Source organism: Helianthus annuus, chromosome 3 (assembly GCF_002127325.2).
Source record: "Helianthus annuus cultivar XRQ/B chromosome 3, HanXRQr2.0-SUNRISE, whole genome shotgun sequence".
Lineage (NCBI taxonomy): Eukaryota > Viridiplantae > Streptophyta > Magnoliopsida > Asterales > Asteraceae > Helianthus > Helianthus annuus.
The window spans coordinates 117,621,532-117,693,620 of NC_035435.2; the positions used below are offsets into that span (position 1 = coordinate 117,621,532).

At 36.7% G+C, this 72,089-nt stretch overlaps 3 protein-coding genes across 3 annotated transcripts; 2 read left to right on the forward strand and 1 right to left on the reverse strand.

The window, feature by feature from the left end:
- Positions 1 to 13,511: 13,511 nt before the first annotated feature.
- LOC110869661 (F-box/kelch-repeat protein At3g23880) lies at positions 13,512 to 14,914 on the forward strand. The gene has a single exon (XM_035988409.1). The coding sequence runs from the start codon at positions 13,587 to 13,589 to the stop codon at positions 14,679 to 14,681; it is 1,095 nt and encodes a 364-aa protein (XP_035844302.1). The 5' UTR covers positions 13,512 to 13,586; the 3' UTR covers positions 14,682 to 14,914.
- Positions 14,915 to 17,449: 2,535 nt separating this feature from the next.
- Positions 17,450 to 17,917, reverse strand: LOC110869660 (uncharacterized mitochondrial protein AtMg01250-like). Its single transcript, XM_022118898.1, has one exon. The coding sequence runs from the start codon at positions 17,915 to 17,917 to the stop codon at positions 17,450 to 17,452; it is 468 nt and encodes a 155-aa protein (XP_021974590.1).
- A 10,019-nt stretch (positions 17,918 to 27,936) lies between these two features.
- LOC110869659 lies at positions 27,937 to 46,435 on the forward strand. The gene is made up of 4 exons (XM_022118897.1): positions 27,937 to 29,038; positions 29,255 to 29,586; positions 46,297 to 46,363; positions 46,431 to 46,435. The coding sequence occupies exons 1-4, from the start codon at positions 27,937 to 27,939 to the stop codon at positions 46,433 to 46,435; spliced, it is 1,506 nt and encodes a 501-aa protein (XP_021974589.1).
- Positions 46,436 to 72,089: the final 25,654 nt, after the last annotated feature.

Below are 72,089 nucleotides of genomic sequence, written 5' to 3' on the forward strand. Positions count from 1 at the left end.
GATTTATAGACACACCACATTGCGTAAAACCGTAGTATGAAAACCAACGGCTACGTCTTTTAATTTAATGTCGACAATATATACCGGGTGTACGCCTACACCGGGATGTCGATGGTCGTGGCCATTTCGTAAAATGATGCCAAGGATATCCGGGACAACGGTCATTAAACCCCACAAAGGCTTTTAAGAAACAAAACTGTTTAAATGAGCCGATCATATTATTTAATTAACCATCTAAGCGATGGAAAAATATAATGCTCAATCAAGCGGTATTAACATACCGTAACCCAAGCCCGTATAGGGGAAATAAGTTAAAGTATTTACCTTTGCAAGTATTATTCCTTAGTTTGATTAAATCACCGATAGCTTTTACTGGGCTCCTAATCTGGAACGAAGGTTTTAATTAACCTCTTAGAATCCTAACTGGCCTTTATATTGTCCGTAGCCTAGACCGGTTGGTTCCGGAATATAAATATGGTTTAATCGCGCGAAAAGGCGAAAACCGAGAATGGAATGTGATTCTGCCCCAAACAAGTTCAGAGACTTGTTTTATATGGGTTCAAGGTTCACACTCTGGATTTTGGGGTCCAAATAATATAATTTGACCCGTATCGGCTAATTTATGAAAACTAGTTTCATAAGCCGAACCGTGCGCGCAATAGGCGAAACGGTTAACCATGAGAGTCTTACGCTTATTTCCTATGTCAATATGCCTTAAAGAGGTTGTGGTATCAGTAGGATACCTTCCGTGATGCCCGTAACGAGTTTAAGTTAATATTATGCCCCGTAGGGGCTTTTCGGTCGTTTTAAAGACTTTTAAAAGGGCTTTTCGAGTTCTACAGGAAATCTGAGTTTCCCGAACAGTTTATAAAGTCTAAAATACTTTATTTATTATTTAAAATCAGTGGTAACTGGAATCGGGTCAAAAGACCTTGTAGAACTCAAGTTTTGGCCGAAAAGGGCATATTTGGTATTTACCGAACCGTAGCCATAACCGCAGGTTATGAGCAAGGTAAAAATTATTAAAAATCCTTAAAATTCCCAAAATATTATTTTTACAACAGTGGGTAAAAGTTTTGGTGACGAAATCTTGGTTTAGATAGGCGTTATGCTAATTGCGCCGTTTATTACAAAAGTTTCTTATAAGTGCGCTATTTAGCATAACTCTCATTCTAGACCTCGGATTGACGTGAAACTTTAAGGACATGCTTATAATTTAGTAAGCAAGGTTCTGGTCTGTTCACGTGTCCGAAATACTCGTTTTATTTTCAAAAGGCCGTTACGGTCAACTTTTAGGCGATTAACGGAAATGCGTAAAAGACTCGGACAATTTATGAACCGGTCACAGAGGTCTATACCATCATGTAACCTGGTTCTAAGGGAGTCCTAAGGCATATCTATACCTCACTAAAACGGGTCAGAACTGAAGTCAAAGCAAAAGTCAAACTTTTGCGACATTCGGCTCCGAACCGGGTCAATATAGCAAATGGTCGATTCAAACGAGCGCAAACAAGTTTATATACTTAATATCATGTTTTATGAGTGTCTAAACAGGTTCCATAGCATATACATTACAGATTATGCATAAATCGCAAAAATAGTTTTCTGTTGACTTTTTAACCGTTCGTTTGACTCGACATTTGAGCTAGTTAGAGTGGTGATCAGAGGGAACCCTTTTAGAGGTTTATTACCCACATTAATACCAACTCATAACTACCTTTGATTCGTCATAAGACAGAACCATCACGGATTTATTTTAAAGTCAAACCGTATTTACGACGGTTTGGTTTCTAGCTATTTACTAAGCATGAATTGAACTACAAGGGATCTAAGCAACTTACAGGAGTTGAGACTTGATTGTAGAACAAAGAAGAAGACTTGAAAGCTTTTGGAATGATCAGATGAGAGTGTTTGAGTTGTGATGAAAGTTGTGAGCATAAGCATGCTATTTATAGTCAAATTCAAGCCTCTAGATCATTACAACTCATGCTATGGATGAATGTGGATCAGTGGCATGTGTCCTAGAGGGTTATGGGTCGAGTAGGGGGCAGCCATACCTCTGAAAAACCCATAAATTCATGTCTTGGCGCTTAAATCAGCCAACAGCCAACAATCTGTCGCTAGGCGCTGCTTACGGACCGTATGGCTTCGGCCTTGCGGTCCGTAAGCCATAGGCGGATCTCAGCAATCACTCCCCCCTCCATACGGTCCGTAAGGCATACCCTTTACGGTCCGTAAGGGGTTAAAATTAAATCTTTTTCAAATCTTTTTGTAATGATTAAAAATCTTGGTAATTAATTACCTGGCCTTTCGGGTTTGAAGGGGTAACTTTGCGATAAGGCCCTTGATTAATTACGATTAGGGACCTCGCGTTATTTACCCGTGTCGTTAAGCCCCTGGTTAGTTTATTTATTATTCAGAAGGCTTTAATTTATATTATTGACGCTTTTAACCCTTCTCACACGAATTCGATCGTAACTTTCTCGTTTTATAACGGAACTTCGCGGAATTTTATATATTACTTCTGGTGAGTGTATAATACTGCTACAAAACCTTGGGAACGTTAAAGGGTCACTCAGAGGTATAATTTAAACATGTTGACATAGTTAACCCCTGTGGTTTGTAATCCCTCACTTTCTTCCGCGTTTCGCTTTCGTACGATCTATGATTTATTCGTTTGAAGGTATGAGCATCATTTAGGGTGACTATACAGTATTTTACCCTTTGTTGACATTTATAACCCTCGAATTCACATACTTTCAAGGTTTGTCAAATTTAGTCCTTTATTTAATATCAATGCCACGTGTAATCAAACGACACGTGTTAACACATCATTGGACACAAAAATTCGAGGTGTTACAGAATTGCTTGGGTTTCTCAATTAGGGTTTCCTTAATAGATAATTAATTTACTAAGTATTAATTTTAGTGTGAGTTGTTACACACGGGTCCCCCCGCTTTCACCATTCTGCGAAGCTCTTGATTTTTGTTTTCCCCCTAACTCTCATTGGGGGAATCGCTGCAATTAAAATTAAATACAATTAGTGACAAAATTTATAATAAATGAAAAAAAGTACTAAATAAATCTGATAACTTACGATCGGTCTCGTGTGTCCCTCCCCGAAAGGATCCAGATGTGGTGGATCCCTAGCTCCGTCTCTCCCATGTCCCCGGGGGAGCACATCCGCCATGAGATAAACAATTACTAACCAAAAAGAAAATATTTTTCCTACAAAGTTACAAATGTTGCAACAAGTGTATCAAATAGAAATTAATAGAAAGTACAACAAGTTTAACTAATATACAAACAAATATTTCAACAAGTGTTTCTCTAATACCAACTAATATAGATTACAATAACTTTTCTTTTAATTAAACTCGATGTCATAATCGGGATCGTCCTCATTATAATTAGTCTCGACCTCCAACACTTCATCGACGATAGCCGTTGGGGGATCAACTTCAGTTGCAGGCTCACCTGAGGTAACATGAGAAGACCCAATTTGAAAGTATTGGGTGAGGTTGATGATAAGTGAACAGTTAGATGAAGAGTTGTTGTGGACAACGTCAATATCTTCTGAGTCATTATCAACATTTTGAACCGGCTCGACGCGGTCATCATTTAATGGTCGATCCCAAATTTTCCGATGATTAATGTTTCGACTAGTGTTGGTGCAGTTTTTGTGTCCGATGCTGTTCGAATAGATTAGATTTATTTTATGCTGATTTTGTAATAGTTAGTGAAACGATCAAACGAACGTGTATTGAACCGCTCGTTTGAAGTGGTCAAACGAGAGGGTTGTTCGTTTGACCGCGTGTGTTTGCAAGACAAGGGAGTGTGGCTATAAATACCAACCCCTAGTCATTTGCAACACTTGATGAAGGTTTTAGACTTTGGGGGAGAGATCACCACTTGGTCTCTCCCCAGATGTATTCTCCTTTGGTATGGTTCGGTTTAGCTTGTAACGGACCGCTTTGTAATGTTATGCAACTGAATTAATACAAGGAAGTTGTGTTATCCGTCTCTAATTCTATTTCTCCCGTCTTGAACATAATCACACACTAATCACAGGTCACGGTCGGAATCATGAACTTACAATTGGTATCAGAGCCACGGTACCCGACTTAGTGAATCTAACCATTTACTAAGTCACGTGTGCTCTAAATCAGTGATTTTCATGGTTTTTGTTCAAGATGTAAATGTGGTGAAAACAAGAAAAATTCAGATTTAGACCCGAAAAGTATGGATCTAGACGAAACAGACCATACACAAGGGTTGGGTTTTATGTTTTACACCAAAATTATCAAGTTTTCATTATCACTTTGAGGTAATTTTCGTCAAATCCTCAGATCTGCAAATGAACAGTGGATGTGTTCTTGAAGAGAGGTGGCGGCTGTTGAAGAAGCACTAGGGTTTCTTCATTTCAGGACCCACGAAGAACTCCCATCCACGAACAACCCCAGCGAAGAACCTCAATGAAAAACCTGCTGTGAAGAACCCCCCCCCCCCAATGAAAAACCACTCCCAGGCGAAGAACCCTTAGCCGAAGAACTCTCAGCCGGAAAACCCCCACCCTGCCGAGAAACCTTTCACGAAAAATCCAGCCATGCCGAAGAACACTCTACCGAAGAACACCCCGCCGAAGAACCCCTTGGAAGATGAAAATGTCTTCCACGAAGAACATAGTTCGTTGGAGGTTCTTCGTAAGCCTCCAACATGTGACCAAGGGTTCTTCGTAATGCATGACCCACGAATAATCTAAGGTTCTTCGTGGATGTATATTGTTCTGGTTCTTCGTAGGTGGCTGCACATATGCAGATGCAGACTTGCAGCAACAAAATAAACAAACACTGGAGCAATAAAAGGCCTGGATTTGAGTAATGCCGCTAACCCCCCGGAGCAGATTGTTGTAGAACTGGTCGGGATTGTTGCCGATTGGGGTCTCCACACCCATGCCTGTCAATCGGGATTTGATCGGAGAATCAGTGGTAAGGGGGTTCCAGAGAAAAGCCTCAACTTTGATCGAGAAAACAAGGGAGTTTTTTTTTTGCTCTGTGTGTATCGAAGAAAGAGAAAGAAAGGATGACAAAGATGATGTTGGCGGCGTACAAGTTATCACAGAGTGAGAGAGAGGGGGGATTTTTTATCTATATTTTGTCTGGGCTTGTGGCTCTTTATGAGAATTGGGCCTCATCAAAATTGAAAAGTCCAGCTACTTGGTGAGAGATGAAATTCGCTGGTTTGGGTTCACTTTCATTGATTGGGCCAACATTATAGTGCACAAGAATCTTGTACAATTCGTGTACTATGTTGGGTTAAGGTTGTTTCATTGTTTGGGCCTTTATTTCATGAAACACTATTTTTGACAAGTTGATTCATGAGAAATTGTTTCGTGAGTTGCAAAGTAGGGGTCGGATGTTCGTTAAGTTTATTTGAATTAAGCTTTATCGTCAAACTCGTACGGGTTCGGGAGCGCGGGGATGATGAGGCATGATGAAAACAAATGATTTTTTAAGAACGTGGGGTAGTCACGGTTACCGATGCAAATGTCAAATTTGGTGACTTGACTATTATGGGCCAAAAACGGTATATTTATTTCCGCACGTGAAAAATGTGTTTTTGTTATCAGTGTTCGTAAATACTCGAAAGAATTTTGTTTATTGTCATATTCTCGCATTTGGTAATGATTGAAGGAACCTAGAGAGCCAAGACCGGTCCTAACGAGTTCACAAAGTCGAAGAGCTATGCCTATGATGGAAGTTTTCGGATTAGGTGTTAGCAGAACTTTGGAGGGATACAAGTCGGATCCTACGGGGCTAGGGGACTTTCTTTATCAACTAGAATATGCAAAGAAGAAAGTTAATTTCGTGATTTTTCGAAAAACCGAGAACATTTGACAGATTCTGCTCAGTGGAGAGAATTTGTTCAGTGAAGTTGACGACAGTTCTGCTCAAAGGGGGGAATTTGTTAGCGTCTAGAGATTTTACCAAAGAAATGGGAGGATAAAAATTTTCATATGTTTTGGATTTCTTTGGTAAATCTCTAAACGCAATCACAGGTGGTGGAGTTTGTGATTTTCTGGTGATACCAAAGGTTCTGCGTGGAATGTTTTGCACAGACACATATTTAAGGATTTTAATTAATTCTCCAGCTAGCGTGAAGGGTTTTGCATGGAAACATACAGGTATCTAAAGTCTGCAGTAGTTTCAAAATGTTGTTCACTGAAGACCTGGGGAATCTTTATGAGATTACAGGGATCTGGGTGTAATTCAATTCGTTGAGTTCGCAAACGATGTACTTGGTCAAGCTGACATCCTGAGTACTGATGCTGAAGATCCATAGTGCATTACGTGGTCAACTTCACAAAGGCGAGACATTGAGATCTGGATGTAGTTCAACCAAGCATGCTGGTTGAGCTTGCAAGTGATATACTCGGTCTAGATGGCTTCCTAAGTGTTGATGCTGATGATCAAAGTGCATTACTTGGTCGATTCCACAAAGATGGTTTACAGAAGACAGTTCACCAGAAAACTCTACCAATGTAGTATGCTTGAATGAAATGAAGTTCTTATGACAAGATCAAGACTTGATGCAGTTTTTTAAAGAATGGAACCCTTATCAAATGTCGGTTGGAGTATTGGAAGATCAACAGAAGATCGGTCAATTTAGCCTTGCGAGGAGATTGCACAACATCCAACACGGATACGCGTACTTTGAGGGGGAAATATTATACGAGAAGCTTCAAGGGTTTGGTATTGCTTTGAAGACTCAAGTCAAGATACTACTTACCTGGATCATCAGTAAAGGGGGAATTTGTTAACACAGAGAAAATGACATCAACAAATACTTGACTGAAGATCGATTGCAGTTGCATTTTCAGCATTCAACAGCAGCGGACAAGGGGGAATTTGTTGGTGCAGTTTTTGTGTCAGATGCTGTTCGAATAGATTAGGGTTATTTTATGTTGATTATGTAATAGTTAGTGAAACGGTCAAACGAACGTGTATTGACCCGCTCGTTTGAAGTGGTCAAACGAGAGGGTTATTCATTTGACCGTGTGTGTTTGCAAGACAAGGGGGTGTGGCTATAAATACCAACCCTTAGTCATTTGCAACACTTGATGAAGGTTTTAGACTTTGGGGGAGAGATCACCACTTGGTCTCTCCCCGGATGTATGCTCCTTTGGTATGGTTCGGTTTAGCTTGTAATCGGGTCGCTTTGTAATGTTATGCTACCGAATTAATACAAGGAAGTTGTGTTATTCGTCTCTAATCTTTCCCGTCTTGAACATAATCACACACTAATCACGGGTCATGGTCGGAATCATGAACTTACAACTACCCATCTATGTTTTTTTTTTGTTTCGAGACGGTTCTTGGATGAAGAACACTTGTTTGGCTTGCGAAGCAAATATGAGTTGATCGTCTTTGTCCCATTCATGTTCAATGCTTATACCGGTGATATTATTGTCATACTTTACACCCTTTCGAGTATCAAACAGCTTGCACCGAAATAGGACAGTTGAATAGCCATTTGTATAATGCAACTCAATAATTTCTTCTACTTGGCCATATAAATTCACACCATTCTCTCCAGCCACTTCTACCCCAGAGTTTTGTGTTGCTTGTTTTGCATCACGTTCACGTGTCATAAACCTAACACCGTTGACTATGCAACCAGTGCAAGTTTCAGCATTCATTTTCGCACCAATTGAAAGAGCATACAATTCTGGGTGGAATTCTGGAGAATTTTGTGTTTTTGTCGAATGGACCTAACAAGAGTAAGAATGCTTGTTATATATGTATTACCTAACAGATGTGGAGTAATGCGTGTTATTCTAACCGTTCGATCATGATAAGGAATGAGTGGCTAGGGTTTATTGTGGGACACTGGGTTCCGGATCAATCAATAGCAGCGACATATGACATGTCACCGCTATTGCCCCATATTCTTGTAGTGTATAAAACCTATTCCAAGTTTAAATTATCAGTGCGAAGATATCGAATTACTTTAAATAAGGTGTGGGTTGTTTGATATAGCTTTTAAGATAAAAACAAATAGTGTGGAGTCAAGAAAATCTGATCTAGTTCATACCAAATGACATGTTTCAGCGTGAAGTTATCATTGGAGGTGTTCAATAATATTATATATTATATATTATTATATTAAAATGCATATGAGGAGGTAAAAGTAGTAATTTTACATTAACTAGTTATAAAAACCATCGCTGCGTGCGGCGAAATTTTTTTGTTATTTAGTCTGTGTTTATATGCGCATGAAATCACTGCGAATGCGTTGTACACAGAACCGCTGACAAGAAAAAAAGGAAATGTAGAAAAAAACTAAAAAAATAACCGAAAGAAAATCAACTAAAAAAGTTATATGGTAATGATTTTGTTCGGTAGAAACCCATAGTCAGAGATAAGCAAATAGTAATGGACACCTGTACCGAATTTCCTGAACTAAAAGATCCTAAGTACCAGTTCGGTACTGACATTTGGCGTTCCTGTTACCGGTTCGCTACCGGTATTTACCTTCATATACCGATACCGTAATCGGTATTTTCGACACCAATACCGATTCCTTATTAGTTGGCACCAAGCTCATCCCTACCCCTGAAACTAAAAAAAGTTGTACGATACTGTTGTTGTTCGTACGGTACCCGTGATCAGGGATGCAGTACAAAATTTCTCGAACTAAAATATTATAAAACTCAATCGGGTAACGAGTTTTGGCGTTTTATGTACCAGGCTGGTGTTGGTTTTACCTTCATGTACGGATAACGAACCGGTATTTTCGATACAAGTATCGGTTGACATCAAGCTTATCAAACTTAAAACGCAAAGAAAATAACAATTATTATAATATAAAAAAGTAAAACTATAAAATAATATTTTTAATATAAATTATAATATAATTATAATTATAATTATAATTATAATATAGTATAATATAATTATAATTATAATTTATAATATAATATAGTATAATATAATTATAATTTATAATATAATATAATATAATTATAATTATAATATAATTATAATTATAACTATAATTATAATTATAATTATAATATAATATAATATAATGTAATATAATATAATATAATATAATATAATATAATATAATATAATATAATATAATATAATATAATATAATATAATATAATATAATATAATATAATATAATATAATATAATATAATATAATATAATATAATATAATATAATATAATATAATATAATATAATATAATATAATATAATATAATATAATATAATATAATATAATATAATATAATATAATATAATATAATATAATATAATATAATATAATATAATATAATATAATATAATATAATATAATATAATATAATATAATATAATATAATATAATTATAATTATAATTATAATCTATCTACTATAATAAAAGAAACCAAGTTTTGGACACGTGTTATTTATTGAAGCCATCTATTTTTATAGATGATTAATATCAATTAAAAGATAATTATACAATTAAATTTAATATAAATTTAAACAATTCATATAGGAGATAATATATATATATATATATATATATATATATATATATATATATATATATATATATATGTGTGTGTGTGTGTGTGTGTGTGTATATATATATATAATATTTTAAAATAGAGTAATTTACAAAAATCGTCATTTATGTATGTCACTTATTGCAAAGTCCTTTGTCTTCAATAATTACAGAAAATGTACTCGATGTTTGCAAACCCTTGCAAGTTATGTCCTTTAGCTCTAACTCAGTTAATTTAAATGATTTATTTATTTTATTAAACTAAAATAGTTAAGGGTAGAACCTATTCAAAAATGTTTAAAAGGTGTTTATTGGTTCTATACTTATATTTTCGTGTTCAATTCTCAACTCAAATACGGTAATCACTATGTTTACGTGACATTTATAAGAACAATCACCGCAATCACCCCATCGATCGTATATTGAGTATATCCGTTAGTTTTTTAAGATATAAATTTTTATTAGATTCATTCAACCCGTGTAATAAACAAGGTTTTTTTTAAGATATAACATTTTTATTTTTTACTATAGAAAATTACATTTATGCAACTCGTGTAATACTCGGGGTTTTAAAAATATAATTTTTTTATTATGTAGTATATAAAACTAGATTTATTCAATACATATAATACATAGGATTTATAAAGATATAACATTTTATTGTTTGATATATAAAATTACATGTGTTCAACCCGTATAACACAACCTCCCGTTTTAGTCTCCCTAACGGTCGAACTTAGTCTCTGTAACGCCCTGCTTTTTCATACTTTCCATAATTAGAAAGCTCGCCTTGTAATGCTATTTTTGGAAATCTTGTATTATTGTAGTCGTCTTTTCGTTGTAAAATCCGAGACTTGGATCATAAATAAAATTCGTATTTCTTTAAATTCACCATCTACATATTCATACATGTTCATACGTTGGAATTCATTGTACATCGAATCCTTATTTGTAATTCATACTTATACGATACTTATTCACGGTGCATGTCCATGCTTGTCCTTAAATTGTTGATACCTAAAAACCCCTAATAATATACTTATTTATACAACGGTTAATCATCTAAAATGTGACATATACTTGTCACTTACAAACATGTTACATACTTGTATATTACACTTTTTACCTAGTTAAATCATGTTTTATTTCATATTTCACCTTGTTACAAGTTAGGGGAAACATTGTTGCATATTATTACACAACTTAATTAACAAAATTACTCATTATAATGTTTTAAAAAAATAAAAAAATAAAGAAACATGGCAGCCCCAATTCAGCAAAATTCAGCCCCATATAGTTGGGTTTTGTGGGCTAGTTTCAAGGTGTAACCCCTTCTAAACACTTACAAAGCCCAATCCATTGAAACCCTAATCCTTCCCCCTATAAATACCACTTATAACCAGCCTCCCTACCACTTTTGCAACAATAAAAACTCTCAAAACATCCTCCAAACCGTAGCTGAAAGCAAGGGTTCGAGCAGATTGACACCCCTTCACGAAAATAAGCATAACTCACTCAATTCTTATCCGATTCACTCGATTCTTTTTCCTACTACTTTGTATTGACCTTATCTACGTTTCCATGGGTTTTTCACAGTAAATAAGTCCCTGGAACTCCAGCAAAAAGGCTCCAAAGTCCACTGATTGTTTTTGTTTTCATGAAATCCTTGTTATTTCTTACCAAACTTGAGTCTATCTCATCTCAAACCTATGTCCTAATGCTTACAACACTTTAGTGGTTGGTTAGGCTTAAAAACAAGGTTGAGACACTTAAAAATCAGAGGATTAAACCTCATAAACTTGGTGTTTTGTTTAGGGTTTTTAACCCACAAGTCATGTCAAACTTTGTCTTTGATACATGAGTGATTATGGAACAACTTGGGTTGTCCAAACATACAATCCTCACATGATTTGATGATTTCTCTTAGTTAGTGTGTATATTTCTTATTCTTTATTGTATGTTCATGACCCTCCATGGTTGTTTTTTTTACATCAAGTGTAGTGGTGAACACATAGAGGTGCCTAAATGGAAGACTTGATCTTCCTACCTCCTACATGATTTCTATGACATTTAGAGGTACCAAAATGAAGATTTTAATCTTCTACCTCATGCTTGAACTATTGGACATATATTATATAACCTAAATATATTATTCGAATAATCGAATCTTTGATGATGAACTAGTGTTCATATGTCGGGGTACTAGATTACATCATCCTAGACTATGATAACTTGTCACGATTCTAATGGAACCTTGTTCCATGAAAACATCTAAACTCCTTCGAGTTTCCTAGTGTCAAGAACAAGCATCATATGTATTAAATGATTATTTTCCATGTTATTCTCATATCTTATTTTTATGTTGTTTTAAATACCGAATCTCGACTCTAAACATACTTGAACTTTAACCCTTATATATTCGGACTCTAAATCTCTACTCGTCAACAATTGGATAATCGGAAAGCATATGCAAGCCTTGTGAGTATACTCGTATTCCCCCTTTTACTTTTATCACTTTTGGGGTGTAACATGTTTTATCTATCAACAAACTTACACATGAACGTTTTGCTTAAACACATGAACATTCCTATAACATGCTTGTATACGTGATGGCTTGATACTTTAAACTTGGGTGAAACTTATGTGTTGAACTTATCATTAACTTCGTACGAGCCAAACCGTGACATATGTAGCGCTATAGGATTAACGACCCGCCCTTTATCATCGGTAATGTCATGAGCATATTGCGTTTCCTTGGTTTGATATGTTAGACACATGCCATGTTTAAATGTTTATCTTGAATCACATGCTTGCTATGAGGAATTGTTTAAACTTATCTTTTACTATGTATGTATCAAACTTGTATACTCGCCTTTGCCTTTGCATTGAATTATTTTAAACATGTTACAGGTTGATGAGGATGTTGCTAAGAAAAGAAGTAGCGTTGAGGCCTAGATACACATATAGACGTTAGGGTTTAATATGTTGTATCAATTTTGTTATGTTGTCATGTTATTTTGTTAAACTTGTTGTATTTGAATTTCTTGTAATGTTGACAATTCATCTTATGAAATGAAATCGGATTATTTAAATACTTGTCACAATTATTAGCGTTATGATGTCTCGAGCAATCTTCACACTTCGTCTCATCCCGATGTTTCCGCCATTGGTTGGGGTGTGACAGTCTTGCTCCTCAGCTCGACGAGGTTTTTAAAATGTAAATTTTTTATTATTTAATATATAAAATTAAATTTACTCAACCTGTACAATACACGGGGTTCTTAAAGATATAACTTTTTTTTATTATTTAATATATAAAATTACATTTATTCAACCAATGTAATAAATGAGATTTTTAAATATATAATGTTTTATTATTTGGTATATAAAATTGCATTTATTCAACCCGTGTAATAAACGAGATTTTTAAAGATATTTTTTTTATTATTTGGTATATAAAATTGAATTATTCAACCCGTATAATACACGGGGTTCTAACCTAGTTATAATTATAATTATACTTATAATTATAATTATTATAATGTATAATTTAAGAGTTTAATTAATTAAAAGTATTAAAACATAAGGTATGAAAAATTACAATTTAAAAATCATGCGTGAAACTTGCATGTGATTATGAAGATTTAGCTTTAAAAGATTTTACTATATGCTTAAAAACTTATAATTGCTTAAAGTCTTAAAATATGCATCATAATATTGTATATATAGAGAAAAAAAAACTAATGAATTTCAACTGAATTTACAAGTTGATATCGAAGTAATGGATTAAGTGAATCAATTCTAACTATCAAGTGCTTGAACATAAAAAAGATATTGATTTGGTGCCATAACAACCAATATGATTTTAATTATTTATTAGTAACTTTTTTTTTGAAAGGTAATTATTTATTAGTAACTAACATTTATTTAAATAAATTTTTAAAAGCTCAAAATACATTATTGGGCCTAGCCCTAAAACACTTTCTTATATATATTCTGCATTGCACAAACACCAAAACCCTAGTTATGTTTTCTCCATCGATGGAAGAAGTATTACCTGAAAATCTCATCCTGGACGTTTTATCAAGACTTCCGGTGAAAACAATCATCCGCTTCAAGTGTGTGTACAAAAAGTGGCGTGATCTTGTTTCCGATCCTTACTTTGTCCGTCTTCATCTCTCGAGATCGGGTGAGGCTCTATTGATTCACAAGCCCGAGACTTCAAACTGGGCTGGAAGTTTAGAGTGGGTAGAGATGAAACACGAAGATGATTACCACCTCCACCCGGTGAAGAGCAATAATCCTTGTTATGGTCTCCTTCTTTTCCCGGGTTCTGTCAATGGTTTAATCTGCGGTTATCGGCCATATAGTTTCGTTTACATACTTAATCCTGTTTTGGAAGAATATATGACCCTTCCTATATTACCATTTAAGAATGCGATATATAGTTATGGTTTCGGTGTTTCAGCAGCAGGGGAATACAAAGTGATACTTTGCAACGGGAGTGTAAGCGAAAATAAGGTTTACGCGATTGATCATATTTTGGTTCACACCATTGGCACTAAGGAATGGAGAGTTTTGGGACAAACCCCTAACCCACCAAACTTAATAAAGAAAGGTCCTGGAGTATTTCTAAATAGTCATGTGTATTGGCTTGGTGATGGCCAAATTTACGGTTTTGATTTGAATAGAGAGACATTTGATTTATTTCCATCCCCTCCAGGAGATAACAACGCTGAATCTAAGGAAATGTTGGGAGTCCTAAAAGGTAGGTTAAGTCGAATTTCTTGGTGTTCATTAGGATTAGATATTTGGGTGATGAAGGAAACATCTTGGTATAAAGAGAGAACTATCCGAGAAAATATAAGCCCTATTCTTCACTCACAACCCTTGTGTCTCATAGATGGTTTAAAAGGTACTAGTATTTTGATAGTCCATGATGAAGCAACAAACGAGCTTCTTGCCTATTGTCTTAACACGAGTGCTACTCTACACCTAAATTATCAGGCCAAATCCTTTAAGGTAATGACTTATCGTCCTAGCTTTGTTAAACTCCACAGCTTTCAGAGAGCCTGTTCGGTGTATGACAAGGTAAGAAAACAACATTATCATTTTTATTGAAATTTCCGTTTGTATTTCTTATTATCTTTCGGCCGAGGAGTTGAAGAAAGTTTCGGTTGGTTGCGACTAATCTGCCATAAAACTTCTTAAGAAAAGAAGGCTTGAATGCAAACATACAGACAGGGAAGTTTGGTTAATCTGTGTTGAAGAGACCATTGAGTTGTAGTGTTTGTTAAGACAACATTTTAACTATGTTTTTATTTGGCTTTTGCTTTGATTTAGTTGACTCAGCCTAATTTTTTAGCGTATAATATATATGAAATCTATTCCAAATTTGAGGTAATTATTGTGATGATATGGTGGTATTGATTTTTTTTAATAGCTTTTTAGAAAAAAAAAAAAAGTACAAAAAGTGTGTGGGACAACATAACCCTACCCAATTTGTAGTCTCATTCTTTTATGAATAATTTCACACTCCATCTTTCACCTTGGATTAAATGGTAGAAAATTTTATTTCTATTGAAAGATGTAGGTTTAACTTTCACTTGGTGTAGAGTGATACACGGGTGGGTATAGGAGACTTAAGAAATCTGGGTTCGATTCTTAAGCCAAACAAGTTTTATTGGTAATTTCACCGTCATGCCTACGGACAAGTGAGTTACCGGGTTTTCCCCAAAATTGGTAGACTTTGATTACGCTCGAAGTACTCCGTTTGATCTAATGGGTACTCCAAAAGTGATCAGGATTGAATGATTGATTATGTTTGCCATTAAAAAAATATTCACACTCCATTGAATATCCTATTTACCCAAAATGTTCATTGGGTGTTTTAAGTCATGTACTAATACGCTCATTGGTGTCTTAATACATTCCAATAAGGGCCCAGGGGTGGTTCCGTTATACAATCACGGTTTGATGTATAACGCGTGAACTTTCCATATTCCCACCCCACCTCTTGTATAACGCGTGATAAAATCCACGGTTTGATGTTTTCGTTATTTTTTCAACGCCGTGATGAGTTTTATTGTGAGGGTAATTGTTGGTTGGAGGGAAATTGTTGGGTGTGGTGGTGAGTGATGACCATCCCCACTAAAAAAGGTTGTGAGTGATGAAAAAATGGTTGCTGACATGGCGGAACATGGTTGGCTATTGTGAGTGATGGAAAAATAGTCACTAGTGACCATCCCCTCTCCCCTAAATCAAATTTTAAATGCTCCAGGTCGAATCAAAGTCAAATCAGATTTCATTTTTTTTTTTTGTTCTAATTTGAATACTCAACCCGCTAGCTTTTTTTTAACGGCAACTTTCATTCACCGGCACCTAGCAAGACGCTAGGCCCAAACAAACAACACCGCTTACAAACAAAACCTACACCAATCCGACCAACCTATTGATTTACATGAAGATCTATTTTTAATCCACAAGTACCCAAGCAATTTTATGTCTTCAATCACTTTGGTCGGACTAATCTCCTTGTTAGAAAAGATGAGATCGTTTCTCGCCTTCCAAACGCACCAACATGCCGTCGTGATGATCCCGGACAACACTTTGTTTTTTATCCGCCCCAGATTAGCACCTTTGTGAATGAGGAGCAAATCCGAACTAAAAACACAAAAATAGGCGCTATCCCACACCATGTGCTAACAAACTGCCACACTACCGTCACAAATTGGCATGAAGTAAACAAATGCTCGCTTGATTCCTCATATTCGCCACAAAAGCTACAAGTCAATGTGCCTACATCGATATTCCGATTACTCAACGCCACTTTTGTCGGTATCCGATCCCTCTCCGCCTTCCACACAAAAATATTAACTTTCTTAGGCACCCATCAATTCCACTCTATCACAAAGGGAGCTGCCATGCGAGTCGAATCAAACAGAATTTTCTTCATTGAAGCAACCGAGAACGAGCCGCTATCGTCATTTAACCACACCCACCGATCCGGGCGTTGCTGAAGATTGACCTGATGCAATAAATTTAGACAATCTGCCAGCTCCACTCCTTCTTGTTGATTAAGTCTACTCCTCTTCCATCTCCACTTCCATGAAATATTTTGACCATTTTTTATATAATAGTTTACTACCAAGCATGTTTTGTCCTTCTCAAGTTTAAAAATATTAGGAAACATGCATTTCAATGGTTCTGAGGAAACCCATGCATCAATCCAAAACCTTGTTTTATCCCCCAAACCAATCTCTCCTTTCAAAAGATTAGATAAATTAAAATTCGAACCCGCCAATTGATTTTCCAGTTTCGCAATGGAGTTCCACGTACTTGGTAGTCGTTTCACACGTGGGAGAATAGGCCATGACTGATTCGACGAATGAAGAGCAACGATCAAATTTCTCCACAAAGCATTCGGTTCGTTTTTGAATCGCCACCACCATTTAGTAAGTAGCGAAATATTAGCATCTTTTAGTGGAGTTAAACCCATACCCCCGGCCTCAATAGGGGATGTGATCGAATCCCAACTCACCCACCACATCTTGTTTCTATCTTCGTTACCCCCCCCCCCCCACAAAAAAAAAAAAAAAAAATCCTTCGTTTCGCCTCTAATCGTTCAATAACTTTACAAGGAGCTTTGAATAACGAGAAAAAGTAAGTTGGGATGGTTTCCATAACCGCCTTTAAGAGGGTCAACCTACCACCCACCGATAACACCGAAGATTTCCATGAGGCGAGTCTCTTGTCAAAAGCATTCAACACCGGGATCCAACTACTCTCACGGTTCATGTTAGCACCCACTACTAAGCCAAGATAAGAACACGGTAAAACACCCGCTTTACACTTGATATCCTCAGCAAAAACCCTCACCTCATCTTGATCTACGCCCACCCCAAAAAGAAGAGATTCGCATAGTTAATCTTAAGGCCTGACACTAAATGGAAACACCTCAATAGACGAGCCAAGTTGAGCACATTGATAGATGACCATTCCCCCAAAATGAGAGCGTCATCCGCAAAAAGCAAATGGGATTTAGTCGGCCCCTCGTTAGGTGATATAAACCAATGAAAAAGATTTACCTCAATCGCTTTCTTCATTATACACGAAAACGCCTCCATACCGATGATAAACAAAAAAGGGGATAGAGGATCGCCTTGCCTCATACCCCTCTCAAACTGAAATTCAAACGATGGTGAGCCATTTACTAGAACCGATGATCTCGCCGAAGATAAAATCGCCATCACCCACCTTCGCCACTTAGGAGGAAAATTCATTTGCTCTTGGACCGAATCGAGGAATCCCCAGTTCAAGTGATCATATGCTTTTTCAAAGTCAATTTTGAACATCATTAACTTTGCCTTCCTCGTTTTCACCTAAGTTACCACCTCATTCATAATTAGAGGCCCGTTAACAATGTTACAGTCTCTTAAAAAAGCCGATTGTGTTTCGGAGATGATAACGGAATTCAAAACCGACTTTATCCTAGCAGCCAATAACTTGGATATCGCTTTGCTCAAACATCCAATCAAGTTAATAGGTCTGAAATCATTAATGCCAAGCGGGTCGGCCACCTTCGGGTAACGATATAAACGAAGAACTACATCCCCTCGAAATAGAATCGGTCTCGTAAAAGTGCAATACCGCTTTTTTAAAATCTTCCGCCACAAACTCCTAAAACTTCTTCAAAAATCTAAAATTAAATCCGTCGGGGCCCGTTAGCTAACAAACATTTCCCACAAAATATTGTAATCTTGATTGGGATAGATGAGTAGATTTCAATATTCGAGATTTAATTTTGTAATTGTCGAGATTTCAACAGCTTGCTGGCCTGCTTTCTATATTTATATATAAATTCTGCCGTTAAAAAAAAAAAATCATTCCCACAAAAGTCAACATTACAAGTTTCATCCACCCTGATTGATCTCTCATCCAACAACAATCGAATAACACTTACATTTGAGAATTCAAATTATTATTTTAACTTCAAAATGTAACAAAAAACCTCAGTCGGTCGATTTATCATAACTGTAAAATATGACCGTAATTCCAATTTGCAATGATTTAACTTTTCACTGGCTCCAATAATAGTTTTCACAGAAAAAATAAATAAATAAAAAACTATGATTGGAAAATAAGAAGCCTTAGAGCATTCACATCCATTCCACTATATTTTAACCCTAAATTACACTAAAAAACACTACAGTTTCTCTCTTTTTTTCAATTAAATAATATTTTTTATACCTTTATCATTATCTTTTCTCTCTCCTCCAATCACAACCACTTTCAAAATATATTAAAAAATTATAGGGGTGAACAGTGTCCCCCTAAATATACAGATGAATAGTAACATTTTCTCTCTCTTCCACTCACAACCACTTTTTATACTTTTCATATTTTAGAAACATCACACTGAGAATATGATGCCTTGGATGTGAATGCTCTTAGGGCTCAGACGGCCTAGTTATCATCAAAATGAAATCAGTTAGTAATTCTAACATTTTATAATGGGAAAATCACGAAAATAGCAAAATCAATGCCGTTTTTTTTTCATTTTGGCCAATGGACACACCTCACCGAGCCGTTTCAGCATGCTGAGACGGCACAAGATTTTATTTTAACGGCCAGCCAACCGTTGAGTGCCACGTGTCCGACAAAGCCTGTAACGGCTTGAGGATGCTGCAGTCCACGCCACGTGTCCGACCAATGTTGAAAGATCTTAGCCAAGCCGTTACAATCGGCTCCTGTTGAAAGATCTTAGCCGAGTTCCTTCAATGAGCCAAGCAGTGTGCTTAGGTTGTAGCCGAGCCGTTACCGTACACACGTGGACCCCACTGCTGCCAGCCAAGCCGTTTCAGCTGGGTCCGAGCCGGTACAGCTGTCTAATGCCGTTTCAATATATGGTTCGAGCCGTTTCCGCTGGCTCCGAGCCGTTTCAATGCTTTAGTTTATAGATTTATATTTGTCTGTTTTTTTTCTGTGTGTTTGTGCAACAGATTCATCTATAGTTATCAAAACATTTAGCTTTTGTAGAAGGAACTTACCAACTTAAAATTATGAAGATTCGTTTGGTTGTATACAGCGGCGGAAAGTGGGAAATCGTTAACGTAAAGTTGGAGTATGTTGCTGATGCTGATTCAAGTAGACGTGGTTTAGAAATTGAACCCAACCTTTCATACACTGCTCCTCTAAGTAAAGTGTCAAACATGTGTAGTTCTACAAACATTACGAAGTTATCGTATCGGTTGTCTTCATTTAGTGATCCAATTGATATAATAAACGATGAAGATCTTGCAATGTTTTATAATTTTGCTATGGAAAATATTTTTGAAATTTATAAATTATATTTCGTTGAAGGGTTTTGTGCTGGGTCATCTAGTTTTTCACCTCCAAAAAAATTTAAAGTTCCTGATTTGAATTTCTGTACTGATGAAGAAAATTATGATGTTTTAAACGACTACCAACCAAATCCTGATAATTCATTTGAAAATTGTTTGCCATCTTCTTCAATTACTTTTGAACCAGGGCACGTATTTAATAACAAAGAAGACATGAAACTTGAGTTGGGAAAAAATGTTTGTTAGAACACTTTGAGTTTAAAGTAGATAGATCTTCTAAAACTCGGTACGAAGTGTCCTGTTTGGTGGACGGTTGCGTTTGGTGTTTTCGTGCATACAGTTTTGGGGATAGCGGGGTGTTTTTTGTTAAGAGTTTTAACGATAAACACTCGTGCTCGAAGACGCTAACGTACCCACATCTTCGTCAGGCAAACCCAAAGGTTGTTGCTCACTATTTAAAAGAACCTTTAAAAGACAATGGTAGAATATATCGTTGTAATGAAATAGTGAAATATTTTAGACAAAGATTCCAAGTTGAGATAACCACTAGTCAAGCTTGGCGTGGAAAAAGTCTGGCACTAGAGCTTTTACAAGGAACAAGCAGAGATTCGTTTGCAGAACTACCATTTTACTGTTACAATCTAGAGCGGGCAAATCCTGGTTCTGTCACTCATATCAAGACTGATGACGAGTGTCGGTTTGAAATGGTCTTTGTTGCGATTGGTGCTGTGGTAAGTTACAGCAGTCTCTGTTTTTTTCGTCAAACTACATCTTGTTGACGTTTTTTAAATAATTTTGTTTCAGATTCGTACCTTTATCTGTAATCTAAGACCGGTGGTGATCATTGATGCTGCACACCTAAAGAGTGAATTTAAAGAGACGTTATTTTTAGCAGTTGGGATGGATGGAAACAACCAAATTTTACCAATTTCCTATGGAATAGGAAAATCAGAGGATGGTGAATCTTGGACATGGTTTCTGTCAAAGCTTAAAGAATGTATCGGTGAAATACCTGACATGGCGATAATATCGGATAGAGCGAATTCTATACACCTAGCTGTTAGAAACGTCTTTCCATATGCTTATCATGGGTTATGCTGTCGTCATTTAATGATGAACCTACGTTTACCCTCTGATAAAAAAAAGAAAATGAGAAGCTGTGGTGGAAGACATGCAAATCGTACCGATTGTCTGATTTTAACGAGTCATTCAATGCTCTTTGTCTTGCCGTTCCTAGAGTACGTCACACTTTAACAAGTATTGGGTTCGGTAGATGGGCAAGGGCGCATTGTCCAGGCAATCGATATCATTATATGACATCTAACAGCGCGGTGTCTATTAACGTTTTATCTAGACACTCGCGTAAAATGCCGGTAACGCAACTCTTAGAGTTCTTCCAGAAATCAGTACAGAAATGGTTTTACGATCGCCGTTTGCAAGGTATTCATGAAAAACATTTACTTACACAATGGGCACAGAAGAAAATTTTTAAAAAAATTGAAGGGTCTAGAACCTGGACGGTTGCTGGGATTGGGTTAAACAGTTATTCTGTCGCAGACAGTGGAAAGGGGGGTTTAGTTGACTTTGTTAATGGAAGTTGTAGTTGCCAGTTTGGCAGGTTTCTGGTTTACCGTGCGGGCATGTTATTGCCGTGTCAAAATTTTTAGGTGAAACCGATTGCAGTAAGTATTGCTTCCCGTGTTACTCAAACGAAGTCTATAAAAAACTTATGAAGAAGCGATTAATCCTCTTCCTCATAGATCCGAATGGGAGACTCCAGAAGACCTTATCAATCTTCAATCGCCGCATATGACAAAACGCCAGGCCGGTCGTCCTCGAGAAAACCACCGGATCTTATCCCGCGGGGAAGAACCTACTCCCCTGTATTGTTCCCGGTGTAACTCATACGGTCATCATCGGGATGTCTGTCGGCAGCCCATGCCGTCAGAAATTCATACTCGCAAAGGCCCAGACAAAGGAAAAGGGAAAGAAATCGATGATCCTGATCATTTTACACAAACTCCGTCTAATTATATGTATCCGTCTTTTAACTTGGGAGACTTTTAATACTATAATTTATTTTGTGTATTTTAATTTCTCAAATAATGTAGTAAGTCTATTTAGTTGCAAATAATTAATATTGAAAATCATTTCATTACAATATGTTATTTTTTATATTACATGCATACATAGAACCATTAAACATTAACAGGTGTGAAGCGCCCGGCATAGAGTTCATCTGCCATGTACCGTCTGTGTCTGAAACAAGCATCCTGAACGTTTCCTTCGTTCCATGTTAAAGAACGATCCCGAACAAGTTTTTCCATTAGCATACATATGATGACTCCTAAATTTCTGCCAATACGATCTGTTTGATCAGGCCACACGAAATCCCCTACTATTTGCATGGCACGCGTCTCATATATTTCTAAGTGTTGCCAGTACGATACACATCCGAGAAACCACAAAAATAGAGACTCAAATTCTAGCACAATTTGATGTACTCTTCTGTGTACGCAAAATGAATCTCCGCAATTAATCGTGTCACAAGTGTTGACAAAAAAAATTCTTAATTCTAGTGACTTTAGATTTATTTTAAAAAGCAACCAATTTTGTTCCTTGTCCGGTATAGGAATGTATACCTGCAAAAAGTGAATAATCTTAGGTTCTAAATCAATGTTGTAAATAAAAAAACAAAAATTCATAGCAAAAAAAATATTACATCAAACACGTTTAAGTTCTTATTCCAAAAAAAACCCTGACATTTAACTAATAACCGAAATGGTCTTCCACTTCAGAATCATACTCTACTCCTTCCATTTCCGCATGATAAGCTTCAAAACGCACTTCATCGTACAGTCTTTCGAAATCCAATTCCTCGTCTGAGTCTTCGTCAGCAGTAACCGTCAAATATTCTTGTGGAATAATCTGGTCCAAAGGACGTTGTCGTTCATCGGTGTTAGGTAACGGCACAAGCGCCTGACACTGACCTGAACCGCTAAAAGGTGCTTCACGTGTTGGCTGTTGCACCGGGTTTGGGGGGTTACGAGTTTGGGAATTGTTTGGTTCGGGGTTATCTGAGGGTGGGTTTAGGTGGTTAACCGGTTGGGAAATGTTGACGTTGATATGAATGTGTAGATGAATGTTGTGTTCTTGATTTGCCATGAGGTAGAAAAAAAGGGGGATGCCAGTTGAGTAGTTGAGTAGTGGACCAACATGTGTTTAAATAGGTGTGGAGTAAGAATGAGAGTCGTGCTTCGGTATATACGGTATAAGTATTTACAACGTAAAACAACAGTAAATATAAAATCTTAATAAAAAAACGGATATAATAAAATAAAAAAAAATTAATTAAGCCTACCGTATCAATTTCCCAGAATGGAGGATATGTTGCTGTAGAACCATCTGCGTATCTAGTTGCATCAATATCTTGTTCATTTAACATGTCGAAGAAATTTCGCGGTAGAACTGTCCAACGATAATCATTTGACGACAGCGTCCATGCATTTATTTCAATCTGTCGTTGATACATGAGTTTGTTACACCATGCTTTTACGTGCTAAAAAATAATGGTAATTTATTTATTACAAAAATAATGAAATTGATTTTTATTACGGAATGATTTATTATTAAGGTACCGTTTTTTGAATAAAACCCGCTCCAGTAAATCCAAGCAGTCCCCCCCCCCCACCAAGCTTTTCCTAGTGGTGTTATCCCCGTGTATGAAGAATAGCGAGTAGGATTATCGCCATCGTAGTAAAATTCAAGCACATTTGGAGACCACTGGCAATCCCGATCCCGTTGATTGATCCAAACTGTGTTTTGTACGGAAGGAGGAATGCTTGTCATTGGTAATGTTTTAACAAATATGTCTTTGTATAAAGGTGGAACAAACATATATATACATATATAGAGGAGTACAAATTTATTTAATTTTTTAAAACCAAAATACTACAATTATCTTACAACTACGGGTTCATCATCATCATCAAAGACGTCACTTGTACTATCGGGTAACACGGAATCATAAAATAGTAAAGCTAGTTGACGTCTCATTCGTTCCGCTGTTTTCCGAGTATCTTCACCATCGTTCAACGGTTTTTTATTTATCAACCTGTCAAGAAATATGCAAACCCAAACTCCACAGTCTCCCAAAGGTCCGGACTGCTGAGGAGCATCGGTTGCATAAATAACTTCGAAGGGATAATATAACGGTAATTGTCTGTGGACATTATAACCATGAATTCGTAGCCAATGATCAAACACAAAATTTATATGACACACCACATCCGTTCTTTCCTTTTCCAAAGCATTTAAAAGGCTAAAACAGCAACAAATTAACACAGTTAGCAACATGTATTTTGGAGTACTAATCAGTTAAATCGGCCTAATACATGTCGTATATCGTCAGCGTGTAATCGACAAGGTTGAAAACGCCTAAAAACCAGTGGAGGCCTTGTATAAACAATGGTATGTAAACCTATATAATTATTACGCAAAATATTAAATTAATTCAATACGAAATACATTTATCCAGTAATTAAATACGTTCGTTCCACATTACCTCGTCAACAGTATGTATTGGTGGAAAAGGTTGAACCTGCCCAGTGAAGTAACCTTTGAAGGTCTGGTCGACGGCCCGCGATCGAAAATAATTCTGAAAATATAGGGGTAGAATACTCCAGCGATCACTTTCATTTCTTGAATGATACAAGTGGATTATAACCATGAATTCATAGCCAATGATCAAACACAAAATTTATATGACACACCACATCCGTTCTTTCCTTTTCCAAAGCATTTAAAAGGCTAAAACAGCAACAAATTAACATAGTTAGCAACATGTATTTTGGAGTACTAATCAGTTAAATCGGGCTAATACATGTCGTATATCGTCAGCGTGTAATCGACAAGGTTGAAAATGCCTAAAAACTAGTGGAGGCCTTGTATAAACAACGGTATGTAAACCTATATAATTATTACGCAAAATATTAAATTAATTCAATACGAAATACATTTATCCAGTAATCAAATACGTTCATTCCACATTACCTCGTCAACAGTATGTATTGGTGGAAAAGGTTGAACCTGCCCAGTGAAGTAACCTTTGAAGGTCTGGTCGACAGCCGCGATCAAAAATAATTCTGAAAATATGGGGGTAGAATACTCCAGCGATCACTTTCATTTCTTGAATGATACAAGTGGATCATCCACCCAAATATATGCTGTTAAACATTCTAAAGTTAGTTTGAAAACAATATACAAAAAACATAAATTTATTTATTTATGGTTTTTATATACAGACGGCATTACTTACATCATCGCTTAACCAACCGCAACCGTCCTCGCCCAGCAATGACTCCCAAAAATTTGGACCGACAGAATTCCCCACTATTAGGGAAAGATGTTTACTGTCGCTATCTGGATACCACAGCTTGATGAACGCAATTTGTCTATCTTCATTCCTTAACTTTTTGGCTTGTTTATCTTTCAATCTTATGTGTAACACCCCGAAATTATAAAACTTTATATTAGAATTATAAAGTTTAAATAAATGAGAATTTATCAACTAGGAATTTATAACCGAGTTAATTAACAAGTCTAAAAATAACTTACGATGGGGTTAAAACAACAGAAATGTTATGTTAAATAAATGGAGGGGCCAATCTTGTAAAAACTAGAACTTGAATTACTAAAATAGTAAAAACAAACCAAACACCCCATTCTAGAGGTGTCTGGTCGATCAACAAGCAGGGGCGACAAAGGGGTTCTTCACCCAAACCCTAGTTTACAAGAAAAACCACGAATTGAAGCCTTAAATCAGTTAGAAATCGAAATCCAAGCATAAAATCGTGATCACCTCGTCAAAGGGATCATAAGGTATGTCAAATTAGGTCATTTTGATTCAATCCAAATCTTTGCTTATGATTGAAATTGAATGTTTAGCTTGAATTAGTGATAGTAAGCGTGAAAATTGGAGTAATACCAGGTTTGGGGACAAACCCTCAATGAATTCTTGTCAAGATCTTGCATGTTAGTTGTAAGGATCAAAATCACTATAGTGGGTGATTAGTAAGTTAGTAGAACTTGATAAACACTAGGATTAAGACTCTTGTTCTAGTGAAAACTGAAATTGTGAGATAATCTCTGAAATTGTTGATGTTAAAATATGTGTATTTTGTCTAATTGAAGTTAATTTGAGTGATAATTTCAAGTTATGAACTTGGTTTAGATAATGTAGAAATCTGATCCGCAAGGTGTTTGATAAAACACCTAAATGAGGGTTAAAATGTTAAAGATTGCTAAAAACGCAGATTTGTATATGTTATGAATTAATGCGTTAAAGCTTATGAAAGAGTTCTAATCTTGTTATGAATTGAACTCTTTAGGCAAGGAATCCGGAACGTCAAGTGGACACGCCGGAAGTGATACCCGCGGAAAAGGTGTGCTTTAAAAGTACGTGACTTTAGTCCCGTTAAATTATGCTTAAATGCTTTGGTTTGATATGTAATTGATGTTGTAGTGTAAAGGATGCGTTTGATGAGTCGTTAAAGTGACGAAGTACACTCGACCATTAAACGGGTCAAAATAAGGACTTGGAAATTAGTTTGGCATGTCAACAAAGTGATAGTCTTCACTAAATAGCCAAACGGGTCAAAAGATGCTTTTATAAAAAAAAATCATGAGAATAGAGACTTGAAAGTCTCGTATTTCGTTAAGTGGTGGATTGTACCACGCTATTAAATTGGCTATATTAATTTTAAAAAAACTAAGAACCCGGGATATTGGGTCAAACAATAGAAGCTCTATGAAAGTGTCGTTTGAAACGGAATGCTTGAATTCCGAAGAAACAAGTAATTGGTCCTAAGGGAACGCAAAGCCATGGAATGGCGCGAATACACCAAATATATGAGCCCAGGAATTTGGGTAATTATGTCTAAAAGTTTTTAAGAATGGAGAGGAGGTGCTATGCATTTTCACTAATGGGTTGGATAATTGAGACAAGGAAATTTGAGAACCGATTGTCGGTATCTCGGTTTCTGTGATGTAAAATTTACATGGTTGAATCCGTAATTTTATTACGGACTCATAGGAAAAAGAATCGGCTAAAACGGACAAGCGAGTAAAAAGTTATGATCTTTAAAAGTTGGAAAATAATTAAAGGGCAAGAATGCAGAGTCCACCGTAAATTACGGTGGAACCGTAATTTAGGGTGGAGATTAAAATGATACGGTGAGAAGCCCCTGTTTTACGGCAGAACTAGGGACATTCCAGGTCCACCGTAACTTACGGTGACACCGTAAGTAAGTTACGGTGGAACCCAGAACAAAAATCATATTTTGTTTATTACTTTGTGTTGTTAGAATCTATTTATACGTAATGAATTAATGTCAAAACTAATGTTTTTAGTATTTGACCCTAGGTATGGATGAGTTCCCTTCCGGATGGTGATCAAGACGTTATTAAGAACCGAACACGCATTTTGAAGCTTCCGCACTAAATATAATTATGTCTAGAACTTTATTATGTTGTAAATGCTTTTGTAAATCATGTTTTAAATCCCTTAAACTAGTGATTAGTTTACTAGCAAGGGTTAACTTTTAACTTGTTATGCACTATTGTACAAGGTTTTGGTAATTAAACAAGTATGTATGGTCCTTAAAAGAAGAAAAAGTTTTTATAGACTCTGATTTGTACCTTAACTAATATAATTATTAATTATATTCCGTCCAAATACTAAGGGTGTTACAAGTTGGTAATCAGAGCTCAAGGTTGTTAACAAGTGTGTTCGGTTCAAGCTTGATCAAGCATCCGGTAAGAATTAACTTATTATGATAACAAATTATGTCTTATGTAAGAATGAGAAAGAAACTGAAGTGCATGGGAAGAGTGTGCTAACACACTCAAACCCGGGAAGTGCACCAAATTTGAACGGTTAAAGCAAGTTGAGAACTTGACTAAACTGAAACAAAAGGAAGCAATGTTATAAATGAAATGTTTAACGTTTAAATGTAAACATTTCAGTTTTAAAGATGACGGATAAGGGAAATGACGAAGCGGTGCCAAGAGTCACCGAGCAAATGAGAGAAGTGATTGCTGAAGAGGTAGGAAAAGCAATCGAGAACAGTTTGTCGGGTTTCATCGATAAAATCCCAAACACGGTGTTATCAGTGGTGGATGAAAGAATTAAGAAATTGGAGGATAATGCCAATTTAGCTAAGGAGAAGTTGGGAGAGCGTAAGGGTTGCTCGTACAAGGAATTTATGGCATGTAAACCGCCACTCTACCACGGAGAAGTGGATCCGATAGTGTGCCAAAGATGGTTGAGTGATATTGAAGGGGTGTTCGAGAGAACCCACTGTGATGCAAGTGACTTCGTAGCTTATGGCACCGGTCAGCTGAGAGGTCAAGCAAAAGACTGGTGGGATAACAAGAAAAAGGAAATTGGTAGCAAGGAGGCGAAGGCGACGACATGGGACAAGTTTAAGGTACCATTTCTTAAACATCACAGTCCCAAAGCAGTTATCAATCGGATCAAAGAAGAATTTATCCAGCTTAGACAGATCACGGGAACCTTTCTCGATAAACTAAGGTTTTGTGATGAATTGGTGACAACCGAAGAGCAAAAGGTGTATTACTATTATAATATGCTAAGTGCGGAGTATCGGGAGTTCATGACTCCCTCAAAATACGAAACCCTCACCGAAATCATCAACGCCGCTCGAGAAAGAGAAATAGAGTTAACGAATCAAATTGAAAGGGGTGAAAGAAGGGCACAAGAGGTTAACCCAAGCCCTACGAAAAGGGCACGCGTGACCGATTCATCAAAGAAACAAGAAGGAAAGAGCAGTACGCCAAGTTGTAAAGTGTGCGGGAAGGAACACAAGGGTGAGTGTCGATTTAAGGATAAGCCGTGTCCTAGTTGTGGGAAGGCAGGGCACACGGCTGCGTTGTGCCTGGGGAAAGTGTCGTTGTGCTACAAATGTTATCAGCCGGGTCATAAGAAATCTGAGTGCCCGGAGTTGGTCGGAAAGAAGGACGATAAAAGTACGCACACAGAGGCACCAAAAGCAAAAGCAAGATCCTTCCAGTTAACAGCAGTGGAGGCAAAAACGGAGCCCGATGTGGTCTCAGGTATATTTGCCATAAACTCAATTCCTGCACATGTGTTATTTGATACGGGTGCGAATAAGTCCTTTATTTCACATGGACTTATTCGACATCCTTCCTTTGTACTAACAAAATTACCTATGCCATTAGAGGTAAAAATAGGTGATAACAAAAATTTCCTTGTGTGTGATATATGTCGAGATTGCAAGATAAGTATAGATGATGAGGAATATCCAATAGATTTAATTCCTATGTCCATGGGAGAATTCCAAGTAGTGGTCGGAATGGATTGGCTATCCCGACATCATGCGAAAGTCATGTGTTTCCGCAAGGAGATAAGATTAACATCTCCAAGTGGGAAATTGGTTATCATACGTGGTGAGAAAGAGGGTAAACCTGGTATGTGCTCGATGATAAAAGCTTATAAGCTCATGAGGCACGGTTGTAGGGCATTCATGATATACGCAAACAAACCAGACAAGGGATCACTAAGGATTGAAGACGTACCGGTGGTACGTGAATATGCCGACGTGTTTCCGGAAGACCTACCGGGAATACCGCCAGAACGGGAGGTAGAGTTCGGAATCGAATTGATTCCGGGCGCGAAACCCGTGGCCAAGGTGCCGTACCGGCTCGCACCCTCAGAGTTGCAAGAATTAATGTCTCAAATTCAAGATCTCCTCGACAAAGGGTTTATTCGCCCAAGTGTGTCTCTGTGGAGCGCACCGGTGCTGTTTGTGAAGAAAAAGGATGGAAGTATGCGTATGTGTATCGATTACCGGGAGTTGAACAAACTCACGGTGAAAAATCGATATCCACTCCCAAGGATTGACGACTTATTTGACCAATTGCAAGGCGCAAGTTGGTTCTCCAAGATCGACCTTAGATCGGGGTATCATCAGTTGAGAGTTATGTCACACCCCGACCTCCACGTGTCACCGGTGGGCCCGGTGTGGGGTACAGTGACGTAGTTGGCATCGTCATAGACAAACAACACAACATAATAATGCACAGCGGAAGCAGAAATAGATTCATTTCAACTTTAAATAAAATGTAATAATAAATATCACAAGTTGTTGAAACGGATCCACAGGCGGATCAAATAAAACAAGATAATTGTTCAACAGTTTATTGTCGTCCGAGCTTGCGAGACTATTGTGGACGCTCTTTAGGAAACAGCCAGCCTAGTACGTATAGTACCTGCACTTAACCTTTTGGGAAAATACGTCAGTTTACACTGGTAAATACAAATTAACTGACTCATTTTGAAAATGATTGAAAATTTATTTAAATGCACACGGCATAAAACATTTTTATTAACTTGGGATAATTATGCAATATAAACTTGTGAACGAATTACATGTACTCGTACTTTTGGTGGCCCGGGATCTACTGTCCGGGCTAAAGATTAAATGACACACCACATTAAAGAGTTATACACGACGGGTGTACGCCTACACCCCGTGCTCTGGTCGTGGCCATCTCGTAAGATAATGCCAAGGATATCCGGGACACGGTCAATAACCCCCCAAAGCCTAAAGTAAGACAAGACTGTTTAAACGAGTCGCACAAACTATTCAAGACTGTACACCCAAGGCGCAGGATTTGTGTGCTCGATCAAGCGGTATTCTATATACCGTACCCCAAGCCCGTATAGGGAAAATAAGTCAAAATGTATTTACCTGAGCAAGTATGAATCACAATTGGTAAGTGTAGATAGCTTTTACTGGGCCTCCTAATCTGGAACAAAGGTTTATAATAACCTATTAGATTCCTAACGGGTCTTTATTTAAGCTTTAGCTTAGACCGGTTAGTTTTAAGGACGATACGGTTCAAGCGCACGATTAAGCGAAAGACCGGATAGAATGTGATTTAGACCCGACAGGTTTGAATACTTGTATAATATGGGTATACTAAATACATTCTGGATTTTGAGATAAAAATGATAACGTTTGACCCGTTTCGGTCAATTTATGCAAACTAGTCACATAAACCGAACCGAACGCTAAAAGAGCGTTACGGGTAGGCAAAAGAGTCATATGCAAGTTCCCTGAGATAATATGCTCTAAATATGATATAATATCAGTAAGTTATGTTCTATTATGCCCCGAATGGATTTAAACTCAATTTACGCCTCATAAGGGCATTTTGGTCATTTAAAAGATTATCAAAGAGTCAATTTGGAAATCTGAGTTACGGGTCTGAATTATACAGTAAATATACTTAATTTGTCATGTTATAACAGTAGGGTATGACCCGTAGACAAAACTTATCATTTAAAATCAAACTATGCACCGTAGGGGTATTTTAGTAATTTCACAAGGGCTAAAAACGACAAAACTGGAAATCTGAGTTCAAAATCTTATACTTACTGTTATTATATGAAAATATGCTAAATACATCAGTAGGTATGAGTCTTATATGTTTAATATGAGTATAACGCTTACAATGCGCTAAAAACGCTAAAAATGCGATTTAGAGCCGTTTCCGGGTTTTTAAAAGAAAGCTGAGATTTTTATATTTCCAGAATGCCCAAAATAATTTATTTAACAAATAAAATCAGTAGAAAAAGGTTTGGGGTCAAAAGGATGTATAAAACTCATTTTATGGCTTAAACGGTCAAAACCGGCATTAACCGAATCGACTTAGCGACGTATGATCCGATCAGCCAAAAATTAATTAAAAATCTTTAAAAATCCTAGAATATTATATAACATCAGTGGGTAAAAAGTTTTATATCGAAAAGTGGCCTTAAATAGGTTATACGCTAAATGCGCCGTTTATTAAACATAAAGATATAGTTTTACGCTATCGGCCATAACTCAAAATATGGACCACCAACTGACCTCAAATTTTCGGTGCAAGTTTATAAATTAATAATAAAGATTTCTACTCTTTCACTTTTCCAAAAATCACGTTTTATATCAAAAAAGGCAAAATAGTCAACTTTTAAGCATAATCGGAAACATGCATATGAATCGGTTAAGCATAGACTCAAGATGTAAAAATTCCAGAGAGTTAAACTAAAATAAAAATGGTCTAAAATAAGCTCTAATACAGATCTCATACATGCATGCACGGATCCGAATCGAGAGTCAACGAAAAAGTCGTTTTGCAAGACTTTCGGTTCCGATTCGTGTTTATACTAAAGATTGTCGAGTTGATTATGATAAAACACATTCTTATATTCATTATAATTTATTTTTGATGATCAAACTGATTGCATGTCATCCACATTACCATTTATGCTATATTTCGCAAAAACGATTTCTGTTGACTTTTTAAGAACACCTTTGACTCGACAAATAGCATGCTTAGAGTGGGAATCAGAGAATACCCTTTTGAGGGTTTGTTTCCCACATAAATACCAACTTATAAGTGGTTTCAATTTGAGAAATGACAGAGCCAAACTCGTTTAATCGAAAAGTCAAACTATATGAACAACGGTTTGACTTTTAACTAATAATCTATGCTAGAACGGATTAGAGCATGATATGAAGGCTTACAAAGGTTCTAATGAAGCTTAGATAACACTAGGAGGCTGCCTTGACGATCAGATTATCCCTGGAGAAGCCTTGTGAATTCTTGAAGTTGTGAGTGTTCTTGTTACTATTACAAGAACTCAAAATGTGATGCCTTTGATCAGATTTTAAGGAGTTTTAGAGGTTATGAGAGGCTACCAAGTGTCCCATATTGCATGTCCATCTATTGGGGGGAAATGGAGGTGATACCAGCTGTCAAGCACTCAGACTTTGGACTCAACAGCAGCTGATCGCAAAAAGCTGCACCTGGGCTGCCAAACTTTGATTAAAAATGGCAGCTTTGGTCCCTGTCTTTGCACGCGAGGTTTTGGCTATGAATCTTGACTTGTAAACCCTCAAATCTGGTTTTTAAGAACCTTGGGACATTTACCAACATGGTAATGTCCTCGGATAGCTTTGCGCTCACCCGAAAAGCCATGAAATTCGACGTTGACGCTTTTAACCCCTCAAGTACGGTTTTGGCCATAACTTTCTCATACGATAACGAAACTTCATGAAATTTTTACCACATATTCTAGTGAGTATATTTTAGCATTACAAAGCTTCGGGTCTGCCAAAAGTTCACTCAGAGGTATAAATTCAACATGTTGACACTTTTAGCCCCTATAGTTTGTAATTCCTCACTTTTGTGCAATTTCCGCTTCGTATGATCCATGATCCATCCGTTTAAGGTTATAAACATTATGTAGGGTTATTATAGAGTCTATTTATCCATTGTTGACACTTTGGACCCTTACGTTCCATAGTTTTCACCGTTTGTCAACTTTAGTCCCTCTAAAGTTTGTTTTTGCATATGCAAAGTCTATGACACGTGTCAATACATTATTGGACGTAAATTTTCGAGGTGTTACATCCTCACCCCCTTAAAAGAAATCTCGACCTCGAGATTTACTGAAACAAATGGGGATATTTTTCTTTCATCGTGGATTCCACTTCCCACGTATATTCGGGACCTCTACGGGCATCCCATTTAACTTTAACAATAGGCACATGCTTCCTTTGAAGCTTCTTCACCTGTCGATCCTCAATCGACAATGGTTTTTCCACGAACTTCAAACTCTCATCTATGTGTATATCTGTATGCGGTATAACCAGTGATTCGTCCGCGAAACACTTCTTCAAATTACAGATGTGGAACACATTATGAATAGCGCTAAGTTCTTCAGGCAAGTTCAACTTATAAGCGACTGACCCGACACGTTCGACAATCTCGAAAAGTCCTTTGTATCTCGGGCTTAGCTTGCCTTTCTTACCAAATCGCATCGCCCCTTTCCAGGGCGATACCTTAAGTGACACTTTTCCACCTACTTTGACGTGAAAATCTTTGCGCCTTGGATCCGCATTCGATACGGGTTTATCATTATCTCACAAGTCTTTCAACCGTTATGTGATAGTGCCTCTTGACTTATTGGCTAAATATATCCCTTAATCCTTAGGGTGTAATACATCGCGAGCTCCACCAAGCTCCTTAAATAGGCTTTTAGCTTATGAGTTATATGATCTCTGATACATTCGATTCCTTCGAATGATTTTTATATATAATCAGCGCTTAACTAGCCTGATACTTATTAATTTGGCACACCCTTCCAGAGTGATGTCTTTGTTGAACCTTATTCCTTATCAAGGACTTAGGAGGGTTGCTATTTTCATAACTCTTTGATTTTTCTGCCAAAACCGGCAATCTTACAGATGATCATGGATTTGCCTGATCTTATTCGTTGTTTCCAAGGCAACTATCAGACCGGATGATTGGACTTACCAATCTTCTATTTTAACAATAGATAATCAACATTCCATCTAAGCAAGGTCCCCAAAGGAGCAGCCTTGATACTTATACATCAACTATTATAGAAAAGCTTATCTTAAATGAGAAATGGTTATTCCAACCATTACTTAAAACTAATCTTAAGGGGTAGTTAATTCTCACAGTTAGTCGAACAATCGACGATCCTGGGCAGCTGATGGAAATTCTTAATTGTTGCCTATTTTGGGTTGCGGTATTTCATGCATAAGCAAAATGAACCGTCTTTCTTAATTAACGATACCGATTTCTTCAGGATATCGAGTTAGGCTATATGAATCCTTTATTTTAAAACTTACTTAATTGGGTTTCGAATTATCCAATGATGGTACTAGCCGACTTGGGGATTCATAAAGATACAACCCTAAATGGGATATAGAAATCTTAATTCTACTTGCCTCTCAGGAGGTAAACAAGGTAATCTTAGAAGAAGGTAATCAAGATACAAGGAGATTACAGAGATTTTCCAAATCTCAGGCTCCAGTTCATCCATCATTTTCTGTGTCAGATAACTGACACATTTATGTCACAAGTCCAGGAATTCCTTAATCTGGAACATTTACTTTGGCAAATTCCATTCTGGATATCATCCTTGAATACCATTAGTTGACTTTAGTACCATATGACCATCGGGATATCTTCGTGGTCCCATGCATTAAACCTCCATACTGATCAGGCATGGAAGCAATCTATGGAACATGTTAAGATACACAAATCCCCATATGGCGCTTTTATCATACCATCTGGTATTCGTAATCGATTGAGATCAAGGAGATATCAACTGTGTATGCCGATGCACCTCCTTTAAAGAGAAGGTACTTCAAAAATTTTATGGCTGAAGGTTTCTGATGGGAACAGAAGGAATGGTTCTTACGATCTTGCTTGTAAGTTTTACCTTACACTTAATATCTGGGGTTCTTACGGGATATTTTCTAAAAGTTTGCTAAGCTTATGGTTTTATGAGAAACTTATCAGTACCTGAACCCAAACGAAATTCTCAGTACTAAAAATCACAATAGGGGATTTATCTAATATCATTATTAATGCGAACTGCCTCTAATCATTTATCGGGAGGGTTAAAACGCCTCTATTCTTAATCCTTTCAAACTCAGCTGTAGAATCTTTAACAATTTTCGGGGCAGTCTTAGCTTTGACTGGTTATTTCTAGATCCATATAACGCGAGTAGCTGAGGTAGATCCATAATGCATTTATGACAAGCAGGCTTTGAACCTTAATGTGCCCTCTTATCGCCGGTGCTAACCACAAATAACTATTGCATTAAGCTTAGGCTTTGGGTAATTGGAATAGGGTACTATCTCAGCCAATGAATTACGATCCGCGACCTACTGTCGACAGTCTAAACTTTTGTGGTGAGAGTCAGAAAATTCTCATTCCATCTTTTTCCATTTCGATGCGAATAATAGATATCTCTAATAAGGTCCTTAACACTTGGCCCATCCCATAGTGTATAAGAGAATCTTTCTTGTGGACTTCATTAATGTCCTTATTAATTAAGGGTATTACCATCGAACGGCTGTGATGCATACATTACAGTGTTCTTTTCAACTTAACCACTGATGCACCTAATGGTTTCTACTTCATCAATTAATTTCCTGCAATCGATGGCCCCTTTTTACTCATTGAAGTCTCTGGACTTCCCCGAGACGAAGTACTTTTAAGTACATCCAAAAGAATGGGCTCCTTGCCATTTATGGTTTTGCTGAGTTCATTCTTCGCATTTGAAGCGCGAATAAAGTTCTTCTCATGAGCAGCGACATGTGTTTTAGAGCAAACAGCAAACAGCATTCAGTTCCTCGATCCTTTTCATGGCTCTTCTCCCAGCCTTTCCAATGGCCGCGTTAATTACCGATTTGGAGATTAACTCCCTTGATATTGAGGTTTACTCTTGATGCACCGATAACATTTGTCGCATTTCTAGCATTGCGACTGTTGTTTGTCTTATACGAGTTTTCCCTACTCGAATCTTTTGGTATTATATACCAAATGTGACAATTTATTGCGTGCATTTCAACAGCTAGTCATTGCTCTGATGACTTATCATACATTAATCATGGTATTATTAAACCATATAAGCATTCCTAAGGAGTGTTATCTGAGTGCACATCAATCATATCCGGCCTAAGACACAAAAGGATCATTAATGGCCTTTAGGGTTTTGACCGAGTCCGCTACCCTTTTTAACAGGGGATCATAATGTCCCAGCTGTCTTTGGCATATCGATGATTTTAGATAACTCGAAGGCTTGCTATAATGGCTTTCTAAAGTATGAAACATTAGTCCGCCAGGGAGGACATAAATAATCATATGGCACGAAGGCCTTGTTGCATACGACGTTATAAAATATGGTAACAAATGCCTGTCATAGAGGACATTAATTTATAATCCGCAATCTTATTAGATTAGGGGTTTTAAGATTTGAATCTAGTTCTTCACCATTGGACAGGGAGTCATAGGCTACCCTTGTCATCGTCTTGAAAGACGATTTATTTTTATTTTGGCACATAGGCAAATCCTAGGACATCATTAATGGATGCTTACATATATACATATATGTATATATAATTATCATCATTGAGTATATCAGTCATGATCTTATCGATCTCATAGACTTTAAGGCTTGGGCATTGCCCATTACCTTCGACGATGTACCACAATGGTCATATCTGACAATGTCTCTAATGGACAATATAACATATAACCCGTGGGTGATATAGATCTTATCGGTGATTCAGGATAACACCACGAAGGGTAGTACAATAAACACACTTATATATAGGAAGTACCAGCAGCGTATCCACCATGTGTTTATTGTATTACTCTAGCTTCGTTATCTAATTCACTGTCAAGATGCATACAATCATAACCCTTGAATCGGGAAGTACTTCTCGAAAGCTCCTTATGAAGATAGGAAGGCCCAAGATTGTACCTTAAATATTCTATAAAATAATAGGATCATCGTATCAGATGATATTAGTCATGATCACACTGATCATATAGACTGTGGAATTTGAGCATAGCTCACCCCCTTGGGCAAAGAATTATAAAAATTATAATTGTCTTGTCACTATTGGACATTATATTATATCCCGTAGGCACAATATCACTAAGAGATGTTAAATAACATGATCATCATATTATTAGTCATGATCGCATTGATCTTATAGACTATTATGTTTGGACCTAGTCCAATATTTTAGACAGGAGGTCAAAGGCCATCACTGTCGTTGTCTTTCAGATAACAAGTTTAACTTACAAGCATTTCATCACTAACGGATGTTTATAATATGATTGTCTCGTAGGATGATATAAGCCATGATTTCTACATCACTAGGCTAGATAAAGGAATTGGAAGAGTCCAATATAAGGATGACTGTTGTGATTTTTCGAATCACATTTGTCAAGAGTGCTAACACGTTCTTAGGTGTTAACAAGGATCTGAATCCCTTGAGTAGGTTTCACCATCTTGGCCGTGAAGGCTGGGTCTTACCCTTAAGATTCTTTTTAAACTGTATACCGGCAGAGAAGGAAAGATATTTATTTTATTCAGGATTTTTATCCTAATCCTAATTTAAAAGTTAATACTGGCACAAATGGCCTAGTCGCGCAGACAAGTTTAATTTATAACCAGGATTTCCACAGAATCGAGGTATTTGGGTCTGAGTTACAGTTCATTACCCTTCTTGACAGTGAGTTGCAGACTTCTACTGTCTCTTAGTCCCAGAGGACGTTATTTATTACCCGCAGGCATTTCATCCTTAAGGGATGGCTATTTTACTTACAGGGAATTTTAAATAAATTCCAAATTTTCAAATTTATTACCCGTAGGCACTTCATCCATAATGGATGGCTATTTTACTTGCAGGGAATTTTAAATAAATTCCAAATTTTCAAATTTATTACCCGTAGGCACTTCATCCATAATGGATGGCTATTTTACTTGCAGGGAATTTTAAATAAATTCCAAATTTTCAAATTTATTACCCGTAGGCACTTCATCCATAATGGATGGCTATTTTACTTGCAGGGAATTTTAAATAAATCCCAATTTTCAAATTTATTACCCGTAGGCACTTCATCCTTAATGGATGGCTATTTTACTTGCAGGGAATTTTAAATAAATCCCAATTTTCAAATTTATTACCCGTAGGCACTTCATCCTTAATGGATGGCTATTTTACTTGCAGGGAATTTTAAATAAATCCCAATTTTCAAATTTATTACCCGTAGGCACTTCATCCTTAATGGATGGCTATTTTACTTGCAGGGAATTTTAAATAAATCCCAATTTTCAAATATGGCCTGTGTGATTTATACTGCATCACAATTTGCCCAGCATGTTATCACGCTTTCAGATGTTAACATAAATTTGGAATCTTTTTGACAGGTTCTACCATCTTGGCCATGTCTGCGACGACACGTGGCTAGGTTTCACCCCTAAGATTCTCTTTTTAACATAACGCAGATCAATCTTAAGTTGAGACGTTAATTATGGATCTGAATCTAATTATGGAGATACCATCTTGGCTCTGTCTTAAATGACACCTGAGCTAGGTCTTGTCCTTTTTTAGATTTTGCCATCTTATAATAATGGTAGATCTTGCAAAAAGGAATGTTACTTTAATTTATTTCATATATTATATTCTTATATATTGAATAAATGAAATTTTGATAAAGTATTCCAATGATTTTAAAAATACTGAATTGTCCTAAAAGGAACTTAAAGGAAATAATGTTGTCCTCAAAGGGACCAAAAGATAAATACCGTTATAAAGATTTCTAAGGAAACGATCTTCAGTAAAAGGAGTCTCTTCCTCGTTATTTTATTTCTGAATGCTTTCTCCTTGGATGTTCATTTCATTTTAGCCGTGGTACGAAGCTCAGCATCTCGGGGCTCCGGGTGTGGAGAACTCCTATTACGGCTCCTTCGCTTGGCGACGTATCCAATATATAAAATAATTGGAAGCAATAAATTCCAGATTAGAATCGGGAATATTCCTATGTTAAGTCTAGACTCAAGTATGTGCAATTGTGTCACTGAGATTAATCACATTAGGATAGTGTTTAATTCACTCAGCGTTGGCTCTGATACCAACCTGTCACACCCCGACCTCCACGTGTCACCGGTGGGCCCGGTGTGGGGTACAGTGACGTAGTTGGCATCGTCATAGACAAACAACACAACATAATAATGCACAGCGGAAGCAGAAATAGATTCATTTCAACTTTAAATAAAATGTAATAATAAATATCACAAGTAGTTGAAACGGATCCACAGGCGGATCAAATAAAACAAGATAATTGTTCAACAGTTTATTGTCGTCCGAGCTTGCGAGACTATTGTGGACGCTCTTTAGGAAACAGCCAGCCTAGTACGTATAGTACCTGCACTTAACCTTTTGGGAAAATACGTCAGTTTACACTGGTAAATACAAATTAACTGACTCATTTTGAAAATGATTGAAAATTTATTTAAATGCACACGGCATAAAACATTTTTATTAACTTGGGATAATTATGCAATATAAACTTGTGAACGAATTACATGTACTCGTACTTTTGGTGGCCCGGGATCTACTGTCCGGGCTAAAGATTAAATGACACACCACATTAAAGAGTTATACACGACGGGTGTACGCCTACACCCCGTGCTCTGGTCGTGGCCATCTCGTAAGATAATGCCAAGGATATCCGGGACACGGTCAATAACCCCCCAAAGCCTAAAGTAAGACAAGACTGTTTAAACGAGTCACACAAACTATTCAAGACTGTACACCCAAGGCGCAGGATTTGTGCGCTCGATCAAGCGGTATTCTATATACCGTACCCCAAGCCCGTATAGGGAAAATAAGTCAAAATGTATTTACCTGAGCAAGTATGAATCACAATTGGTAAGTGTAGATAGCTTTTACTGGGCCTCCTAATCTGGAACAAAGGTTTATAATAACCTATTAGATTCCTAACGGGTCTTTATTTAAGCTTTAGCTTAGACCGGTTAGTTTTAAGGACGATACGGTTCAAGCGCACGATTAAGCGAAAGACCGGATAGAATGTGATTTAGACCCGACAGGTTTGAATACTTGTATAATATGGGTATACTAAATACATTCTGGATTTTGAGATAAAAATGATAACGTTTGACCCGTTTCGATCAATTTATGCAAACTAGTCACATAAACCGAACCGAACGCTAAAAGAGCGTTACGGGTAGGCAAAAGAGTCATATGCAAGTTCCCTGAGATAATATGCTCTAAATATGATATAATATCAGTAAGTTATGTTCTATTATGCCCCGAATGGATTTAAACTCAATTTACGCCTCATAAGGGCATTTTGGTCATTTAAAAGATTATAAAAGAGTCAATTTGGAAATCTGAGTTACGGGTCTGAATTATACAGTAAATATACTTAATTTGTCATGTTATAACAGTAGGGTATGACCCGTAGACAAAACTTATCATTTAAAATCAAACTATGCACCGTAGGGGTATTTTAGTAATTTCACAAGGGCTAAAAACGACAAAACTGGAAATCTGAGTTCAAAATCTTATACTTACTGTTATTATATGAAAATATGCTAAATACATCAGTAGGTATGAGTCTTATATGTTTAATATGAGTATAACGCTTACAATGCGCTAAAAACGCTAAAAATGCGATTTAGAGCCGTTTCCGGGTTTTTAAAAGAAAGCTGAGATTTTTATATTTCCAGAATGCCCAAAATAATTTATTTAACAAATAAAATCAGTAGAAAAAGGTTTGGAGTCAAAAGGATGTATAAAACTCATTTTATGGCTTAAACGGTCAAAACCGGCATTAACCGAATCGACTTAGCGACGTATGATCCGATCAGCCAAAAATTAATTAAAAATCTTCAAAAATCCCAGAATATTATATAACATCAGTGGGTAAAAAGTTTTATATCGAAAAGTGGCCTTAAATAGGTTATACGCTAAATGCGCCGTTTATTAAACATAAAGATATAGTTTTACGCTATCGGCCATAACTCAAAATATGGACCACCAACTGACCTCAAATTTTCGGTGCAAGTTTATAAATTAATAATAAAGATTTCTACTCTTTCACTTTTCCAAAAATCACGTTTTATATCAAAAAGGGCAAAATAGTCAACTTTTAAGCATAATCGGAAACATGCATATGAATCGGTTAAGCATAGACTCAAGATGTAAAAATTCCTGAGAGTTAAACTAAAATAAAAATGGTCTAAAATAAGCTCTAATACAGATCTCATACATGCATGCACGGATCCGAATCGAGAGTCAACGAAAAAGTCGTTTTGCAAGACTTTCGGTTCCGATTCGTGTTTATACTAAAGATTGTCGAGTTGATTATGATAAAACACATTCTTATATTCATTATAATTTATTTTTGATGATCAAACTGATTGCATGTCATCCACATTACCATTTATGCTATATTTCGCAAAAACGATTTCTGTTGACTTTTTAAGAACACCTTTGACTCGACAAATAGCATGCTTAGAGTGGGAATCAGAGAATACCCTTTTGAGGGTTTGTTTCCCACATAAATACCAACTTATAAGTGGTTTCAATTTGAGAAATGACAGAGCCAAACTCGTTTAATCGAAAAGTCAAACTATATGAACAACGGTTTGACTTTTAACTAATAATCTATGCTAGAACGGATTAGAGCATGATATGAAGGCTTACAAAGGTTCTAATGAAGCTTAGATAACACTAGGAGGCTGCCTTGACGATCAGATTATCCCTGGAGAAGCCTTGTGAATTCTTGAAGTTGTGAGTGTTCTTGTTACTATTACAAGAACTCAAAATGTGATGCCTTTGATCAGATTTTAAGGAGTTTTAGAGGTTATGAGAGGCTACCAAGTGTCCCATATTGCATGTCCATTTATTGGGGGGAAATGGAGGTGATACCAGCTGTCAAGCACTCAGAATTTGGACTCAACAGCAGCTGATCGCAAAAAGCTGCACCTGGGCTGCCAAACTTTGATTAAAAATGGCAGCTTTGGTCCCTGTCTTTGCACGCGAGGTTTTGGCTATGAATCTTGACTCGTAAACCCTCAAATCTGGTTTTTAAGAACCTTGGGACATTTACCAACATGGTAATGTCCTCGGATAGCTTTGCGCTCACCCGAAAAGCCATGAAATTCGACGTTGACGCTTTTAACCCCTCAAGTACGGTTTTGGCCATAACTTTCTCATACGATAACGAAACTTCATGAAATTTTTACCACATATTCTAGTGAGTATATTTTAGCATTACAAAGCTTCGGGTCTGCCAAAAGTTCACTCAGAGGTATAAATTCAACATGTTGACACTTTTAGCCCCTATAGTTTGTAATTCCTCACTTTTGTGCAATTTCCGCTTCGTATGATCCATGATCCATCCGTTTAAGGTTATAAACATTATGTAGGGTTATTATAGAGTCTATTTATCCGTTGTTGACACTTTGGACCCTTACGTTCCATAGTTTTCACCGTTTGTCAACTTTAGTCCCTCTAAAGTTTGTTTTTGCATAAGCAAAGTCTATGACACGTGTCAATACATTATTGGACGTAAATTTTCGAGGTGTTACAAGTTAGGGAGGAAGATATACCGAAGACGGCTTTCCGTACGCGGTACGGACACTACGAATTCCTTGTAATGTCCTTTGGGTTAACAAATGCGCCCGCAGCCTTCATGGATCTCATGAACAGGGTTTGCAAGTCTATGCTAGATAAGTCGGTGATAGTATTTATTGACGACATTCTAATATACTCAAAGGATGAAGCGGAACATGCAAGACATTTGCGTGAAGTATTGGAGACACTCGGGAAAGAAAAATTGTATGCAAAGTTCTCGAAATGTGCCTTTTGGTTACGAGAGGTACAATTTCTCGGGCACGTCATTAACGCCAACGGGGTGTTAGTAGACCAGTCGAAAATAGAAGCCGTGGCGAAATGGAAACCACCGAAGAATCCTTCGGAAATCAGGAGCTTTTTGGGGCTTGCGGGTTATTACCGGAGATTCATACAAGATTTCTCCAAAATTGCTATGCCATTAACTAAATTAACCCGCAAGAAAGAAAAGTTTATTTGGGGCGAGGATCAGGAAAGGGCGTTTCAAACACTTAAGGAAAAACTGACTCAAGCACCGGTATTGTCATTACCAGATGGAACAGATGATATGGTAGTTTACTCGGATGCCTCACACTCGGGGCTTGGTTGCGTTTTGATGCAACGAGGCAAGGTTATAGCCTATGCCTCGAGGCAGCTGAAGACTCATGAAAAGAGATATCCTACGCATGACCTGGAGTTAGCAGCCGTGGTGTTCGCCTTGAAAATATGGAGGCATTACTTGTATGGGGTAAAGTGCACTATCTTTACCGACCACAAGAGCTTAAAGTATTTCTTTGATCAGAAGGAATTAAATATGAGGCAGAGGCGGTGGTTAGAGACTGTCAAGGACTTCGATTGTGATATACATTACCACCCCGAGAAGGCTAATGTTGTAGCGGACGCGTTGAGCCGAAAGACAGATTATACGCCTATTCGAGTCCGATCGATGCAACTAGTTGTGACATCGGGATTGCTTGACCAAATTCGGAAATCTCAAATCGAAGCAATAAAGGAAGAGAATGTGAAAAAGGAAAGAATAGTAGGGCAGTTGAAAGACTTGGAGGACGGCAACCAAGGATTGAAAACTCGATTTGGGTTCCAAATACATGTGGAGTCAAAGCACTCTTACTTGACGAGGCCCATAAATCTCATTATTCGATACATCCGGGGGCGACCAAGATGTATAATGATCTAAAACAAAATTATTGGTGGCCCAGAATGAAAAGAGATATCGGGAAGTATGTGGAGAAGTGTTTGACTTGTTTACAAGTCAAAGCAGAGCATCAGAAACCATACGGTAAGTTGCAACCATTAGACATGCCAGTTTGGAAGTGGGAACAAATTACGATGGATCTGCTGACCAAACTGCCCAAAACCAGCTTTGGTTTTGACGCAATATGGGTAGTTGTGGATCGGTTGACAAAGAGTGCACATTTCATTCCGATTCGTGAGACTTATACGTCAAAGAAGATGTCAGAAGTGTATACCAATGAGATTGTGGCGCGTCACGGGGTACTGATATCCATTGTGTCCGACAGAGATACTCGGTTTACTTCGGATTTTTGGCGTGGTTTCCAAGAGCAAATGGGAACCAAACTGTTCATTAGCACTGCTTACCATCCCCAAATGGATGGGCAAAGTGAGAGAACAATACAAACGTTGGAAGATATGTTGTGTGCATGCATTATCGACTTTGGGGGCAGTTGGGATGTCCATCTACCCTTGGTCGAATTCTCATATAACAACAGCTATCACGCGAGTATTAAAATGGCCCCATACGAGATGTTATATGGTAGAAAGTGCCGAACCCCAGTTTGTTGGGGAGAAGTTGGCCCGCGAGAGCTAGCTCAGACTGATATAATCCGAGCTACGAATCATAAAATCGACTTGATCCGCACTCACTTAAAAGCAGCTCAGGATCGACAAAAATCGTATGCGGATAAACGAAGGAGGCCAATAGAATTTCAAGTGGGCGATAAGGTAATGTTGAAAGTATCGCCGTGGAAGGGGATAATTCGGTTTAGAAAAAGAGGAAAATTGAGCCCAAGATTTATTGGGCCATTCGAAATCGTGGAACGGGTTGGTAAGGTAGCATACCGTCTCGAGCTGCCTGAGGAGTTGAGTGGAATACATAGTACATTCCACGTGTCACATCTTCGAAAATGTTTAGCAGACGAAACTACTCGTATCCACTATGATGATATCGAGGTGGATAACAGTCTTAACTAGGCTGTGAAGCCAATTGCAATTCTAGATCGTAAAGTGAAGAGTTTGAGAAACAAAAAGATCAACCAAGTGAAGGTTAAGTGGGAACATAAGAAGGGCGCGGATACTACGTGGGAATCCGAAGAAGAAATGCAACGGCTCTACCCTTCATTATTTGGTACGTAATTCGGTTTCGGGAACGAAACCCTTTTTAAGGGGGGTGGACTTGTAACACCCCGAAAATATAAAACTTTATATTAGAATTATAAAGTTTAAATAAATGAGAATTTATCAACTAGGAATTTATAACCTAGTTAATTAACAAGTCTAAAAATAACTTACGATGGGGTTAAAACAACAAAAATGTTATGTTAAATAAATGGAGGGGCCAATCTTGTAAAAACTAGAACTTGAATTACTAAAATAGTAAAAACAAACCAAACACCCCATTCTAGAGGTGTCTGGTCGATCAACAAGCAGGGGCGACAAAGGGGTTCTTCACCCAAACCCTAGTTTACAAGAAAAACCACGAATTGAAGCCTTAAATCAGTTAGAAATCGAAATCCAAGCATAAAATCGTGATCACCTCGTCAAAGGGGTCATAAGGTATGTCAAATTTGGTCATTTTGATTTAATCCAAATCTTTGCTTATGATTGAAATTGAATGTTTAGCTTGAATCAGTGATAGTAAACGTGAAAATTGGAGTAATACCAGGTTTGGGGACAAACCCTCAATGAATTCTTGTCAAAATCTTGCATGTTAGTTGTAAGGATCAAAATCACTATAGTGGGTGATTAGTAAGTTAGTAGAACTTGATAAACACTAGGATTAAGACTCTTGTTCTAGTGAAAACTGAAATTGTGAGATAATCTCTGAAATTGTTGATGTTAAAATATGTGTATATTGTCTAATTGAAGTTAATTTGAGTGATAATTTCAAGTTATGAACTTGGTTTAGATCATGTAGAAATCTGACCCGCAAGGTGTTTGATAAAACGCCTAAATGAGGGTTAAAATGCTAAAGATTGCTAAAAACGCAGATTTGTATATGTTATGAATTAATGCGTTAAACCTTATGAAAGAGTTCTAATCTTGTTATGAATTGAACTCTTTAGGCAAGGAATCCGGAACGTCAAGTGGACACACCGGAAGTGATACCCGCGGAAAAGGTGTGCTTTAAAGGTACGTGACTTTAGTCCCGTTAAATTATGCTTAAATGCTTTGGTTTGATATGTAATTGATGTTGTAGTGTAAATGATAAGTTTGATGTGTCGTTAAAGTGACGAAGTACACTCGACCGTTAAACGGGTCAAAATAAGGACTTGGAAATTAGTTTGGCATGTCAACAAAGTGATAGTCTTCACTAAATAGCCAAACGGGTCAAAAGATGCTTTTATAAAAAAAATCATGAGAATAGAGACTTGAAAGTCTCGTATTTCGTTAAGTGGTGGATTGTACCACGCTATTAAATTGGCTATATTAATTTTAAAAAAACTAAGAACCCGGGATATCGGGTCAAACAATAGAAGCTCTATGAAAGTGTCGTTTGAAACGGAATGCTTGAATTCCGAAGAAACAAGTAATTGGTCCTAAGGGAACGCAAAGCCATGGAATGGTGCGAATACACCAAATATATGAGCCTGGGAATTTGGGTAATTATGTCTAAAAGTTTTTAAGAATGGAGAGGAGGTGCTATGCATTTTCACTAATGGGTTGGATAACTGAGACAAGGAAAATTGAGAACTGATTGTCGGTATCTCGGTTTCTGCGATGTAAAATCTACATGGTTGAATCCGTAATTTTATTACGGACTCATAGGAAAAAGAATCGGCTAAAACGGACAAGCGAGTAAAAAGTTATGATCTTTAAAAGTTGGAAAATAATTAAAGGGCAAGAATGCAGAGTCCACCGTAAATTACGGTTCCTTACGGTGGAACCGTAATTTAGGGTGGAGATTAAAATGATACGGTGAGAAGCCCCTGTTTTACGGCAGAACTAGGGACATTCCAGGTCCACCGTAACTTACGGTGACACCGTAAGTAAGTTACGGTGGAACCCAGAACAAAAATCATATTTTGTTTATTACTTTGTGTTGTTAGAATCCATTTATACGTAATGAATTAATGTCAAAACTAATGTTTTTAGTATTTGACCCTAGGTATGGATGAGTTCCCTTCCGGATGGTGATCAAGACGTTATTAAGAACCGAACACGCATTTTGAAGCTTCCGCACTAAATATAATTATGTCTAGAACTTTATTATGTTGTAAATGCTTTTGTAAATCATGTTTTAAATCCCTTAAACTAGTGATTAGTTTACTAGCAAGGGTTAACTTTTAACTTGTTATGCACTATTGTACAAGGTTTTGGTAATTAAACAAGTATGTATGGTCCTTAAAAGAAGAAAAAGTTTTTATAGACTCTGATTTGTACCTTAACTAATATAATTATTAATTATATTCCGTCCAAATACTAAGGGTGTTACATTATGTAAGCCACATACGGGGATAACAAAGCTGTTGCGGGCTTTACAAGCCTTTCGGATCGTCTCAATTTGATTATTTCAGGATCCTCATTCTACAAATATTGTATATATGTATTAATTTCACTTTCTAAAATATATTTTTATTAACTTTCTTTTACACAATTAAATCATACTGAATTTTTATATATTTATAGTGGTAATAAAAAAATGTGACTAGTAATTAAAATATATAACTAATGGAAAAACTTACAAAATCTACATTCTCCATCGGGCTCATAGAGACGTGGTAGGCATTATCGACATTATCGTAGTTGATAAATGAATCAACAACAGCCTACAAGAAAGCATGACGGTTAAATTAACAGTTATTAGTAGATATAGTTGTTATAAAAAAATTATTCACAAAGCACATTACATTATCACTCTGAGTGTGTGCCTGTTCTTTTGGCATTCGTACGGTCGCCGGAGTCCTGACAGCTTTTTGTTTTGAGGAATAGCTATATGTTTGCGAGAACTCTGACATGAACATATCGGTCAGTCTCTGGTTGTTCTCGTGCAGCTTCTCGTCCAAGAGTGATTTAAATTGTGAAATCAGCTCATTCTCGTAATTTGATCGAAACGAGCACGGAGGGGGACCAAAATTCTGTTGTGGAATCTCCTGTCGTTCCAGTGCCAGATTATAACCTTCGTTCGCGCCATCGTCACCAAACAAAGTGTTCATTACAGACGCTATATGTTCTTGTGTGCCGACACCGGGGGCAGCCTGCATTTCGGGTTGAATTGGACCCGTGAACCCTGTGGGCATTTAAATTGGTATTTCGGTGGCCATTTGAACCGGATTCTCGCCCGACATTGCACTGGCATACATCCGACGTTCATCGTCTAAATAATCTGAACTAGACAAATACCACGCGCTTCGCAACTCATTTTCAGTGGGCAATATAACCCTAAATAATCTGAACTAGACAAATACCACGCGCTTCGCAACTCATTTTCAGTGGGCAATATAACCAAAGACGGCCTAAATTCACGTTTCTGCAATGTTAAAACAAAAAAAAACCACTAATTTAGAAAATTAAAATCTCTCTCTTCCAACTACCCAACCCAACCCAACCTTTCACACTCGTTAGTATAATCTTTATTAATATATACAGTAAAATTGTTTATTTTTTAAACTTTATTACTTTGGATATGAAAAGCTACTAAAAATAATAAAAAATTAAAAATTAAAAACAGTAAAATTTTAAATTTTATAAGTTTAACAGCCTAAACAGTTCAAATTTAAATTTTGTTGGGTTTCCTGTTAACGGAATATAAACAGCCTAAACAGCCCACACATTATACTGAAAAATTAATATAACATACGGAATTATCTATATTTAAAGATAAAGATTTTTACCTTTGCAACTAGTTGAAACAATCCGTCCACAGTCACCCTCATAAACTTTTTCCCTTCTTTCCATCCCAAAAATCTTGGAATCGTCTCACCTTGAAACCATTCCCTTGAATGCTTAAATTGAGGAAAAATCTCCAACACCCACATCTACATAAAAGAATTTATTCAAATTTTATATGGTTTTTGAAATAACTATATGGCACCATAAGATAATTCTCGGGTACCTTGAAGGGCCAGACAAATCCAGTCAAAGAAAAACCTTTAGCGTCTTCTTTTTGCCGATTGTGCAAATTGTATATGGCACTATAAGTACTTTCCCAAAAATAATTACCCCATGGATATTGTCTGAATTCTTCTAAATTATCCACAAGGTCTAAAAGCATATTATCAACAACATTGGTTTTTTGCCAACCCAAAAAACCTTGACCGATTAGCATGAGGAGACATATCCTCGTGGCGTCATCTTCGTTAAGCTGCCTAATGTTCTCGAATAAAGTCATTATTCTCCCAAAACTAACAGTTGATCCAGGTTCAAAATATCTGTTCTTAAATGAGTTCGGATGGTCTATAGGTGACCAAGAACTGTGCCCAAAATGTAGCCCCGTTATTAAACAAAATTGTTTAGGGGTGAATGTAAATAACTCCCCTCGTAATCTATACGAAATACCAAGACGGGGAAAAGGAGTCGATATTTGTAGTTGTGCAACGCCATATAAAAGAAGGCTATCACATATGGTACATCTATTGTCTAAATATGGACCAAAACACGTCTGCCTAATAGCTGTTTCAATCGCCGGAGTCATCACGTCACACAAAGATTGTAAAACCAACCACTTTTCTCGTACTTTAATGGTTATTTGCTATATAAGAAGAAAAAAAATAAAAATAGTATACGAATTCAAATAAAAATCTTATCTTTTATTCAATAATCCGCAAAATTTTTACCGGGCATGAAGGGGGGTCCATGAAAGCTTCTTCCATCTCTTGGTCGTTTGGCATGTTCCCGAAATCATTTGGCATGTTCGCGTGTCGGTTGAAGTCCATAGTAGGGGGCCCACAACTAATGTCGAAGAAGTGTGATTAGTGGTCCCAGACGGGTCAACGATCTTTCGGATCTTCAACGTTGGGTCTTCAAGTGCTTTGCTTTGCTCCAAAGTGGAGAAAAGTTTCAAAGTGTTTTGGTGTTTGTCACATGGGAGGAAACGGCTGCTCGTTCTTGTTGACCCGACTTGAATGTCATCTGACGGGGAACAATATTTTATTGGAACACGTGCTGTCAAACGGCTTGGCCATATGTTGGAAACGGCATAAAAAGCAACTGCAAACGGCTTGGACAGTTATCTGAAACGGCTGGAACAAGGACTGACGTGACAGCGGAACAACTGAACTGAAACGGCTCGGGCATGCAGCGGAAACGGCTCGGGCATGTAGCGGAAACGGCATGAACATGTTGACCCGGCTCGAATGTCGGTTGAAATGGCACAAGCATGAAACGGTAAAGGCTTGACTTTTTACTTTATTGGAGCACGTGCACTGAAACGGCTCGGGCAGTTGCTTTTTACTTTATTGGAGCACGTGCGTTGAAACGGCACATGCATGGTGTGGTAAAGACTTGACTTTTTACTTTATTGGAGCACGTGCCTTGAAACAGCTCAGGCAGTGGGCAATAGCTTTATTGAAAGGAGTGTGTTGAAACCGCTTAAAAAATTATTTTTTTTAAAACATTTTTTCATGTTAAATAAGATCGCAAAATATTCTTACAACGCCATTGAGAAGCCTGAAACTCCCTTGAAACAAATAATGGCTGACAAAAACAACAGTGACGTATACTGCTCTCAACCAGTTAGTAAATCATCAACGTGGATTCTTAAGAAATGGAGAGCACCCAGACCACGGGTGAAACTTCATCGTCTAAAATGGTTGTGCCGGAGGTGCCGGAAGAAAACAACTTTGTAACTAATCGTCAAAGCTTACACCCGAACAGAGGCGGAAGATGGGCAATTCCAGACGACGAATCTGAGAATTGGTCAAAAGATGTTGCAACATTTTAGAGTAATGGGGACGCCCCATTCTGTTATTCAGCTGTTTTCGGTCGTTATGTGGAGTTGGACAAAAAAATTTTGGGGCACTCTGTTAGGCTATCGTTGTATGGCTACCTAACAGCAACGGTAATTTCATTAGCACTTTTTTATTAACAAAATGTGTATCTTTACTGTTTACTACATGTAACTTGTATTAATATAATATTCGTTAAACAACATATTGAGGGATGGACCGGACGACTAATGGCTTGGAGAAGAAGAAAGTTACAAATGGATCCCACGTTAAATTTGCATTTGCGGTGGACAATTCTTCCACCTTAATTCTATGACACGTTACTACAATCCATTCCTAAGAGCGTGGTTGGTTATGGAAATGGTAAAGAGAACCCATTTCCTTCCTTTTTTGATGTGGATTTTGTGTTTTTCCCACTGCCGATTGACAATAACAAATGGATGTTGGTACGATTAGAGTTGGCATCCCAAGAATTAGTTTTGTACCCGTTTGAAAACTTTTGTGGACGAGGAGACAAATTTAGGGCAGTTATTATTCCACGGTTGACGAAGCTTAAGGTGTATTTAACTGGTTTGCTGGTGCATTTGCAGTATTGGAAAAAGACAGGCAAACCAGAATGTTGCATAACTAATGAGCTAAACGATAACTACGTGATTTCTAACAGGTCAATCGTAGGCAATGAAGCTGTCTATCTGTGTATGCTTATGGAGCATCTAGTTACAGACAAACCAATTAACATTACTGGAGACGTAAAACAAATATGTTTGTCATATAGACGATTCATGGCTGATAAACTGTATTTTTGGCGGTGTTTGCCATGCCCAAATGCTGTTAAATAAAATAACTCTTCTTTTTAATATGTTTTAATATTTAATATTATATCCTCCCATTTAACCCCATTCTCAATTCAAAGCTATAAATACATACATTACTCCTCCCATTTAACCCCATTCTCATCTCAAAGTTTCCACTAACAAAAAAAAAATGGATTCTTGGACCGACGAGGAAGATATTGCTGCTGTCGTTTCATACGCTGCCGCTCGTGATCTAGGCACTTATTCAGTTTCCGATACTGCATTCTGGGGGCAGGTTTTCAACTACTTTTGCATTCACCTACAAGAGACGTCCCGAAGTGTCGATGCCTTGACGACTCGTCTTGCTTTTCTACGCTTTAAATGTAACCATTTTTTAGGAAGGTACAAAAATGTTAAAAAAACTAATCTGAACATGGAAGAAAAAGAGGTCGTTGAAGAGTCCCTGGTCGACTACGTAATACTTTACGACGAGGACTTTGAACACCTTTCAGTGTTTGAAACTTTAAAAATTTATCTATAATTCACGAAATGAATTTGTAATATTTAAGTTGTATCGTGCAACTTAAATGTATGACTTTTAACCATTTGTCTATGTGAACCGTGATTTTAGTTTTTTTAACTCTTTTTACACTTTAATTTTTATATACATATTTTGGCCAAAACAGCCCAAACACAACAAAAATTTCTAGTGTTTGCGCCCAAAGAGCCCACAACGTTTTATAAAACATATTCGGGCCTAAACAGCCCATACGCTATATATGGATGGCCTAAACAATTTAATTCTCTAATGTTTGGGCCCAAATAGCCCACAATGTTTTAAATGAACGGCCCGTTATATTTTTTAAATTATATTTCTAGTGATATTTGGGCCCAAATAGCCCATAACTTTTTATAAAACATATTCGGGCCTAAGCAGCCCACAGGCTATATATGGACGGCCCAAACAATTTAATTCTCTAATGTTTGGGCCGTTAAAAAAACTAATGTTTGGGCCCAAACAGCCCACAACGTTTTAAATGAACGACCTGTTTTATTTTGTAATACGTGGGCCTATTTTATAAAACATAATTGGGCCTACACAGCCCACAGGCAACATATGGACGGCCTTATTTTATGTTTAACTTATAATAAAGATTAATTATTATAAAACATATTTAAATAAAAGAAAATAAAAATAAACACCAAACAGCCCACCACGTTTTAAATTAACGGCCCAAACAGCCCACTGCGTTATAAAGATTAATTATTATAAAACATATCTAAAACTTGGGCCTGTTTTATAAAACATATTCGGCCCAAACAGCCCACTGCGTTTTAAATTAACGGCCCGTTTTATTTTCTAATACTTAGGCCACTTTTATAAAACATATTTGGGCCTAAACAGCCCACACTTTTATAAAACATATTTGGGCCACTTTTATAAAACTTATTTTCTAATACTTGGGCCTGTTTATTAAAACATACTAGGGCCTTAGCAGCCCACGCGCTATATATGGACGGCCCAAAAAGATTATTTCTCTAATGTTTGGGCCCAAACAGTCCAGCCCCTTTAATTTTCTAATACTTGGGCCCAAGCCGTTTGTTAACGGACTCAAATATTATAAACATAAATTTAAGCCCAAATCGTTTGTAGACTTTATGTTGTAAGATTTTTTTTTAATTTTTTAAGTTATTTTTTAAAGGAGACAAAAACTTTTTTATATTAATATAAAAACATAAATATTAAACATTAACATAACATAATAAAAGTAAACAAACCATAATAAAAAAAAAATTCTAAAACCATATCCTAATAGCCTCCCACTCCGAGACATGCTTGAATTCATGTCCCTCGTCATGACGGTAGTTGATCAACGCCACCTCCTTCTGATCGTCCTCAACAAGGTCTAGCATTTCTCTCTCCACCTTCTTGAAATATCGGTCAAACCTCTCACATTCCAACCGCAGGACACGAAACCTAGAGGATAAGGCGTCGACGGTCCGGTTATGGTCCGGACCACGTAGCTGCCCAAAAATCTGTTGAACCCGAACCCAGAGCCCCCCTGTCCGCGTCGTGGAGGATCGGTCATGGCCTCCTCCCAGGCTTCGCACAAAGCGATGTCTTCAATGTCTGTCCAAGAAGTGGCCATTTGCAGGTGACTGGTTGACGGCGTCGAAGAAACTGTGTGTTGAAAACGGCTGATAATTTTTTGATTTCAAACGGCGTGGTGAACATTGAACGTGGTGAGGGTTTATACAGTGGGTAAACGTGGGGACTTGAAACGCCGTTTTCAACTGTTAGCTTTTAATAAAGGCGGTTGAGATTTTTTTTCGTTAACTTGTTAAGTTTATTTATCTAATGAACGGCCCAAACACTTAAACAACCCAAACAGATTTAAAATTATTTAAAATGAACGGCCCAAACACATAAACAGCCCAAACAGATTTAAAATTATTTAAAATGAACGAACCAAACACATAAACAGCCCAAACAGCCCAAACAGATTTAAAATTATTTGCATGAAAAACAAGTAAACTTTTATTATTATTTAATACAAATTACATAAAAGATATAACATGTAAAAATACAAACATAACTTCACCAAACCGCTGAAATGACTAGTAGAGAAAAAAGCTCGATCTCCTCGGTCTCCATGCAAGCAGTCTTCAGATAACAACATAACTTCGCCAAACCGCTGCTTAGGACTCGGTTGATAACCGAGAGGAAATTGAAAGTTAGGAGTGAACCAAATCTCTTCTTCCGGAATTCGAGTCAAAACGCTTGTAGCAATGATAAAGATGCGTCTTGAACTCGAAAATTCCATCCACACTCACTGGGTAAGTAGAGGTGGAATTTCACTAGGTAAGTAGAGGTGGAATTTCTGAAGAGAAGGACACTCCAATATGAGAAACAATATCAAAAGCTAACTTGACAAATAAAGCCCAGGAACACGTCTTTTACACTAACAGATACGTGAGGTTTCATAAATATTTCTTGCCTTTGATACACGAAAACATCTATGACAATCAAATAAAGAAAGCAGGATATCCCTAACATTTTCTATGAGATTTAAGTGTGGTAGATGGATCCGTTTAACAAGCACACAAAAAAAAACAAGTGGGTAAATATATAGGGGAACAGACGGTCAAACGGCTCGAACAACATATTGACCCGGCTCGAAGTATAGGTTGAAACGGCTTAAGACAGCTGTACCGGCTCGGAGCTAGCTGAAACGGCTCGGAGCAGTTGAGACGGCACAAACAATGGGGCGAAACGGCTCGGAGCAGTTGAGACGGCACAAACAATGGGGCGAAATGGCTCAGAGCCAGCTGAAACGGCTTGGCTGGCAGCAGTGGGGTCCACGTGTGTACGGTACTCGGCTCCAACCAAAGCACACGGCTTGGCTTACTGAAGAAACTCAGCTAAGATCTTTCAACAGGAGCCGATTGTAACGGCTTGGCTAAGATCTTTCAACATTGGTCGGACACGTGGTGTGGACTACAGCATCCTCAAGCCGTTACAGGCTTTGTCAGACACCTGGCACTCAACGGTTGGCTGGCCGTTAAAAGAAAATCTTGTGCCTTTTCAGCAGTTTCAGCATGCTGAAACGGCTCGGTGAGGGGTGTCCATTGGCCAAAATAGAAAAAACGGCGTTGATTTGGCTATTTTCGTGATTTTCCCTTTTATAATTTGCATAATCAGTGGCTTTCAACTTTTTCAATCAACTAAACTTTGACGTAATTACTCTGATGATTTGATAGTATGGATTGTTTTGGAAAAGAAAAACTAAAAAAATTGTGGGGGTTAACATAACCAGACCCAAATAAACCATCTCTACCTTCAAGCATGTTTATGACATTTAATGGTGCTTTATATAAAGAAAGGTAATATGTAGGTAGGTTCCCTAGTACCGCTTTTGCCAAAGTGATTCTCCCCGCTAGCGACAAACACTTCGCCTTCCATCTAGAAAGCTTCGTGTTGAACCGATCTATGACCACTTTCCAGTTTGCAATCTTATTCATGTTCGCTCCAACCAACATACCAAGATATTTAAATGGAAGAGATCCAATACAGCAGTTAAGTTAAGTGTGTTGGTGATATTTCCCATTTCAGTATCGTCAAAGCCAACACCATATACTTTACCCTTAGAAGGATTTGCCTTGAGGCCCGAGACGAGAGAAAAACAAGGCAGAATGTGCTTCAAGTTCTTAGCATGTTCTATGTTCCCGATACCCACAAAAACCATGTCGTCGGTGTAGAAAATGTGAAATTGAAGGCCCACCATTAGGTAATCGTACACCGCTATACAATACGTCATCAATCGCTTTGTTCATTGAAACATTGAGGGCTTCCATTGCCAATAAAAATAGGAATGGGGACATGGGATTTCCTTGCCGGAGTCGACATTCCAAGTTAAAGCTCCTAGTAAGGGAGTCTTTTACAAGAACCATGGTAGAACCCGTAACGAGTAAACCTGTAATCCACCTTCTCCACTTCCCCGGAAAGCCCATGTGACAAAGAACCGTGATAAAAAAAATTCTAATTTATGGAGTCGTACACCTTTTCGAGGTCTACTTTGAAGAAGGATACCTTTTTTCGATTTCTTGGCCCAAGCGTGAATTTCACTTAGGATTAGAGGGCTATCAACAATGTTACGACCTCCCCTAAAGCTGGAATACACAAAGACTTTTCGAAAAACAATGGTAGTATAGATGCAATGTTTTGGTGTGAGGTGGGGATAGGAGACAAGACAAGATTTTGGGAAGACATTTGGGAAGCTAATAAACCGTTAAAGGGGGATTTTCCATTACTGTATATAATGGAAGCAAAGAAAAGGATTAAAGTCATCGAACATTACGAGAGGATGGGGACCGAAATCATATGGAATTAGAGTTGAAAGTCTAAACCAACAAGCGTCGAGTCTTGGCTGAATTTCTGAAACTTTTTTGAGCTACTCAAGAATAGGGAGATGAAGACAACAAACGATGCATGGGGGTGGGAAATGGAAAAAGGTCAGTACTTTATGATTAAACTGGTAAAGGAAGAAATCGGGGCTGCAAACTACGTGTCTAACGAGGACTTTGTGATGGACTAGTGTAGATAGGCGACGACCAAGGCTAATACTCTAGTGTGGAGGAGTATAATGTGAACAATCTGGGAGTTCATGTAATAAAAACTAGGCGCAAGAATAGAATGGTTGTAATGTATCTACTTCTAGCTTCTGGCTACTAGTTGTTTGGGCCTAAGTTTTAACTATTATGGATACCATATTCTCAGGCAGATGCTGGATAAATTATCCTTAATGTGTAGTATGGGACCTCAGAGGATCGAGGATTCTTAATGTTTATTACGGTTACTAATGATTGCTCTTGGTGTTTTCTTATGTTTATGTGCAGGGAAGCTACGTAGTAGACCAAGTCCAAGCTAGAATATTGCTAAGAAGTCGTTAGAAGCTAGCACGTGCTTATTCCTGAAAAGGTTATGGACGAAGACGTGGGTCTAGCGACAATATCGCACTAAGTTGTTATTGTTATATTCAAAGGGGTTGATCAAGTTACACATTCATTCACTGATACATACACACACTTGATGCATAGAGCTTACACGGAACAATCTCGGCAAACACGCATTCATCATTGTACCAAACTCGATCAACTTCCGAAGTTGTATTCAATTATGCTAGCTAATATATTTGGTGGTCGATAGTTTTCACCACCCGAGGTTTTTATGTCGACAATCTACTAGTGATTAAGGGCTTTTCCTCGTATAAATCTTTGTGTTTCGTTTACATTTCGAGTTTAACAATCACTACATTCGTATAGGCACTCTACCTCACAAACAAATTTGGTTACATTATCCTTAGAATGATTTTTTTTACCAAAACAATAGTCTTGTTATATATTGAATAAGCCTGGCATAACGGGTCAACCCGATCTGTTGAGACATGAACATGATAAGACACGAACACGACACAAAATCTTATGGTGTCAGATTTTTGAAACACAGACCTATTAATAAATTGGTTACACGAAATGACCTGCACTGCTACAAAAATGATTTGTTTAGGCGGTGTAAACGGGAATTATGAGCGGTTTTATGACCGCCTAAACAAATGTCGCATGAAAAAATGTACAATTAATTTCAGCGGTTAAAAACCCATCCAAAATGAAACAAATTCCGCCAAAAAAAAAATGTCAAAAATTTATGATTTTGAGCAGTGGTTTAATATCCCAACCGCCCAATAGTGCCTAAGACAAAATTTTGGCTCAAAATAATGGCTAGCGTTGGCTCAAAATAATGGGTAATGGAAGAGCTCAAAATAGTGGCTAGCTAGAAAAGTGTATACACAACAAGAACTAAAACAAACAAAACTCAGCCAATATCATAGAACCTTTTGATTACATAATAACTTCCAAAGTTTACAAAAGTTGTTCAAAACATAATAACTTCCAAAGTTTACAAAAGTTGTTCAAATAACTACACTAACCTAACCTACAGCAATAAGCTATCAATCTTAAAAAACTATATCATGATGTATTCAACCAACCTACACTCTTAAAAAACCTCGTCATGGTGTTTTCAACCAACATGTCCATTTCCTCTTGTGTTATGCTTGTTATCTGGGTCCAAATCTAAAAAGAAATCAAATAACATATATTAGTTAACTCGAAACACCAAAAATAAACACAAAACCCAAATAATACAACCTTAAACTTGGATTGATAACCCCAACACGCTAAAGTCAAAATAAGTAAATTCTAAAAGGAATACTTATATTGTTTGGAAAACGAAATCGCTTCTTTAAAACAAACTGGAACATAAACCAAATCACAATGAACCCACACTCCTAAGACCTGTCTTATTGCATACACTGCATTAAATTTAAAAGAAAAAATCAATTACTAAAATAATCACTTAATTGTATAAAATATAAGAGAATTAATCCGTATATTACTGATAACATACTTGAACCATGGTCCATGTAAGTCCACTTCCAAAAGAAGATTCTATTGCTCTCGAAAGAGGATAATCATCTTTATTCTTGTGGGCCTTAACCGAAGTCGAATCCAAAATCCAAACACTTCGTTCCTTAGGAGAAACGATAAACAAAACCCAATGGGCGCAAGACAAAAGAAAGGTATAAAAAATAGTGTAATAAATTAAAGAAAATTAACTTGAATACACTAAAAAAACAATAAAATATATATTAACTATAAAAAGGGTGCAAGAAAATATTTTGTGCCCTTTTTAAGTTTGTAGACACTTAACAAGTGTTCTTTTACACTTGCAAAATTTGTCTCGCACTCTTTCCCAGTTATTTTGTGGATATTGAAGTAGGCAATTTTAGGGTCTTCTGGAGCTATTTTGTAAAATACTATGTTATACAAATCTCAAGGCTCTCGAATTTTGGATCGATGATATCTACTTTGACTTTCACATCGTCGTCCTCCATTTGAACCTCATCTAATAACCTATCCATAGTAGGATACACAAGCCCTGGACCGACTACTTTTTCTTTTGTAGAAGGGCCCGGGAATAACAATTTACATTCAGTATGCTCCTACAAAACGAGACAACATTTTTAAAAATAATATTATATATAAAACATTGTACAAATATAATTACCTCTATAGGTGGATAATGAATATTGGATCCACCAACATCACTCGCGCCACGGATACTAGGGCTCAAGCCCACCCCTTCATAATCGCAAACCACCCCTAAACTTTGAGTGGTGGATACATCCGTTTGACTTTGTTGTCTACCACCTTGAAACAATCCTCCCTTAGCCTTTGTGCGTCCTTTAACCAATATTTAAGCACAAGTATTAAATCCAAAAAATCATTATATATTTATCTATATAATAATATAATATTACCTATAATATTAGAAACAGTACGTAATCGCCCTCCATGTTCCGGTCCAAGTAGCCTACTTAGTGGATCCTCCACCCCGGAAAAATAACTGCCATTTGCCTTAATTTCTATTTCTAATTCGGACTATGTAATATATACAATTGTTAAGAAATTTGACTTTAACATATATATATATATATATATACAAATAAATATACATTCACTTACTAGTTTAATAGACTCTACTCGTGCATCTTTTGCATCTTTAATAATATAATATTGCATATATTATTAGAAACAGTACGTAATCGGCCTCCATGTTCATGCCCACGTTTAGACATTTTCCACACTAAAAAAAAAACCAAATTAACAAACATCATATAAAAAGAGTAAACAATATAACCCACACAGCTTCATAACCTCATAAAAAACAGTACACAATATGATTCAAATCAGTAGATGAGATAGTAATTCTCAACTAAAAGTAAACCATATATATATATATATATATATATATATATATATATATATATATATATATATATATATATATATATATATATAATGTAAGTATCTATGGAAAACCCATTTAATCTAGAAAACTTGGAAAACCTGGATTGTGTGGACAGGATTGATCCACATCATCTATTAAAAACACATGATCAAAGGGCAATTTAGTCATTTTGTTTTAACCATCACCTCACCCTTCCCCATCCCATCATTTTCTTTATGTCACATCTCTCTCTCTCTCTCTCTCTCTCTCTCTCTCTTTCTCTCTCATATATCACTTTTTATCTAACCATTTTCAAAATAATTCATTAGATATTAGAGAGAGAAACATCACCTTTTCATCAAAGCCACCATCAAAGCTACGAGATCTGAATATCGAAGATCAAAGCCACCAGATCTGAAGATCGAAGTCACCATGTGTTCATGTACTCATCCCTTTCTTTTGAAGCCACCAGATCTGAAGATCGAAGCCACCAGATCTGAAGATCGAAGCAGGCTGAAATCGTTTGGTTGCATGAGTTTCTAGAGAGGGAAAATTATTGGAACACCAAGACCAAAAACACACAAGTGTGCGGGTGAGAAGCAGGTCAGAAATCATTTGGTTCATGGGTTTTAGAGAGAGAAAGTTGTTCGAACACCAAGAACACACACACAATTGTGTGAGAGAGAAGCAGGTCAGAAATCATTTGGTTCATGGGTTTTAGTTAAGAGAAAAAGTTGTTAGAACACAAAGAACATACTCACAAGTATGAGATGGACTGGTTCCATGTCTTAATGTTATTTATTTGTTAAAAGTTGAATGATTTTGTGTGTGTATTAGTAAAATAGATTTGATAGTTTGTTGGTATTTTTTTTTACATGTATTAAAAAAAATTTAGAATTGAGATAATGATTGTTGTTGTTGTTGTTTTTGTTGTTATATATTAGTTACCTTTAAAAAGTCCATAATCTAATCGTTGATGATCTCGTTTATTTTATAAAAAAAAATTATGTTTGGTTTGGTTGCTTGTTTGAGACATTTGATCTAAACAGTAACTGTTATATTATTTGATAATGATTCCCATGTGTTGCATATTATTTGACAATGATTCCCATGAGACTTTTGACCAAAAACACACACAAGTGGTTTGGTTTATATTATTTGACAATGATTCCCATGTGTTGCATATACATTTGTAACTTGTGTTACAAATCACATGTACTAGCATGTTTGGATGTATACACGTTACATATACCAAGTGTTTTTCATACACATATATTCCATGTGTGTTTCATACACACATGTAACATGCGTATGACTTGTGGTGCATATACTCATGTTACTTATGGTGCATATACTCATGTTACATGTATACGTACGTTATTACATTTTTTGCTGGCATAATTAGATACGTATGTTACATTTATGCCAGTTGCATTCTAAACTGTTTGTGCTATATCTTGTAACATGTGTTACACTTTGAGGTAATATATGTTGTTACAGGGAGTTACACATATATACTTAACGCAATAGTGATTTTAAATGCAAAAATGTTTTTTAGATGGACTTCACTTGGATAACACATTTTGATTACCTTTAGAAACTTCATAATTTATTTGGAATATCTCGTTTATTTTACAAATAAAAAAAGTTACTTATATGTAGTAACAACGTTACACATGTTACTTATAGTTACCCCCAACCCCTTTTTATGCACATATGTAACACATGTTTGTAACGTGTGTTATATGTGTTATAGCAAAACTTTACACATGTACACATATTACATAGCAAAACTTTACACATGTACACGTATTACATTTCTGACACCTTTACATGTCGGCCTTCTAAGATGTGTTACAGATGTTAGAATTATCTATTATTTTGAAGTAGCAATAGGCATTCTTACATGTACCTGTATAATGTTGTGAAAAAAGATTCCTTCATTATTACTTCAAAACAATAGGCAGTTGTAACATGTGTTACACATGTAGCTCTTATATTACAATCTTTCCTAATATGTGTAACACATGTTACAATTGCTTATCTTTTTGAAGTAATAGTAAAGATATCTTTTTTCATTGTTACTTGAAAAGAATAGGTAGTTGTAACATGTGTTACACATCTTAAAATTGTCTATCTTTTTCAAATAACAACAGGCATTGTGACATGTATCTGGATAATGTAAAGGGTTCGAATAAGACTATGCATTTTATTGAGTTCTGACACTTGTTACATGTGTTACCCCCGACATGTAACATGATTTTGTGCTAACCGCCTACCCTCTTTTTTCCCAGGTACAACATGATTGGTGAAGCTCAGTATGTTCTTCGTTACCTAGTTTAACGTATGTACGTTTCATGTGAAACATAAACAATATCCCGCTCGTGTTTCAACATGTATTTTGGTTGTAATTTGACAATGGCATAGTTTCCCTTAACTTGTTTTACTAGATGTGTATATTCTTGTGTATGGTACCACTTTTATATGTTACCTTTACCACTTTTTATGTTTAACGACCTATTTTTGTTTTTTAAAAGGGTGCACCTCTGTAACCAATTCGGTAACCAATCAAACTATCATGTATTACTTATGTTACACACTTCTTTTATGTGATTACTTCGATTATATTAGATGACAATGATTCCCATGTGTTGCATATACTTTTGTAACGTGTGTTACAAATCACATGTACTAGCATGTTTGGATGTATACATGTTACATATACTAAGTGTTTTATATATACCAAGTGTGTTTCATACACACATGTAACATGCGTATGCCTTTGTGGTGCATATACTCATGTTACATGTATACGTATGTTATTCACTACATCGTATGTAACACAAGTTACTCATGTTACATGTATATGTATGTTATTCACTATATATGTGCCTTGTTTTTATTCACTACATCGTATGTAACACATGTTACTTACATGTTCCACCATGTACTGCATTTACTTACGTAAGATGTGTAACACATGTTACAATTGCTTATTGTTTCCAAGTAACATTAAAGGTATGTACCTTGTTTTCTACTTCATCCTGTGTAACACATGTTACACTTATTAATTAGTATCAAAGGTTACAATTGAAACAATATGTTGACCACCCAATGCTCGTCTACTACTTATCTTACAATTGGTAATGAATAAAACATGTTAACTAATAACACATGTTAACTGATAACTGGTAACCAAATACATTTCCCACCATAACTATTTAACATCCAGACACCAACATATTACAGAGAAGACCAGAATGGTCATATTGTATTTTGGGTTATGGCCATAATTTAAAATAAATAAAATTCGTGGTGACTATGATAGTTACAAAAACCACCACGCATATATCACTAGCCAGTTGACTTGTTATAAACAAAAGTTGTGGTACCCAAGATAACTACAAAAACAACCATAGATGTTCCCACAAAAACTGTAGAAAAGACAACACTACCACACTCAGCGCCCTCCCATAAATGAGGCAGCTTCTATCTTGCCTTTCAAAGTATTAGAGGGCGACAACAGAATATTATGAGTGGCATACTTCGTCCGCAACTTTCTCACCTCCTTCATTTTCCTTCTCCCATTTGTTAAAGGGCGACAACAGAATATGAGTGCCGTTCAAAGTGTTAGAGGGCGACAACAGAATATGAGTGGCATTCTTCTCTTTCTTCATCCCATTCATCGTTCGTTTCTTCGTCTACTTTCTTTCGCTTTTTCGGTATCTTACCAGTTTGCGATCTTGTTACTCTCTTTGTTGCTGCAAATAAAACAGGTTTAACACATGTTACTTAATTTCATTAAAATAAAACAGGTTACCTAATATGTCTTTGATAAAATAAAGTCAGGTTTAATATATGTTACCTATTTTTATAAAAATAAGACAAGTTTAACACTTGTTAGATAACTTGGAAAAAATATGAGAGCTTAACACATGTTAACTAATCTGATAAAAATAATACAGGTTTAACACATGTTACATAATTTGATAAAAATAAGACAGGTGTAACACATGTTACACTAACATGTTTACCTGATAGGAGAGGTTTAACACATGGTAATAAGACGGGTTTAACACACGTTTACATCATTTGATAAAAATGAGACAGGTTTAACACATGTTACACTAATATGTTTACCTAATCAGGGAGGTTTAACACATGGTACCCTAATAAGAAGGTTTAACATATGTTACGCTAATATGTTTATATGCTTTTGAGTCCGTTGACTTGTACCCTAATATCAGACAGGTTTAACACATGTTACGCTAATATATTTATATGTTTTTGAGCCCTTAGACTTGTACCCTAATATCAGAGGTTTACCTAATTTGTTTTTGACAGAAAACAAGGCAGGTCTAACACATGTTACCTAATATGTTTTCGATAAAAATATAAGACATGTTTAACACATGTTACAAATCAATAGTTTTAACGTGCGGCAAGTTGGCAATCCAAAAAAAAATAATAATAAATAACCCGAGGCTGTTTCTACTCAAAATAACTAACACTTTCTAGTCGCATTCAAAACAAAAATCACCATCGATCGGACCAAAAAACACCTACCGATTGAAAAAAAAAAACATAAAAACCAACATTAACACTTTCTAGTCTCATTCAAAACAAAAATCACCACCGATCAAATCACACACCGATCGGACCAAAACACCTTCCGATCGGAAAAAACAGAAAACCCAACATTTATCTGATCAAAACACCTACCGATCGGAAAAAAGCAAAAATCATCACCGATCAAAACACCTCCTGATAAAAAGTCGAACCAAACTTACTTGCTTCTGCACTTGCTTCTTGCTTTCTTCCATTTCCGGCAACTTTTACCAGATGATAACAACTGAAATGTTTATCTCATATCTAGTGATTTAGATTCACCATCGCACCTTATTTTTATTTTCTTTTGTGATTCACTGTAGCACCTTTTTCCGGTGCCCCTTTTCTTCTCCGGTCAGATCATCTTCTCCGGTGCCCCTTTTCCGGTCAGATCATCTTCTCCGGTGCCCCTTTTCTTCTCCGGTGCCCCTTTTCTTCTCCGGTCAGATCATCTTCTCCGGTGGGTTTTGGGAAGATCAATTGTTTGAGAGAGAAAGAGATGAATTTGGGTTGAGTCTTTTGAAATGTTTGAAATGAGGTTGGGGTATTTGATTAGTTGATATAGATATTTGTGCACCTCCTTTAATGCATGTCAAATCACATAATATTATAATATATATATATAATGTACTACAATTATGGTTGATTTTACCTAAATACCCTTTAAGTACTTTTGTTGACCTCATCATTCTATTAAATTTAATTAAAAAAAGCTTCAAAATTTTTGAGCCATTGGATGATCTTGATCAATGGTTATAGATTGGGTTTCCTAGGTTTTCTTAGCACAAATAAGTTTTCTATACATCCTTCCCCTATATATATATATATATATATATATATATATATATATATATATATATATATATATATATATATATATATATATAGGGGAATGCTAGACAGAAAACCCTTAAATTCTTAGGAAACTCTGGAAACTCAAATCTCCCCCCATTTTTACCCAACCTCCCGACATTTTTTTTTTGAAAAAAATAACACATGTAATATACATGTTTTAAAGTGTTTTGGGCCAAAAAAAAACAAAAAAGCGCCGAAGGGATGTTTTAAAAAAAAATAAACAAATTTCAGCAATGTCCGGTTGCCTAACATGTGTTAGACAAAAATGCTGAAACTTGCTGAAATTTGTTTTTTTTTAAAAAAAAAACCCTTCGGCGCTCTTTTGATTTTTTTGGCCCAAAACTCTTAAAAACATGTATATTACATGTGTTATTTTTTTCAAAAAAAAAAAAGTCGGGAGCTTTGAGTTTTCCGGGTTTCTTAAATATTTAGGGTTTTCTATATAGCCCAACCCTATATATATATATATATATATATATATATATATATATATATATATATATAACACGGGACCACATGAGATACGCGCATAAACCACTCAAAAGTATATCGAATCTGACATAAGGGCCACACATGGAATCATATTTATCTAGCAAAATCCAACATAATAAAGAATTTTATTCACAGTTTTGTACTGAAATAAAGAATTTAAGAAGATAATTGATAAAACTAGGGTTTCTTACCAAGGGGTTTTGGAAGAAGAATTGAAAGCGACGGTTTTCTATGAAATCTGAACTATGGTCGAGATGAAATCTTTAGATGAAGAATTTATGAAGTTAATCTCTGGATGAAAACTAATGGTGGTATTGGAAGAAGATCGGCGCAGGATGGGGAAAAGTGATGGCGGGGTTTTGGGGGAGGGTTATGCTTTAATCAATCCGTAACTAGCCTATTAAGAGTTTTTCATTAATAAATATGATTAAAACCCTTTATTTGAGCTAGCCTGTTATCTACGCACAAAAAAAGGTATTTTTTTGAGCCATGATTTAAAACAGCTAAAAAAAACCATTTATTTGTGCGTGTAAAATTATTTTGTGCTATGTTTGTATGATTTTGGGCGGTTTATGTATGTAACCGCCCAAAATAATATTTTTTGAGCTGTTAGGACACGAAAAAATTACCAGCATATCATACAACCTGTTTAAGACACGAACACGATCTTAAGCGAACATACAACATTGAGTAGAAAAAAATTACCAGCATGTCATACAACATTGAATAGAAAACTCATCTTTGATCTCGCACGGCACGGTTGAACTTTGAAGTCTGAACTAATGTGAAAGAATTAATCGAATCGGAAAGTGAAGGATAGGAGGTAGACTTAGGAGGACGAAGCAGTGCCTGAAGGTGTGAACCGAATTAGGAATCGTGGACTTTGTGAGAGAGATTAAAAATTAGGGTTTGAATTGTGGAAAATGAACCGCGTATGTTTGTGTATATTTCATCCCAGGTCCTACGACTAATAACCCACGTCCACACCCACATAATATTTTATAATTTAAAATTATTAACATGTACTTAATGGGTCTTAACAGGGTAATAGGTTTTAACCTGTTTTAGACATAAAACCTGTTAAGGTCAAACATGAAACATGGTAACTTCGAATAGGTTCGTATCGTGTTATCATGTCAAAATTATCAGCCCTAATATTGAAGTAATAAAATGACCCTCTTTTCTAATAAAATGACCCTCTTTTCTGGTGTGTGTGTGTGTGTGTGTTTGTGTGTACATATATGTATATATATAAAACAGAACCAGGTCTAATATGTGGTTTCAATTATTTCATGAATAATATCACATTGCACCAAAATAGTGGCGAAGCTTGAAAAAAAAGTTCGGAGGTCGGAAGGTAACGAACCTAAAAAAAATTTCTATCGCGTAGTTTCGAGGTGTATGTTCGGGTCGGACGTCGGTGATTCGATTCGGGTCGGGTCGGGTCAAACATTAACATCAAATAAAAAACATTCTCAAACATTATAACGTAAACATTGTTTAACAAACAAACGAACAAAGACACCAAAACATTAAAAAGGAGAGAGGAAGGTGGGTACCCGGTTCTCCTGGATGAAGAATTATAGTTTTGCCCGTCTTCCTTTATGCTTTTTGAATTCTTCAATTATGGACTCCGAATCAAAGTTCACAGCAATCTCCTTTTCTATGTAAATCACCATACTGTTTGCTAGATACTGATCTGACATCATTATAATAGGCTAAAAGTTTTAGCAATTCATGAAAGTTACCATAATTCTTAGATGTTGAAGATTCATCATGTCCTCGTAAGGCACAAGCTTGGTATGTCAACCAGAACTACATCAATTGTGGTTTTTAATCTTAACCGTTTCTTCCTAACAAAACAAGTTAACAAATCACCCTAAATTTCAAACTCTAACTTCTATCTAAATCAAATCACAATAAGATTAAACAAATAAAATTAGACATAGTTACAAAAAGATTCAACAAGTTTAGGACAAAAATTCGGACCAATTTCACCCCTAATTTCAACCTAAATCACATAATTGTAGCCCTAAATTAAAACTAAAGATAAAAAAACAAATATCTTTAACCTTATGAAGATTGAAGAAGTCAAACAAGAGTATAAGACCACAACGATGAGCAGCATTTTGGCTTCTGTTCTCGAACAAGAAGCTGAAGTCGAACAGTTCTTGAACCTGTGTCCCCCCCCCCTCTTCTGCAGTACTGGTTTGTGGCTTCTGTTCTTCTTGTTGATGTCCCAAAGTAAACGAATTTGGGTTTTTTTTTATAGGGTGGGCTTTTAAGTTGGGCTATATAATATACATTCTAGTATTCTACCAAATATAATGATTTGGGCTATAATATTTGGGCTAATTAAATATTTTATTCGGGCTATATAAATAAAAAAATTAAAACCGGGGGGTCGAAAACGTATATACCTAAAAAAAATTATAAAACCGGGAGATCGAAAACCTATATACCTACATAATCCTATATGAAACGTATATATATAACACTACTGACCCAAAAGCTCGGGGAGTCGGGCGCCCCTCCCCGCCCCTGCACCAAAAGACCCTAATTGCCCATATGCTCATTGTTCTTTTTAAGTCTTCCCTTACTAATACACTCAATGTTGTTGGTCCAGGCGTCACTCCACACACAACACACTCACTCACGTATGTATGTATGTAATGAAAGTTTCTTTAAGTCCTTGTATATTTACGAATGAAGGGTACATTGTAAAACCTTAAGACAGAAGAAATCGTGAAAACTTTTGTTCTTTTTATATATCAGGGTCCCTCGTTCCTCTAGCTCCTGTGGGGCTTTTAAAATGAAAGAGAGAAGTCGCGATGATAGAAGAAACAACTTGAGAGTTTTTTTTTTCTGATGAGAAACACACACTGATTAATGATGAGTTTCCTGTTTGGTGAAGGAGGAAGAACTTTTATGAATAAAAGTATGAAATAAATACTATTTTCTAAGTAGGAGAATAAGTAATAGCTGGCATGCATAGCTTTTAGTTTATTCTAGTATTCAATCAATATAACAAAGATATATTAGTAAGAGTAAATTACAAAATTCGTCCTTTATGTATGTATTGAATTGCAAAGTGTGTCCTTTACCTTCAAAAAGTACAAAAAACGTACTCGATGTTTGCAAACCCTTGCACGTTATATCCTTTAGCCTTAACTTAGTTTTCATAGTTAAACTGACCAAATGGGCCTCATGCAAAGGTATTTTGGTCATTTTATTTTAGAGTAAATTACAAAGTTCGTCCTTTATGTATGTCTAATATATCAAAGTATGTCCTTTATCTTTAATAAGCTCAGAAAACATACTTAATGTTTGCAAATCCTTACATGTTACGTCCTTTACCCCTAACTTAGTTAGTTTTCATTGTTTAATTTGGTAGCACAAGGGTAATTTAGTCTTTTACCCTTTTAGTTAAACATTTTAATAAATAAAACAAAATATAAACTTAAAATATTAATATAACACATATATACACCCTTCTCTTTATCCCCTCTCTACCAAACATCATCTGCAACCACTTCCATGGCTCAATCACTGCCACCCTTTGCCACCACCACTCCCACCTCAACCATCAAATCGCCGGAGAAACAAAACTCAACCTCAATCATCATCATCTCCATCACAAAATCGTCAGAATCACAAGTACAAAAATGGCGGGAGAAGTATCAGAGAGCTGTATGGACAGTTTACTCACTGAAATAGTTTCATCGTACTGCAATGTTCTCTACGCTACGGCCTACGAAGCCGGAGCTTGCCGCTCGGAGAATTGAAGCAATCGGTTATCAGGTCGGTCATCAGTTCATATTTCCCCCAAATCTCGCCGCTTTAGAACAACAAGATTCCGGCGATAATGCTTCTGTTCTCTCCGTCCAACACTCCACCTGCATCTCCTCTCTTCGTCCTTCAGATCTCGAAGAATTCGTCAAAGGTACATCAATTCACGCACTTCACATCTCAATTCTTCTATTATCTATACAATAAAACCCTAACTATTTCAAATTACAGGCATTTCGTTCGATTTATCGGACAAAGAGCTGTTTTGCGTTGAAGAACAAGACGTGTTTGATAGGATTTACTCACTGGTGAAGTGTTTTGGTGACCTAACTCCTGGTTCGAAGCTGAATATTGTTGAGAGTCTTCAGTCGAACTTTAGTGTTTTGCTTCCGAATATTGATTCGCTTTTTAGGGCTCCGGCTTCGCCTGCTAGTGGGAGTGGATGTGGTGACGGTGGTGGTGTGCTTGATAGAGTTAATTCGCACCGGAATGCGTTTAAGATTTATACGTTTTTTCTGATTCATGTGGTGTTATCTCAGGAAGCAGATCGGTGGTGGTGGCGGGTTAATCCCTGGAGTTAACAGACAGCAGATTAGAGGTGATAATGGTCTGTACGGCAACGAGGTTACCTGCTCGTGCAGGTGGGTTTGCCGGTGAAGTGGTGATGGTGGCAGATCGGTGGCGGTGGCAGGTGGGTCTGGTGAGGTGTATGGCGGTGGTTGTCGGTCCGGTGGTGGTGGTCCGGCGATTAGAGAGAGAGAGAGAGCTGGTGTGTGTTGAGAGAGAGAGAGAGAGGTGTTTATGTGTGAGAGAGAGAGAGAGCTGTATTTATATATATATATATATATATATATATATAATTTTTTTATTATTTATTTTAATATTTATGATAAAATGACCAAAATACCCTTATGTGGGGCTGATTTAGTCAAATTTAACCATGAAAAGTAACTGGATTAGGACTAAAGGACGTAACATGTAAGGATTTGCAAACATTAAGTATGTTTTCTGAGCTTATTAAAGATAAAGGACATACTTTGATATATTAGACATACATAAAGGACGAACTTTGTAATTTACTCTTTTATTTTATTTACTTAAAAAACTATTTTAATAATTCTAATAATTAAAACAAAATTAATTCTATACTATATAATATATATAACTCTCTCTCCCTCTAAAACACACACTTTCTCTTTCTCTGTACTCTCTCTCTCTCTCTCACACCTACCTTCAGCACCATCTCCGGCCAATCTCCGTCATCGATCCGCCGTAAAACTCTCACCATCACCATCACCATCATCACTACTCTATTTTACTCTTCTTCACTATAATAATCGTTGTAACAAACTCCAGTACAACGATTCACCACCGGCACACAAAGCCGTCGCAATCGTTGTCGCTCAAGTCATCGGAATCAATCAAAACTGTTTGTGCAGTAACGCAAAATCCTGATTCATGTTACACCGATGTCATTTCCGTTAATTCCGGTAACAACGCCGTCGATCCGGTGGTGATTCTCAACCTAACGCTTGAACTCGCCGTGACGGAGCTAAAGAACGTCTCGTCTTTGCCTAAAACCCTAATTTCGAACCCGAACGATTTACGGATCTGTTCCACGTTGCGAGACTGTGTATGTGAATTTGAACCTCGCCGGAGAGCCGATCTGGTTTTGGCCGCCGTCACTTGAAACCCTAGACGCTACTGGCCGTTGTCGCTCTGAACCTCGCCAAAGAGTCGATCTTGTTGTGGCAGTGGTCGTCTTCAGCAATTGTGGCTGAGTCCGTCGATGGAAAGGTGGGGCTAGTTGTGGTGGTTGTAATCAGGTAGAGGGAGGAAGGGAAGGAGGTAGAGAGTGAAAGGGGGGTTAAAATCGCAACGGTCAGCTGTTTGGGGTGGGCAGTGGCTGCGTGGTGGCAGTTGTGGTGGTGGTGCACTGGTGGTGGGAACAGAAAGTTAGAGAAAGAGAGAAAGAGAATTAGGTTTATAAGAGACTGATGTATTGTTTTTTTTTTTTTTTTTTTTATGTTTTTAACCTTTAAAATCCTTTTTTGTTTTATTTATGAAAGATATTTTAATCTTTT

Bases quoted from the DNA above. Each gene is read 5' to 3' on its own strand.
- LOC110869660 (XM_022118898.1), bottom strand. From the start codon at position 17,917: ATGATGTTCAAAATTGACTTTGAAAAAGCATATGATCACTTGAACTGG.
- LOC110869661 (XM_035988409.1), top strand. From the start codon at position 13,587: ATGTTTTCTCCATCGATGGAAGAAGTATTACCTGAAAATCTCATCCTG.
- LOC110869659 (XM_022118897.1), top strand. From the start codon at position 27,937: ATGACGGATAAGGGAAATGACGAAGCGGTGCCAAGAGTCACCGAGCAA. The intron at 29,039-29,254 runs GTATATTTGCCA...AATATCCAATAG, and splicing joins GGAGCCCGATGTGGTCTCAG to ATTTAATTCCTATGTCCATG. The intron at 29,587-46,296 runs GTAGAGTTCGGA...TGAACTCTTTAG, and splicing joins GAATACCGCCAGAACGGGAG to GCAAGGAATCCGGAACGTCA.